Source organism: Daktulosphaira vitifoliae, unplaced genomic scaffold (genome assembly GCF_025091365.1).
Source record: "Daktulosphaira vitifoliae isolate Bord-2020 unplaced genomic scaffold, ASM2509136v1 Scaffold_1, whole genome shotgun sequence".
NCBI lineage: Eukaryota > Metazoa > Arthropoda > Insecta > Hemiptera > Phylloxeridae > Daktulosphaira > Daktulosphaira vitifoliae.
The window spans coordinates 2,270,610-2,340,951 of NW_026099572.1; the positions used below are offsets into that span (position 1 = coordinate 2,270,610).

The 70,342-nt window shown below is 25.8% G+C and overlaps 2 protein-coding genes across 3 annotated transcripts; both read left to right on the plus strand.

Moving 5' to 3' along the window:
* Positions 1–5,505: 5,505 nt before the first annotated feature.
* LOC126893792 (elongation of very long chain fatty acids protein AAEL008004-like) lies at positions 5,506–23,087 on the plus strand. Its single transcript, XM_050664299.1, has 8 exons — positions 5,506–5,644; positions 11,579–11,668; positions 13,347–13,537; positions 20,068–20,157; positions 20,658–20,714; positions 21,291–21,396; positions 21,928–22,064; positions 22,125–23,087. Exons 2-8 carry the CDS (start codon positions 11,584–11,586, stop codon positions 22,293–22,295), a joined length of 837 nt encoding a protein of 278 aa, XP_050520256.1. The 5' UTR covers positions 5,506–5,644; positions 11,579–11,583; the 3' UTR covers positions 22,296–23,087.
* A 17,180-nt stretch (positions 23,088–40,267) lies between these two features.
* On the plus strand, positions 40,268–60,703 carry LOC126893790 (elongation of very long chain fatty acids protein AAEL008004-like). Of its 2 annotated transcripts, XM_050664297.1 has the most exons (8): positions 40,268–40,412; positions 44,056–44,161; positions 47,960–48,150; positions 50,290–50,379; positions 52,176–52,232; positions 54,988–55,093; positions 55,890–56,026; positions 60,235–60,703. In XM_050664297.1, exons 2-8 carry the CDS (start codon positions 44,074–44,076, stop codon positions 60,406–60,408), a joined length of 843 nt encoding a protein of 280 aa, XP_050520254.1. In that variant the 5' UTR covers positions 40,268–40,412; positions 44,056–44,073; the 3' UTR covers positions 60,409–60,703. The 2 variants fall into 2 exon arrangements, with proteins under 2 accessions (XP_050520254.1, XP_050520255.1); XM_050664298.1 differs by lacking the exons at positions 40,268–40,412; positions 44,056–44,161 and adding an exon at positions 45,948–46,175.
* The last annotated feature ends 9,639 nt before the right edge of the window (positions 60,704–70,342 follow it).

The following is a 70,342-nucleotide window of genomic DNA, read 5'->3' on the forward strand; positions in this document are numbered from 1 at the left end:
AATTTTTTAAAAATTTAAATGTACACATATGTTTGTTTTATATCACATTAATAACTTATATACTAGAAGATATCATATTGTTGTTTTACGGCAGTAAAACAAATATTTTTTTTAACATCACAAATAAAAAGTATTTAAAATTTTAAGTTTTATTGAAATTAGTGGAGTACTAGGTGATTTTTGAAAAAAAAAAATAGGAAAGTTGTTTTTTTTTTGTTATTTGTATATGAAATTCCTATATACAGTGTTATTTAGTAAGTATACTACCCTCCATGTCGTTATATACTCACTATCATAATATGGGATAACAGTAGGCTACTCTATTTGTATCCACAATAATAATCTTTCATTTAATTTCTTCTTTTAAGATAAATAACACTTTACTATTTATAAATTATATTCATATTCTTAGAGTAACATAATTATTTTTAAATAAATAACTTAGAGAAATATTTAATAAACGCATACTGTTGTTTAATTATATTTATTATATTACATGCGATTCAGTCAGAAGTCGATTATTAGTTACCTCTAAAAAGCACTATTTGGTGAGAAGAAATCTATAAATTATATTTGTCAGTTTTTTTACTGTTTTCTTAATAATTAAACGTATGTTTCTACTCTAAACTTACATATAAAAGCAGACTATATCAACGTTATAAGAATATCAAAATTATTTGTATATTATTCGCATGTATTAATTTATATATTTTGTACTCTTATATATTTTATGCTTACTTATCAATAACATTACAAAAATAAGACAATAATGATTGTTCAGGAATACAAAATACTATAAAAGGCAAAGCAATCCTTTGCAGCGCTGAAAGTTTGTTCTAATCGCGCTCTCAACGTCGCCACGTGAAAATTTGTCGAAATTTTTACGTATTAATATGAACTAAAACTTAAATTTGTGTTACTTTGTTTATCAATTATTAATATTTGTCACTGAAGTTATTTATAAGAGAAAAGAAAAATGTATCAAATCAATAAGGGTCAATACTTATGTTATTTTATGATCTTCGAATTGTACAACGATCTTAAGTAATTTTCACATTTATCCAACTCACCTTATCTTAATTTTATTAAGATTTAAGTTAGAGTATATTAACACAATTATTTAAAACTATTAATCTGAGTAAAGAACAATAAAGCGGTAGATCAAATAGTTATATTAATTTTTAAACTCTAATTAATTGTTACTGACTAGTTCGTACCTTATACATAATCACATTACATGGTATTCGCCTCTTATAACTCCTTTATAAGAGGAACTTTAATCGTCTCTTTTTATATCTACCTGTCTTTATTGTTCTAAGTCCTCAAATTCTACAACCCCAATAAAACCTCGTTACTCATCAATTGACCAAATCCCTAAACACTCCTAACTTGGTCAATATACGCACATATACACTCTAATTTTAGTATTACTGCACCTTTATTAAATATTTTTCCATAAAAAAAAATGGATAATAATTTACTTTATTTTTATAAACAATTGAATATAGCAATTTGATTGTAAAAAAAACATTTTTTCTAAAGTTGGGTTTAGATTTTAGAGTTAACTTTTGAAAGTCAAACGGAAACTTATTATTATTTTTTCAATATTAAATGGAGGATGGTCTAAATAAAATGTTGGCAGACCGATAACCAGTATTGTGTAATTAACTTTTGATGCGAAACGTAAAATAATTCTTAATCGAACGTTATGATAAAATAAATCATCGCTAAGCACTACGCCGATCTTTACGTTTTCTAAATCTTAAATGCTAATATTTCAAAACATCATACAAAACTAGTTATCAACAAATTAAAATTTTATTTAGAATAATTTCTTCTTAATATAAAAAAAAAAAACAGGTTCACATTAAAAATTTATAAAGTGATCAATTAAGGATAATATACTCATGTTTATGCAAACATAAGATAAGTTTTGTATTTAATTAATGTCATCTAATTTTGTTCCTTAAAATAATTCCTTGAAAACTTTGTTATTTTTTAATTAAACTGATGTGAAAAAAAAATTTATAACAGGTCAACTTTTTTTTCTGATGCTTTCGCCAAAATTATGATTATGATAATTAAGATAATCTTAAAATAAATATGAAAAACATAAATATTATTTAAATCATAATTATCAATAATATAATAAAAACATTTTTTTGATTAATCATATGTTGACAATCTATGTTTTGTTCTGTAATCTTTTTATGAATCGCCCCTAAGAATTTTTGAGTGGTCTATAGGTTTTGCCTATAGGCCAAATCACTCCGTACCACTTCCTAAACACGATCTAAACTGCATCGATATTAAACAACAATTATTCTATCACAAATCTAATATGTATAGTACAAGATTTTATGATATAAATATAATAAATATTCTAAACTATGTAAATTATTAAAAACATACAATATTTATATTAATGTATAAATTTCAATATGCTACAACGTCTTTAAAAAGTGATAGATTATAATAAAAATTAGTAATACTTTTCTTCAAATGAACTTAAAAAAAATTTAACCATAATTAGTAAAATACACTAAATGAATACAGTAAAACCTGTAAATAGCAGACACTCTTGATAACCTGATTTTTGTCCGCTATTCAGAGAGAGTAAATATTTGAAATTCATGAAGGACTAATTCCAATAAAAAATATAATACATGTATATTTAAGTAACTTAATAAGATATATAAAAAAAAATAGTGTATTTTATTTTATTTTACATATTTAAATACAATTTATGTTTAAAGATTTGAAATTAATAAAGAGCTAAGTACTAAAATGTAATTTTGAGTTATTCATTATTTGTTTTGAAAACCGACAGAATTGTAATAATACATGTCATTAAAAATATGATTCTCTTTAATAAATTATATTAATACTACTCACGAAAAAAAAATCAAATTAGAAATGGTATTAATAAAATTTTAGAGTATGTCAAATCGCTGCAGTATAAAGGGTGATTTTTACTTGCGGTTGGGTTCAATTACTTGCGGAATATATATAATTTAAACATTTTTTTTTATTTTTATTTCTTTAGTTACACATTATTCTTGAATTATTAACTATTTAAAACTTTTTATGTTCATCCCTTATACCTTGTAAGAGTGTCATCTTTGTTTTTTTTAAATGGGAACACATATTTTTAATTTAATAAAATGTTTGGATTTTTAATTCAATAGTAAATGGAATTTGAATTTTTAGTATAACTTCATTAGTTTATTAGATATAAACATTTAAAGTTTCAAATTTTTGAGTTAATATACATGTATAATACACGAGGGATTATAAATACAGGTAGCTAATTAGATTTTTATGACATTGCTGTCACAGTCATGGATTGTTTATTATCAATTATGACTATCAATAGAACACTTTCTGTATTGTCAGTTAGTGTATTTATAAACTCATAACAATGTGCCTTACTATTATTGATAATAACAACGCTTTACACCTGCTAATATCGATGTCATAAAAAATCAATTAGCTACCTGTATTTGTAAATCCTTGTGTATTATACATGTATATAAACTCAAAAATTTGAATCTTTAATATTTATACCTAATAAACAAATAAAGGTATACTAAACATTGAAATGCATTTACTATTAAATTAAATACTCAAACATTTTATTAAATTCAAAATATATGTTCCCATTAAAAAAAAAAAAGTTGACACCCTTACCAGGCATAATGAATGAACTTAAAATGTATTACATAGTTAATAATTCAAGAATAACGTGTAACTAAAGATAATAATAAAAAAAAATGTTTAAATTATTATTATTCTATAAGTAATTGAGTGGGTTATAATAAAAAAATTACACTGTATATATTAAATTAAAGCTTATGTTATATACTTTAATATTAAAAAAAAAAAAATGTCAGACTTTATTTTGTTTACATTATGATAACGAGCATCAAACTTAATAAAAAAAAATATGATTTTTGGAAAAAAATTCTTTTTTATATTTATAACTTTATAATGCTATAACTTTTTGAAAATATATGGATCAATACAACTTTTTATGATACATTTTATTTAAATAACACCATTTCCCTTCATATATTCATGTACACTTTACTATTTAATTACACTTATAAATCATAAAATTTGTAATCAGGATATGTAGCTTTTGGTATAACCCACCAATTTTTTAAAATTAAACACTATCTAAAGATTTGCATCGAAGCGTTTTTTTTTTATAGTGATTCTAATCACTGTCAGATATCATGATACTTGATCCAACTATGCCACGTCACCACTATGCCGCGACCCCCCTATGCTGGGTTTTTTTTTTTTACTTAAAATTGCTATAACTTTTTCAAAAATCTACAAATCAAAATAATTTTTTTTTATACTAAAACCTTAGATATTTTTCTTTTGTTTTATATCATTTTTTTGAAAATTTAACACTTTACCTGCTCACTGGGGGAGATTTAAAATAGCAACTTTTTTACAAAAACTGGTGCTGGTTTTTTTTTATTGTAATTTAAATAACTACAATACTGTAATATTCTAGTAAATAAAATAAACTTTATTTTAATATATGTTTAAAGAACGCGGTATTTCTGGATCATTTTTAAAAGTTAAATTCAAAAAATTATACTTTTTATAAGAATGTTTCAATATTTTAACACTCTCTGTATAAGAGAAATTCACCGATTTATAAAAAAGTATGTAGGATGAAAGGGGTATATAATATATACCCCTTTACATTATATTATAATGTATATAGAAATAAAAATTTGTGTTGATCTATACAATTTTTCAAAAACTTTAGCAATTTAAAGTGAAAATTTAAAATCAAAAATTAAAAATTTTAACACAAAAATGGAATTATTTTTAACTACAGAAGCCATTTGCACGTAGTAGAAAAGTCGTCAAGAAAATTTTTTTTTAATTTATGACACTTAACATAACTTTAATTTGACATATGTTTAAAGGATGTGTATTTCAGAAACATTTTTAAAAGTTAAGTTGAAAAAGTTACTATTTTGGATCCCCTCTGTGGGCAGGTAAATGGTCAGATTTATAAAAAAAATATACCAAATGATAGGTAAAAACATCAAGCATCTATAAAAAAAAAATTATTTTGATTTGTTCATTTTTAAGAATGAATCCTATATTTTTAATCTTTTAAAGTTGATTTTTCAAGTTGATCAAAAATTCTACCTAAAAAATTTAACTATAATTAAAATTAAAGACTATTTACAGATTTGCATTGAAGCATTTTTTATGATAGTAATTTTAATAACTGTAAAATATGAGCTATACTTGTCTATATCTTTTAATTTTGTAAAATTTAATAATACACGACAATTATGAATATTGACCCAGCAAAAACACAAAAGAGAGACCCCTCTGATTCTCTAAGGACACTCATATATATTGAATCACAACAAATTTTATTTCCCAAATAATTTTGTATTCGTTGTTCACCTCGAATTCGACGACACCACTGCTGTGGAGTTACTTAATATATATACTCTCAAACATTATTATATCATTAATAGTTCGCAAGAAGATACGGTGTGTCAATTTTAGATTCATTTATTTTTATTTATATTCTTGTATTATAAACAATTTTTCTACTTGTATTTTTAATTAGTGTTAAAAAAATATCAAACTATTTGAAGTAAGTTTTTTAATTTTTGTAAAATAAAATAAAAAAGAGATATATTTAAGAATAGAACTAATTTATAAAAAATTTTTATTTAAATTTATCTGAATAATTGAAAATAATTTAAAAAAAAATCAGGTAAATCATATATAAATTCATATAATGTCTCCAGATTAATTCTTTTTAAATTGTTAATTGTTTTTACTATATAGCTAAAAATTGTTAAATAATTTTAATCATTTTCAAGTTAAATGCTACAAAATTAAGATACCAAATGATGATGTATAATTTATACCCAGAACAAAATAAGATACTCTTCTACCAATTCAATAATTTTAAAAATTATTAAGTAATATTTAATTAGATTTAATATAGTTACTATTATCGTCTAACGATTTAATAATATTATTTAAATTTAGTAAATTATTTTAGTTTATATTTATAAAGTTTACTTTAATAACATTAATTTATAATTATTCTGTATAAAATTATGATCATCTAATATGAAGATAATATCAAGCACATATAACAACATACAAATATATCAAATATAGAAATATCCAATCATTAATAAAATATAATTTTTAGCTTTGATGCGAAGCTAAGAAGGTAATAATTTTACTATGATGTGTTTTATTTGTATATGTTGCCACTTTTTCTCAGCTTCATTTACTAATATCTATCAATAAGATGTTAAAAAATCTAAATCGTAGCTAGTAGAAAATATTGCCATTAAAATTAACAAAATATCCCCTGTTCCCTATAAATGAGGGAAATCCCCGGAACAATTACGATTATTAAAATCGGTAAATTTCGACATTTTTAAAAAAAATTTGTTGTGAAACTGCCATGAAACTTTTTGAAAAATGAATAAGCAAAATAATTTTTTTTTTATATTGAACCCTTAAGTATTTTTCAATCATTTTATATAATTTTTTTAAAAACTTATTCAGTTATTGGTTACAGGAGGGAATTAAAAATAGCAACTTTTGACAAAAATTTAACTTTTTCAGCTTAACTTTTAAAAATATTACGGAAATACTGCGTTCTTTAAACATGTGTGTAAATTAAAGCTTATGTTACATACTATAAATTTAAAAAAAATTGTCTCCACGACCTATTTATATGTGTGCAATTGTGTGCTGTAATCAAAAACATGCTATTTTTTTGTTCAAAATATTTTTTTTTTGTTTATTTTAAAATACCTTACAAGGGTTTGCCATAGTAATATAGTCACCAATTTTTATTAAAATTTTATAAATCTTACTTACATCGAATATAAATTTACACTTAGTTTGAATATTTTGCCTCCTCAAAATCAACAAAAATAACTTTGACTTTTTGAACTAGTTTAGATTGTCCGTTTTAGCTACCAATACATGCGATTTACTAATGCCCAGTCGGAAAAATGATGTTCTTCACGCTCGTGGTACGCATTTGGACACCTGGCCAAAAAACTTGCTCTTTTTCATTTTTTGCTTGATTCTTTTTGTGTTGGGAAAAAATTTAAATTCTTTGTAAAATTAAAATTAAAATTTGAGTTTTATCTCATTTAGATTTAATAAATTCAATAAAAATCAAGGACCCATCACTGTAGTTTGCTCTCGTGAAAAGATATTTATTATTCATATTAAAATTATTTTCTATATGGTTTATTTTGTATCTGTAATTCATTCTTCTCACATTTAATTTCTTTTAGTTGAACTAATAATGTAGGTTAATAATGAATTTTAAATCATCCATAATTATTTTTTTTACAATTATTTTAATAGATATATTTTAGTCTACAAACATTTTTTTTTATATGTTTCAACTTATACCATAAATAAACAATTTTATGCATCTCTATTAGCATAATTCTTTATGTTGACTTTATGTTAAAAATTATACATATTATTTTTATATGATATTCATAAATATCATAGTATAATCGGATAATTGGATCCCTGATTTTCACTATATTATTCTGTTCCTAAAAGAAGCCGAGAAAAGGTCTACTACAGTAATTCTTGGTACTGTAGTAAAGCTATATATTTTATAGGTGCGCCCTGTCCCATAGAGATTATATAATGTCAAGTTCACCTGTCGGTATACTACCCCGTCGACAAGCATCTTTATATGGTACGAAGGTTTTGGAGGCATATTAATGCCATCAAAATGTATGAGGTTTCATATTTGTAGATTTGCCCATGACTACCAGTACCGAAAATTGGAAATGACTGGCTGTATGATTAATGATGCGTGACCCTAACCCCCCCCCCTTGAATGACTAGTGTCCGTGAGTTTGTCATTTCCGTAATCCTTGAGGATCCCTAGGAATGAACGCAGTGCCCGGTGGTATTCACGCGAGTTTGTTAACATTCGATGTTTTATTTTGTCTTAAGTCAGGCTATTTAGAGGAAAAGGAATAAGGCGAGTGGACTGTATGAATGCATGTAGAATTAATTTTGCAATATATAATTATAACAATTAAATGTATTATACATGAATCATAAAATATTATATACACCAATGTGGATAGGGGCACACTTATTACTAATGTCACAACGGCGCTGATATATACAAATAATAAATTATAAATGTGAGTAAATCTTAAAAAGAAGATGAACAAGCATTATACTTTATCGGCTAATCGAAACGGCTAATGATAATGTTGAATATTGAAAGGATCAATTGTAGTTGAATGCAAATAGCTGACTAACGTGTACAATATACTATGAAAAATACACATGGGAGGGTGCTATTAAGTGCATTAAATTCTATCTTAAACGAGTTATTGGTATGCAAATTCTTACGGTTGAAGAATTCAACACGCCTACAGTACGCATTGAGGGTATATTGAATTCAAGGCCACCTACGCCAGCGTTGACAGATCCGCATGATTTGATAGCTCTTACACCGGATCATTTCCTAATTGGCAAGCCGTTAGTTTCACTGCCTGAGAATGATTTCAATCATTTTCAAAGCCATCAATCGGCTCACTCGTTGGCAATTATTACGCTAACTCCACCAGCCATTTTGGAAGAGGTGGACCCGTGAATATTTAACGACACTGCAGGCATTAGTATTAAGTGTCCCCCCCATTCACATTGGTGTATATAAGATTTTATATTTCTTGTATATTTAATTGTTATAATTATATTTTTTTAAATTCATTCTACATTCAAACATATAGTCCACTCATTTTATTTTTTATCCTTGGCATAGCCAAAGACTTAAGACAAAATAAAACTACGAACGTTAACAAACCGCGTGAATACCACCGGGCGCTGCGTTCATACAATACGTGAAATTTTCATTTTTATTTAAAAAAAGTTTATATCAACAGTAATATTGAATTCTTAAAGAAAAAAAAATAAGCAAAAAATGTAAAGGTCACATCGCCTTGCGAGATTCAAGCGTTGCGCCTTAAGTGCTCAAAAAATACGCAATACTACATAATATTATCATGAAATATAATGTTATCATTTGTATATGTATATCACGTAAACCTTCTTTAAAAAACACAAAATAACAAGTTAATTATGGGATAAAATCTAATTATTGTACAGATTTAAAATAATGGCTATGTATATGACCTAAAATAAATTCAGCTTATAATATTTAATAATTAATTAAAAACTTCAGTTTCTAAGTTCATGGAATGCTAGACTACCCTCCTTTGAGTACAAAACCCCATATTTTTCTAATAAAACTAGTTCTTTTGGTAATTATATATACAATATTTGCAACACTCTACTCAAGATTCACACTATGGGACTTGGTCGTTTTTTAAATTTAATAGCCCAGCATAGTATGGTCACAACCCAGTGAGGAAAGTATAGATGATATATGATAGTAATTAAAATCTCTATCATAAAAATGCTTCAATGTAAATCTATATATAGTGAATAAATTTTAGAATGAATTATTTTAAAACCAAAATGTAATCATATTACCTAATTTATATTCTGATATACGGGGATTCGTTTAATATAATAAAAACTTTTACTCTTAAAATAACAATTATAGTAATAGAATTTTATTTAGTATTTTAAAAATTTTATATATTTCTTGAATTTTAAATGGCAACATAGATATTTAACTTTAAAATTTAGAACTTTCTAATTAAAAATCATTTTTAAAATTGCACTTAAGAAATTATTAATTTTCAAATTTAGAGTGGAGGATGAGCGTGACAGAGTATTGCGTAATGATAAAAATAACGTAACCCCAATTTCTTCCACTCTGTATTTCAAATAGTTATAACATCCAAAATAATGAGTCAAAAGTTTTCATAGACCTGTGTTTATTTTAATTAGATCATCATTTTTATAAGTTATTTAAATATGTATATTATAAAAAATTATAATAAATATGTATATATTGAGGTGTCTCTTATTTTTAAAATTTTTCGGACTCACCCCCTAAATTTGTGTGTATATCTATAAATAGTGGCTACAAAAATTTCAGGCCAACAAGTTTAACTCGTGCCAACTTCGGGTTGAAAATCAGCCAAAAGGAGTAGTGTTTTACTTTTCAGAAATTAACTCGTAAATTAGCGTTCTCACAAAAAAATTATAAAAATAAATAATAGATCTAATTGTTTTGTATAAATTGAGTTCTTACAGTTTTCTTCTAAATCCATTAGTTTTCTAGAAAAATATCAAAATACATAATACTTCGTAAAATTGACAAAATTGTCATATTGACAAATATTTCATCATATCTGACGAACCATATGTGATACGATTTCATACAAAAATTGTTTAAATTCAAATTTTACAAAATAAAAGTAATCATTTGTCTCCTATTTTGGTTAAATAATACAAGAGAAATTTAAAGGCCTCTTTGTTTCACTGTTTCGTTACCTTTGCTAATATAAAAACATGATCATTGTTGTATGTAATGTCGACTCAGAACGCATTCAAACGATTAATTATTACCATCAAATTTTTTTTCAAAATTGTTGACGTAATCATATTTGCTGTTTATATGGTTGTCGCTACTGTTAATAAGCTGATATTTGTTGCCAACTTTTTGTGTGAGTTGCAGTGAAATCAAAAAGAATGTTGCAGCCGTTATGCAAAAAAATAATCCGATTGACGCTTATGAGCCCATCTGTTTAATATACTCGCACAACGTTTCGATGGCTGTATTGCCTTTGACACTGTAAATTTTGTCTGTATCATATAGTGACTTCTGATGAATCAGAACAAATCGTAAATACCGTAGCCCAATAAAAAATTTGCATGACAAGTTAATTTATTAATTATATTATCTGAAGAAGGTGCCGCTCAACATTGTATTGCTACGTAGAATGGTACACAACAGAATCATTGCCGACGAATCAATCACGAAGTGATAGGACCCAACAAATGTCACATCAAAGGGCTTATGTTTGCACAGGGTTAAGGTGTGACGTCATAGGACTTATATCGGGGTCTAACCTTAGGCCAGGGTTCAAATATAACGTCAACTATGGCACAACATAGGACTTACCTTATGCCAAGGTTTAGTTATGACGTCATAGGACTAACCTAAGGTTAGCGTTTAGGAGTGACTTCATCAGTGCGAACTGCATCTCACCTGAGTAATCATTATTCTTTGTCGGCATATTTGAAAGCCCACGATGTCATATACTACTTAAATAATTAATTCGAATTATATAAATTGCCTAGATTTGGCAATAAATTAATAAAATTTAATCCAGTAAGCACTACTATTAAAAAAAATACTGATGAATTGGTATAATAAATTGGTATTTATTTTTTTTCTAAAACAGAATACAGTTTTAAATTAATTTACCAATTTAGTCTTTAAAATTAAAAACTAAGTAAAGAATTTATTTTACTGCTAGAACTCTTGGTAGCTATCAAAACTGTTGTAAAAATTAGACATCCACATCATTCAATTTCGTATTGTTCGATACTTAACTATTAATCTTAAAATATTTATAATGTGTTTTAGCTACCATGAAAAATGCTACATTTATGTTTGATTTCCTACAAAATACCAAAGATAATTTTTTTGAAGTATTTGAAAAAGAAGTTGTATACGGTAAGTAGAATAAATTTACAAACATTTTTCTTATAATTTTTAAGAAAGTCGTTACTAAAGAATTTTATTATAAATGAAATATTAATTTAAATAGTATATTTTAAATAAATATTAAACATTAATTAATATTATTAACATTTTTGTACAATTTAGGGTGTTATATTTTGTTAAATANTTTGTACAATTTAGGGTGTTATATTTTGTTAAATATACCAAAATTTTAGTTTCATGGTTTTAATCTGTCATTAAAAAATATTGCTGCTTATTTTTATAGTATTATTTGCCTTTACATTAAAATAATTAAGAATTTTAAGTTTTTAAAGTTAACCATATTTTATTATAAATGTACCACAAATTTGCGTTACATTTGAATATGCATGGGATAGAATTAATATATTTCATTAAAATAACAATTATACTTTTCTTCTTCTTTGAATTTATAATTCTATAAGAATTTTTTGCGCCACTGTCACTGTTCTCCAATCTTCCTGACTCTGGATTCTATCTTCCCAATTCGTGACATCCAGCATTTCCAAACTCTTTCTAACCCCATCTATCTATCTCTTCTTTGGTTTTCATCTGGGTCTTATTCTTTTCGATTGCCATTCGATTGCTGCTCTTGTATTTGCATTTTCAGTTTTTCACATCGCGTGTGTAAACCACTGAAGTCTTTGTTTTTTAATATAGCTTGTTAGTAATGGTACTTATAGCCTAACATAATTATTTTTTTCAATAATAATATAATATTTTAGTTAAATTAAATAGTTAACACAAATACAAATAATTTTGAACACTTAATATTTGATAATATAAATTTTTCTGTAGTAATTTTGGTTCATACTTGAAGCAAATGATAAAAAAATAATTATACTGATAAAAAATGAAAAAAAAGTTGTTAACGTTTAAAAAAATTGAAATAAAAATACAACAAATAGAGAACTAAACCTTGTATCTTTTTAGAAATTGTAGAACTAGTAAATTCAGAAGTGTACACAGCTACGTATTGCGCAAGAAAAATATTTTTATATTTAAATAATATGCCTCTAATTTTCCGCTAAACACTTGGTAATGAAGATATTTTAAATAAAATTAAAATACAAAACAACACAAACTTAAATAATGCAAATGTACCTCACGTTAAATTTAATTAATAATGTAGTATAAAATGTAGCATAAATGTTAACTGCAATTTTAAATTCTATTTCAATAAAATAATTTTTATTTTTTCTTATATCAAGTTAAAATATAAGTTTTTTAAAAATATATAGATAATTTAAAAATCATAAATAATTTTTTAATTAAAATTTATTTTATGAAAATTTTTTTGGGTGGCATGGCTTAACCTTAAATTTTGGGTAATAAAATTTAATATATTTAAAAATAAAATAAAATTCTACGAATTTCAAAAAATTTGACTTAATTTTCATCACTTAAATATTTTTTCCACTTTTAGATGATTGCGATTTGTAATTGTCGGTTGATTAGATATGTCAGCCGATAATTTTAATACAATATTTATTTTATATGTTTTAGTTATGAATACAGTAATGCATGGTATAACATCATGCACTTCATTCTTTCAACCTTTCCTTAATAAAATTGTTTACATTTGGTAGCATAAACCTAATAGCTTTATATTTTCAACAAATTTTAAATATTTTAAATATTTTAATTTTAGATGATATTGTTGATTCTTGGTTTTTAATGGATCCTGCTTGGCCAGTTTTTGCTATTGTACTAGTGTATTTATCATTTGTATTGATTATTGGTCCACGTTTTATGAAAAATCGAGAACCATTTAAATTAAAGGGAATTATATTAATTTACAATATAACACAAGTATTCTATAATGCCTTTTTATTATACTGGGTAAGTAAAAAATAACTCCAATGGTTATTGAAAGAGTAAAAGAAAGTTATTTTTATGGAAAATTAAGCGTAACAAGTCTTTGTTTTAAATGAAATTTATTTGGTTTGATGCAAAGTTCATTGAGCCAAGTGGTCAGTATAGCTCGTTCGAAAACGAGGTGTGACCCGTACGCAGTATCGATTCCGTAATATCCAACTTTACAGGGTTTTCACTCTCTCTAATATTAGAATTAAGTTTCTTAATTAATGGGATGTTAAACATATAAACAATATGACGAATACACAATAAACTTAAAATATTATAACTGTCGTGAAAAACAAAATGTAAATTTTGGTATATTTGTATATTTTGTTTTTTATGGATAATGGTTTTAGTATAATGTCCTTTATTTAGATTATTTATCAAGTTGTTTTCAGTTAAAGGGTTTTTTGAGATTTATTAATATCTTTTCTTTTAATATTTTAAAAATAACTACAATCTTTATAATTATCTGAATTTATTAGCTATATTTTACACAAACTGGTGTTAAGTCTAGGAACATTATTACAAAAATTAATTATAATAATTACAATTATAATCCTTGTATTAGTAAAACATGTAAAAATTATTAGCATTTAGCTAATAATGCTTTTATGGATTTTTCAAAAAGTTATTAAAATAGATTCTGATATCGAAATTTGAGCGTCTTATTAAGAATTTGCTACCTTTTTTATGGGAGATTTTACACTCCTATTATTTCATTCTAGTTTAACCATGGTAGTTTTATGACTGTCGATATTTAATAGAAAATATGTTCAAAGTAATAAATAGATAATTTCTTATTCTACGTGTTACCTATGAATGAAATAACACCATAGAAAATAAACTCACTTGTAAAATAGAAAAGGATTAATTTGAGAAAATTCCTGATTCAATTTTTTAATCAGTATTTTATTAGTAATCTTAAAATATACAGTGTTGTTGATGTTAAGTTATTAACATTAGATATACGAAGATTATAAATACATAAATGATTTATATATGAAAAATATACAGAGCTATTTAAAATTAAATTTAAAGATATTTAGTCGAAGATAATTGTTAAACTAAAGCTCTTAAAACAAACATTTTTCGATTATGAATAGTTATTTTCTTCGAAAAGAACACTATCCATATATCAAAATGTCTATATTATACTGTTATAACAAAAGTACTATTATAATGACTAATAATACTAGTATTATAGATGAAACGATGAATAATTACAGACGCTATAATATATTGTAAGCTAAACTAATATGCATCAGCCTCACTTTACAAGGACCTCAGAAGGGTCCACCCTGGGCCGAGGCAAAGCCGGAGCACCAGGGATTTTGTACCTTATTCTATGTGGAAAGGTAATGAAGAATAGTAATACTTTAAGATAACAATGATTGAAATTTATTAATTATTAAAGTTCAATTTTTGTTTATCATAACAACTAAACTTAATAGACAATTAAATTTTACTAATAAACAAAATAGATCTATATATATCCGAATAAACCGAAGTATGTTAAATAAAATAATATGAAAATTAAACAATGGTCAAGGATCAAAAAAAAAAAAGATATGAGTAAAAGGTAAGTAAGGCAATAACAGAAAGAAAAACAAGTACATTTAGTTAAACCCAGTTAATATGATTTTGGCCCAATAAATGATTTTTTATGTACATGCCGCAGTTTACACCCTTAAGGTAAAACAGTGAATGGCGATTGATTGCAATTATATAGAGTTAACTGCTACAGACAGACTGGCTTCAGAACGGCCTTCGTATTTTGTGAGTTGTATAATTACACATGGCCCATGTGGTTTAAACATAATGTTCACATAATCAGTATTTAAGAGTTCATTTCAGAACGACTTGACATATCAAATATTAACTGGATTAATTAATTAATTTAATAATGTACCAACAAGAGAAAACACAAAGAAAATAGGAGGGTAACGTGGGTATGATAGATCCATCGCATGGGTCAGGGTAAAATGGACATGTCACCAACGTCAATGGGTATCCTCTACATAAGTGTAGAGGGCCTATTGAGATGTTCACCATGTCCACTCTGACCACACCCGAGAACCTGTCAACTCACGTAAGGTGAAGAAAGAAAAATTAAAGAAACAGAAAGTATTGACCATATAACATAATCTCAGATCATAGTTACAATCCATATAGTCATTAACTAAAAATAAGAGAATGACGAAATCGTCATAGCTTGTAACACAATGAAGTAATTTACATATGCAAGACAAAATATAACAAACAGAAAAGGAACAAATATACCATGATATAATAATTCGTTGTTGAATGCTTAAGAAGATGTATTGGTGTTGATGCCATTATGATGGCCAAGCCAAATTGAAAAACTTTACTCCTCCATCACGGATTCGTAACACACGTCAAAATATTGGAGAGACGATGCCATTGATCCAAAACGAAGAAGAAGTAGAGAAGAAAAACGAATGATGATGATTGAGAGCTTCTTTTTGAACATAACCGTGATTTTTTTCTTATGTCGGCTTGATCACACATGGGAGAGGATACTTGACAGTGTGTTCATTATTATGGTATTTAGAATGAGAATCACAGGTGGTAGGAAACATATATCAATTTAATAAATAATTATGTGTGTATGTGCAACACTGAACCTACGGATGTACGACGCGCACTGTTTGAATACAGTTACCTGTGACCTGATACTCATGATAATTTTATTACGTTACAATATTTATAAGTATTATTATTTGACCAGAGTTCCATTATTTAATAATCAAAATAACATTATTTTTAAAATAATATTTTAGTACTATTTTTATAACATTCCAGTATTATTTAAAAATAATTATTTTAGTATTGTATTATAAAATTTTTTATTAATTTGATACTTAATAGTCATAAAAATGTTATTTTAAGTTCATTGCATGTGAAATCACATAATGTGATATTGCTGATGCGTAAGAGGCAGCTAGACCGTAGGACGGCTAGTTGTGCACCGCACTAGAATGCCGTTTTACCTTAAGCCTGTTTAATAAAACGTTAATATTGATGCGGGAGTGGGTCACCTAAGAGATGACGGCTAACTATACATCCAATAAGTAAACGAGAGTAGACAATAATTAATTAACAAATAATCACATATATTAGAAATTCCTTAGAGAGTATCTTAAATTTAAGGGGTAACGGGGGGCCCTTAAATACTAGTGGCCGGCGAAGCGGCATAAAACATATAGTTAATCTCAATTAGAACAAACAATAATTAACATTAAAAATAATATAAAACTCAGCTGTATAGATGACGCTGTTGATGATGATGAGTGGACTGTATGAGATCTTGTGGTAATGGTGTCGAACATCTGAGTATGACGAGTCAGAGTGTACATCCAGGTACGTAATGGCAGATGAGAACAGACCGCGAAGAGGCGACTACGGCAATGAAGATATTTAGTGATGGTCAGGGCCCAATCACTAGTGGCGTGCAAGGGCACTTAAACTTTGAGCACAAGGGTACAATAAACAAGAAATAAAAAACTATGCCGTACAATGGCCGAATAATTTACTAATCAAGCGAAGGCGCTTGCAACAGAAAAAAGGTGACACGTAAAACAATCGACTGACTGGCTTATGACAATGAACTGTACATGGATGAAAAACGACACGGAGGTCATCGATTTGCTGTGATGGGTGGGCAAGGGGGTGAGTAAAGCAAGACGCTGGTGATCAGCTGTCCCACGAAATAATACAATCAATGATCTTTATAACAACTGGTCAACTAGATCCTTCTAAAGGCGTTCTGTACCATACAGTTGCTATGGTTCAGAAATTGTTGATATTTTTATTATAGACTTTTTGAAGGTTATTGACAACAAAAATCTTTTTTTTGTTACTGTTTTTTCACCACATGCCCAGTTTTTATAATTGAAAACATGAAGAAACACTTTATGTTTTAGAGCTTAAAACTTCATATTCAAATTAGTTATCACCGTGAAACTATAGCACTGTGTACTTATATTAAATATTATTTCAATTTCATTCTTAAGTTTATGAATTTTGAATTTTTTGTAAAATCGAAATTTTTACATTTTGTAACATTTTAATAACAAAATTTGAAGTAAAATTTTTTTAAGACACTTTTAGTTTTGTTCTTTTTACCCATATTATATTGGAATTAATTAAAAAAAAATTTTTTATCGTTTTACAATTTTTACGAACATGCATGGTTTGATGAAAATAGCCAACTTTTCACCTCATTACACAAAAGTGACTAAACGAATTTTTTTCGTTTCATAGTACTTAAAATGTCTGGTGAAAATATGATGATAGAAAAATAACTTTAACACCACTTATAGAGTTTCAAATTTTACATTTTACGTATTATGAAAAATTCACTAAATACGTAATTTTCAATATTTTATGCATTTATTCTGCGTTGTGTACTAAATAAAATAAACATAGTTTAAAAAACTAAAAAAACACTCTTTTAAAGTACATCGAACAAAATAGTTAAAAATAATGATAGAACATTTTATTAAACTTAGAAGTTTGATCAAATCGGGTTGTGATTGATTAAACAGTGTAATCCGTTAATACTAAAAAATACAAGACCTGAAGTCCTCGTCGAGATTTTTGATTAAGTCAAGCGCTACTTTTGTAAGAAAGCATTATTTTAGCTTCGATGCGAAGCTGAGGAGATATTCGTTTTATTATGATATGTTTTTTTTTTTTTTTTGTCTAACACTTTTTCTCAGCTCTCACCGAACCGATTTCTTTCAACCATACGTTAAAAGATCACAAATCGTATCTAGTCAAAAACATTACCCTCAAAAACTTTTTTAGAAATGAACATATCAATATAATTTTTTTTTATAGATGCTAGATGTCTTTACCTATCATTTGGTATATTATTTTCATAAATTTAACCCTTTACCTGCCCACAGGGGGGATTTAAAATGACAACTTTTCCCAAAAAATTTACTTTTTCAACTTAACTTTTGAAAGTATTCCAGAATGTCTGACAGTTTTATATATATCATAAATTAAAGATAATCTAATATACTTTATTATGGAAAAAAAAAATTTCGGACTTTATTTTGTTTTCACGATGAAAATTGCTACCAAATGTTATTTTTTTGTGAAAATTCTCGATTTTATTTTTTACATTTTTAACTTTATAATGCTATAACTTATTGAAAAGTGTATGGATCAACATAATTTTTTTATGAGAAATAATATTTTTTAATAATTTAATAATGACAGTGATTTTAATCACTGTCAGATATCATTATACTTGATCCAACTATGCCACGTCACCACTGTGCCACGACCCACTTGTGCTCGGTTTTTTTTTTTAATATATAGTTGCTTTAAATTGAATGTAAATTTTTTTAAATAGTGTTGAATATTTGAGCTTCCAATAAGGCTGTATTAAATCTAGTTTCTCAATCATTTTTTAAAAATCTTGACATGTCCATTTAATAACTCTGAAGAAATATTTATCAAGTGAATATTTGAACTTTTGGTGACAATGATCACTTCAGACAGTATTGTATACTAAATATATAAACTCATAAGGAATTCTATTGTACTAATATTAAAAATTAATAAATTAATTCACTTTTAATTAGCCGTTCATGTGCTGTATCTGATATCTCATTTAACGCATCAATAATTTTTTGGAATTGAAACCTTATTAATCAAATATTATTACACCATCTTTCCCGCCTTATTTCTGATCATACATTTACTGTCCGAATATGGCAATTTTTAAAGAGTATAATTGTAACACCGCTTATAAAATGTCAAAATTTATAATTTACGTATTATAGAAAATCATATAACTATAATTTTAAAAAGTTCTACTTTTTAAACTTAGTTTTTAAAATGTTCTGAAAATACTGTGTCTTTTAAAAATATGTTAAATTAAAGCTTACGTGCTATAAATTAAAAAAAAAATTTGTCCTGACGACCTATCTTTTATTTGAAAATGGCCGTCAATGTTGAACAAATTTATTAAATATTTTTTCGTATATTACTCTTATATTTCATAAAACTTGTAATCAGGATATAAATAAGGAAATAGGACTTAATTTTATTTTGGAATAATCTACAAATTTCTTAAATTTAAACACTAACTATAGATTTGCATCGAAGTGTTTCTTATTATAGTGATTTTAATGAAAGTCAGATATCATTATACTTGACTCAACTATGTCACGTCCCCACTGTGCTACCGCTTTTTTTTATATAATTTTTGTTATAATGTATTTGTACTGAAATAAAAATATTATTAAGTTGTTGTCATTAATTTCTATTTAATAGTAAATAAGTATAATTATTGGTTGATTTAAAATATAATGTTTAAGTTTGAGATTTTTTCAAGTTTGTTAGAGTAAAGAGAAAATGTATTACTTAAGAAAAAAAAAATTTATATGCAATTGTACATTTTGTGAAGTGTAAAACAATGATTCGTGTCAATTTTAAATAATAAAATTAATGGATAAATAATTTGATTTCAGTTTTTTTCTACGCCTAATTCTATGTTCTACTTCTGGAAATATTCATGCCATCCTGAGGAACGTCAGAGATTTTATTTACTATTATTAGAGGTAATTTATATTGTAAAATACGTTACTGTCAATCCTATCTTTATGACATCCATATGGATAGGAATGAACAGTTTTAGACGGATCATAAGCAGAGAATATTTCAACTAGCGAACAAATAAAATGATAATATTAATTTTTTAATAACAGGATTTTTTTTTATCTTAATAAAATTTATATATTCAACACATATGATCTGGTTAAGTAGGACTATTTTATATGAAATTAGCCCTTCATAATTTTTATAACTTTTTCAGAAACTTATATTTTTGTGTTATTTTTTTGGTTTTGTTTTTTTTATTATAACACAATAAATATATATATTTTTAAATTAAAATTTTAGATTTTTTTCTATGGTTTGATTTTCAGAAAAAATAATATTATTAATTAAAATAATTAATTACACCAACAATATTTAAAAATTTTAATTGGTAACTCAATATTTTAATTAATTTGATAATGTCAATAAAATTGTAATACTACTTTTAAATTTTATTTTATAGTTAAATCGAGGATCATGGTTTTATTTTTTCTCTAAAATACTTGACTTATTAGACACAGTAAGTATTATATTAAGTGTTTTTTTTTTTATAATATAAATCATTAATTGAAAAAGAGCTTCTGAAGTTCATAACAACCTCTGTAACTAAACTAATATTTAGCCTTGTAAAAAATTGTTCCATACTTTTAGGGCTGTGATTTTCATTGAAAATATATTGTAAATATTTATTCCCTAACATTCATCTAACATATTTATTGTCATGTAGTGTATTTTAAGACAATAATAGGTATATTCGAGTGTAATTAAAGTATTGTTTTAATATAATAATTTTTATAATTAATGCATTAAGTTTAAAAATTTAAAAATTTTAAATTATAAAATTTTTGGAGCAACTCTCTTGATAAAAGTTAGTAAAAAGTGCCAGACTTTTAAATATTTGGAATAAAAAATGTTAAATATTTATTATATTAATTGTAAAATTTTTTTAATTAAAAAAAATTGTAAAAAATTAGTTTTTTTATATAATTTTAAATTATATTTACATTTAATTTTATTTACAGATATATTTTAATTTGTATAGATTATGTATATATACGTTAATACATAACTGTTATTTTACAATGTTTTTATTCAGGTATTCTTTATATTAAGAAAAAAGAATTCTCATGTGACATTATTGCATGTCTATCATCATGCAATTATGGTTATTAGTTGTTGGGTCCATTTGAGATTCTACAAAGGTAAATTAAAATTCTACCATAATCGTTCTCACGATGAAACTAATAATTATTAGACATAAAATTAACTTAACTTATTTCTTATGTAGCTGTCAATATTATTTATATTGATATTCGATATTATTTAAATTTTGCTACGATACTTAATATACAAATAAAAATTTTCACATAAATATTTGTGTACTTGAATACTTTTAAATCTTTTGGGTTGTGCGTTAGTGAAGTTTTCTTAAAGAAAAAGTTACCCCTTCATTTAAGTAAAAAGTCTTGAAAATAATAGATTCATTGAAAATTTATTTTTGTTTTAGTCCTCCATTTAAAAATTTTGGGAAACTTAAATATTCAATATATACTTTTATATTTGATCTGTATTTTTTATCTTTAATAAAATAGCAAATGTATTGAAATCCAATGTTTTAATCAACTCATCTTTTTTGATAAATTGATTCTTTGAAAAATAATTTTTTTTACTTAAAAAAAATTAAGAGTACATAATTTATGATCAATTACTAAATCTTTTTTTAATTTTATTAGGTATTGAATGTCTTGTGGCTGGACTTATAAATGTTTTTATCCACGTGATCATGTATTCTTACTACTTTTTATCAGCTATGGGACCAAGTGTTCAAAAATATCTGTGGTGGAAAAAATATTTAACTCTAATGCAGATTGTAATTATAAAATTTATAACTGTAAAATCTCTTATATTACTTATTTTATTTTATTTTCAGATACAATTTATCATCGTTTTAATATATTTATGCTGCATGTTTATATTTCAGTGTGGATTCCCAAAAACTTTTTCATTGTACATGATTTGCAATGCTTTCGTATTCCTTTATTTATTTACGATGTTCTATATGAATACATATTCAAAAAATAATAAAGTTAAATCTAGTTAATCATTATATGTTTTAAAATTTAGAATAGTAGCATGTTTTGTTAATATATTTATGTTATTTAATATAATAGTTTATTATTATTAAAATACAGACTATAATAAAATTAACAGTCCAAAATAAATAGTAATGTATATTTTTTTGTGTCTGTTAACACTGTATCTCAACTATTACTGGACCGATTTTGATGAACAATACGATAAAAGATCACAAATTTTATCTATTCGAAGACATTACCCTCAAAAATTGAAAAAAATTCCCGCATTCCCCGTAAACTGAGGAAATCCCCCAAAAAATTACAAATTTAAAAATCATTAATATTCGACACTTTTTTAATTTTTTTTACTTAAAACTGCCATAACTTTTTTAAAAATGACCGAATCAATTTAATATTTTTTTATAGATATCTTAGATGTTTACCTATCTTTAATATAATTATGTGAACATTTGACCCCTTACCAGCCCACAGGGAAGGGTTTCAAAATAGAAACTTTTTCACAAAACATTAACTTTTTCAACATAACTTTTGAAATTGTTCCGGTAATACTGTGTCTTTTAAACATATATAAAATTATAGCTTATGTTACGTACTATAAAATGAAAAAAAAAATTGGCTGTTTAAGATGTCGCTGTCACAGTCACGGATTGTTTATTATCAATTATGACTATTGATAGATATACTTTCTGTATTGTCAGTTAGTGTATTTATAAACTCACAATAATGTGCCTTACTACCATTGATAATAATAATGCTGTGTATCTGCTAATATCGATGTAATAAAAACCAATTAACTATTTGTATTTATAAACTCTTATGTATTATACATGTAAATTAACTCAAAAATTTGAAACTTTAAGTGTTTATATCTAATAAATTAATGAAGTTATATTAAAAATTCAAATTCCATTTACTATTGAATTAAAAATCCAAACATTTTATTAAATTAAAAATATGTGTTCCCATTTAAAAAAAACAAAGTTGACACCCTTACCAGGCATAAGGAATGAACTTTAAAAGTATTACATAGTTAATAATTCAAGAATAACGTGTAACTAAAGATAATAAAAAAAAAAAAAATGTTTAAATTATTACTACTCTGTAAGTAATGGAGTGGGTTATGATAAAAAAATCACCCTGTATATACTTCTTTTATTTAACTTTTAACTTAAATTGGACAATTTTTCTTTGTACAGAGGGAGTTCATAATTTGAAACTTACGTATAAAAAGTAGTACGATTCATAACTCAGTAAATATTAAATGTTCTATTGAAAAACACAAACTTACTTATACAGAACTAAACTTTAAAATTATTAATCAAAAAAATTACTGAAAAATTAACCTGTTATCACTGTTACAATTGTATATATTTCTTTCATTTGACATACTTTTTTTATTAAAACCATTTTGGACCATTCTTCTTAAATCCCTCTTTATACAGGGGGTTTAAAACTTGAAACATACATATAAGAGAAGAATTGTTTCAACTTAACTTTTGAAAATGTTCCGAAAATACTGCGTACTATAAACATAGGTCAAATTAAAGCTTACAATAAATGCCATAAGTAAAAAAAAAAATTTGTACCGACACCTTTTCTTCCATAGGAAAATGGTCGCCGAATTTAACGAAAAATGTAATTTTTATGTTAAAATCACTGTTTAACATGAAATATTTTAATACTTAAAACTTCGATAACTTTTTAATAAATGAACAAAATAAAATTTTTTTTTTTTGTATTAAAACCTTAGATATTTTTCTTTCATTTGATATAATTTTTTTGAAAATCTGACTCTAAACCTGCACATAAGAGGAATTCAAAAAATCAATTATTGGACACAAATTAAGCTTTTTCAATGTAATTTTTGAAAATGTTCCTGGAAATGTTGACACTTTTATTTAATCTTAAATTAGAGCTTATATTATATATTTTACTATGAATAAAAAAAAAATCGAAATATAAATTTTCTTCTTGATGAAAATGGCTACCGTATTCAAAAATATGCTATTTTTATATTAAAAATCTAGGGTTTTGTATTTTTTTTTATTTTAAAATATCTTAAAAGGGTAATATATTGACTTTCATGAATATTATATAATTTAATTGACATAGAATTAAGTTCATAAGACATAAGAAATTAAATTTATTAAAATTGTAGCTTCGATGCGAAGCTGAGAAGGTATTGGTTTTACTAAGATGTGTTAATTTCAAACCTACTTTTTTCAACGATACGTCAAAAGATCACAAATCGTATCTAGTTGAAGACATTACCCTTAAAAATTGAAAAAAGATCCCTCGTTCCCCGCAAATGGGGGAAATATCCAAAAAAATTACAAATTTAAAAATCGGTAAAATTTGTCATTTTTTTCATTTTTTTTTCTTAAAACTTCTATAACTTTTTATACTAAAACCTTAGATATTTCCCTTTCATATGATATCATTTTTTTTATAATCTAACACTTAACCTGTTCATTGGGGGGGATTTATAATAGCAACTTTTTTACAAAAAATTAACTTTTTCAACTTAATTTTTGAAAATGTTCCGGAAAACTGCGTCCTTTAAACATATATCAAATTAGAGCTTATTTTATGTACTATAAATTGAAAAAAAAAATTTGTCCCGACACTTTATCTTCTGCATGTAAACGGCTGCCGTAGTTAAAAAAACACTATTTTTGTGTTAAAATTTTCGATTTTCGATTTTTAATTTTCAAATTAAAATTGCTATAACTTTTCGAAAAATGCATGTATCAGAACAATTTTTTTTTTTCTAAATACATTATAAGTACATCTTCCATTTGACATACTTTTTATTAAAATTGGACAATTTCCCCATATATAGGGGGCGTTCAAAACTTGAAATATTGTATAAAAAATAGAACTTTTTCAACTTAACTTTTGAAAGTGTTCCGGAAATACTGCGTCCTTTAAACATATATAAAATTAAAGCTTATTTTATGTACTATAAAATGAAAAAATAAAAATTTGTCCCGACGACCTATCTTCTATGTGCAAATAGCTACCGTATTCAAAAATATGCTATTTTTGTATTAAAATTCTAGGTTTTGTATTTTATTTTATTATAAAATATCTTATTAGGAGAATATATTGACTTTCATGAATATTATATAATTTAATTGACATAGAATAAAGTTCATAAGACATAAGAAATTAAACTTATTAAATTTTTTTTACTTTTTTAAAGTCGAAAAAGTAATTTTTAAATTTTAGTTAGCTTAAATAGCCAATTTTTTAGCTTCAATGCGAATTTTTTATATGTAAATACTAATTTTTGATAATATTAAAACTTAGAAGTGATAGAAAAAGTCTAATTGCAGATTTGAAAACATCGCGAAAAGTTGATTTAGAATGGTATATTTTTGNTCAAAACATCGTGAAAAGTTGATTTAGAAACAGTTTTTATTGAAATTTATTGAATCAAGACATTTAAATTTTTATACACGTAAAAATAAAGCATTCTTCTTTATTACTTCTTCATAACTTCTTTATTATTTTTATAATTTCTCCGTTTAAATTACAATATTAAATTATTGAATATCAATTTCATACTAAATTTAATAATTATAATTAGTATTTATTCATATATTATATTTTAAAATCAAAGAACTACTAATTAGGATATAATCAAAGAAATAAGAGTTGATTTTGATTTTGGAATAATCCATCAATTTCTCTAAATGAAACACTATCTACAGATTTGCATCGAAGCATTTCTTATGATAGTGATTTTAATCATCGTCGAATATCATCTATACTTGTCCCATCTATGCCTTGTCTGCACTGTGCCTCTACCCCACTGTGCTAATTATTTTATACTATCAAGTCAAAATAATTCCATGCAAAAGAAAAATTAGTGAAACATTGACAAAATTGTGTACGCCAGTTTCGGAGCATAGGTGCTATTGAAAGTAAACGAAAAAATAAAATCTTCTCTGAAACATTACGAATTTTAACATTTTCTGGTAGTATTATTATCAAACATTTATGTTTTATATTCATGCTAATACATCCATTTCATTTAATTATTTTAATATAAATATTAAAATAGATGAAGCTGAATCAGCAAAAGTTTGGTTAAGCACAATTGGGGTTTTTTACTTAAAACTGCCATAAATTTTTCAAAAATGAACAAATCAATATAATTTTTTTTTATATGTGACCCTTTAATTGCCCACAGAGGGGGATTTAAAAAAACTTTTTCACAAAAAATTAATTTTTTCAACTTGACTTTTGAAAATGTTCCGGAAGGTCTGATACTTATATATATATCTTAAATTAAAGCTAATGTAATATACTTTATCATGAAAAAAAAAATTTCGGACTTTATTTTATCTTCACGATGAAAATAGATACCGAATGCTATTTTTGTGTGAAAATTTTCGATTTTGTATTTTACATTTTTAACTTTATAATGCTATGACATATTGAAAAGTGTATGGATCTACATTATTTTTTTATGAGAAATAATATTTTTTAATAATCCCTTTTTCATTCGACATACTTTATCTTAATTAGGATATTAATAAGGAACTAGCAGATCATGTAGCTTTTGGAATAATCCACCAATTTTTTTAATTAAACACTATCTAAAGATTTGCGATGTAAATACGATGACTATTTTCATCATGAAGACAAGTCCAGAGATCAAGTTTTTTTTTCAAATTAAAGTATATTACATAATTTTTAATTTAAGATATATGTAAAAGTGTCAGTATTTCCAGAACACTCTCCAAAATAAAATTTTTAATTTCTTAGTTTCAATACGTATGTTTAAAAAACTGGTTTAGACGGGGAATATGGCTTTTTATAGTTTGAAGGGGTTTCCCTACCGTGATCTTGGAAAAGCTGAGGCTTTCTATTCGAATTGGTTAATTGTAATGAGTGTCCTGCTTGTAGGCATTAATTAATAATCTCTACAATAAGTAGATTTTATCCCATAATTAATTGGTTATTTTGTATTTAAAATAAGAGAACCCTGTTTTTGTGATCTTGTATAATCATAATATGTGACATACATGTACAAATGATAACATAATATTATATGTCAATATTATAAGTAATAATATAATATTACATAAATTGAGTTTTCTTGTTGAAAACGTTCCGATAGATAGAGTTTTAAAACCAGTCAGTAGATTATTGAAAAATTATCGAGATTTGTGGAATTTCTAGGCGATAAAGTCAACGATACCGTTGGAGACTACTTACATTACGAAGGTTATGATTTATCGGATGCGGGAAAAAATTTGGACAATCCTGAATGTACATGCTCATTTGTGAAGCGAATATACAGAGTGGCCCACCACTCACTGACAACTTAAATAACTTTTGATCCAGTTAATATTTTTAGCTGATTTTTTTTTTAAATAATAGTTATACGTTAGGTCTATAGCTATATCTCAATAATTAATTTTTTTACATTTTATTAAAAATATTAATTATTTTTAAATTTTAAATAAAATGTAAAAAAAAAATCTAAGATAGCTATTTTGTAGAGTAGAATTTAAGAAAAATTTTAGTAAAAAAAAATCTTAAAAATATTCAATAGTAAATATTCTGTAGCGTTTTGAAGTTTGTGAAAATTTGAATTTTCATGTACTATTTTACGGTATTAAACATTAAAATACGTATTGAGAAAAGGACAGAAGAAAACGCTATCTTTTCATGATTACTGTGTATACATATGATGATAATGTGTATACATTACAAACTTGGCATTAATACCATGATAAGAAATTAGATAAGGCAATTATTACTTATCACTCTCATTCAAAAGTATATTGAAAAGATAGCGTTTTCTTCTGTCCTTTTCTCAATACGTGTTTCAATGTTTATAACCGTAAATAGTACATGAAAATTCAAATTTTTACAAACTTTAAAACGCTACAGAATATTTACTACTGAATATTAATAAGATATTTTTTTACTAAAATTTTTCTTAAATTCTACTCTACAAAATAGCTATCTTAGATTTTTTTTTTACATTTTATTTAAAATTTAAAAATAATTAATATTTTTAATAAAATGTAAAAAAAATAATTATTGAGATATAGCTATAGACCTAACGTATAACTATTATTTAAAAAAAAANAAAAAATAATTATTGAGATATAGCTATAGACCTAACGTCTAACTAATGTTTAAAAAAAAAATCAGCTAAAAATATTAACTGGATCAAAAGTTATTTAAATTGTCAGTGAGTGGTGGGCCACTCTGTATAACGAGCTTTTGGATTCAATCGAAACATTTGAAAAGATGGTGAATGCGAATCGCAGTGGCAGTAAGGCATATTGGATCTTGAGACTATAATCACAATGGCTACGCCAAGGTGTAAATTCAATATAATCAACGACTTGATCGATTCATCGATGTATAACATTTCACAAATGTCTTGCGTATACATTGGTCTAGAGCAGGATGATTCATTTTGGCCAAAAGTCAAATTGGTAAATAATTATCATGAACTTATTATCACTATCGATTTACTACATAGAATGTATTCAATATGCGGATATATTTCATCGATAACGGAAAAATTAATCGGAATACTACTTTTACAAGATGAATACATTAAGGTGAGCCTGACACAGTGGATGCAAACTATTACCCGAAAAGATACATTACTGTATCAGTCAAAACGTGATGACAGCCGTGTGTTTTCAATGAAAAAAACTGAGATTGCATAATTGTACATAATTAAAGACATGTTATTTGAGAAAATACATCGACAATTGTTTCATATACGCCCTCATATTATACATCAAATGAAGGTTATATTTCAGTATTCAATTGATCGTACGATGGCCGAAAAGAAACCGATAATTTTTCTCCAAATTAAAACACCGGACTTGTTGTATTACCAAAAAAATTGTTGTACAGGATTTATGGATAAATATCTAGAAAACACCTCAAAAATTATCTTCAATTATTCACAAACAAAAGTATGTTAAAAAATATTTGATTTTTTCATCTTAAACCTAATATTTAAAAAAATTTCAGTGCGTGTATTACTTTTTCAATCTAGTGGAATTGGCTATAAACAGATCATTTCTAGGAATAGATGCTTTGCCAAAAATTGCCAAGAAAGATCTCCTATGCGTGACTTTTCCAGTCAAATTGGAAGATGATTGGAATAATATAACATAAAAAACAACTAGTTTTTTTTAGTAAAAAAATGTAAATATTAATACATTTTTTTTGTTTTTATACTGTATTGTAAATTTTACAATAATAAAAATATATTTGTATATACATAGTTTTTGTACTTCACCAGTGAATATGTTGTATTTCATTTGACAGTTGTGAATAAATACACAATAGAATGATGTTTTATTGGGAAACTTTTAGAAAAAGAAAATTTGAGGACTTGCTTTTAGTTAGAATAAAAATATAATGTACCAGATATACAGGGTGTTCAGTAAGTCAGGAAACGGGTATCTATTGTTCTCATTGTTTGTAACAATGAGAACAATAGATACCCGTTTCCTGACTTACTGAACACCCTGTATAACCGAATAATGGAAAATTAGACAAGATAATAAATGGCGGAATAACACATGTTTAAATATGACAAAATATGTTAGGGTGTAATGAACATAATGATATGAATAAAGAGGGGTTTAGAAGGGTGAATAAACGGAGTTTAAATACATGAGGTTAATGGTCAAATAAATAAAAATGTACACAAACGTTATTAAAAAATAATGAATTTATCTCGGCGTTGAACAATATCAATAAATGATGTCAATTATCCTACAACACTTTATTACCTATCTTAATGGTTTATTACGCAATCGAATGTTTATGATTTAAAAGCGAAAATATAAATTTGTACTTACCTCGTGTCTCACGTAATGATTATTTCAAACAATCCAATGTTAATTATGAGTTCACGCTATGTTTCACACGTTGTACACTACGCGTTATATAGTTAATATGACCGTTAGAAAAAAAAACGTTTAATTATAAATAGCGCGAAACCGTTACACAAAATCTGTGACTGTTTTATCGTATGTAAGAGGAATCTACACACTCTATGTTTTTATTATAAATATAATTCAACAATGTACCCTTCTTTGATTTTGTTGAATAAGTATACTTTTGTGAGAGTATATTTTATTGAGAGATTGACACTAATATTTTTTAATATTCCTCTGGTCTGGGCAAAGCAAGATTCAAAAATATTAATATTTTTGTAAAAGATTTATCAAGGCGGAATTATATTGGCCCAATGTGTTACGACGCTAGCACCTTGAAAGGATGCAGCACAATAATCACCAAAATAAAAATTAAACACTAAAAATGTATTCGTAAGTTTCTCTGTTCTGTCCGCCGGCGCGATGCTCGTTAAAACAAAGACATTAAACTCAATGGCTACCCAGTAAGTATAGAGTTGCAATACACTTCGTAAATTTACAAATCATTACTCAGAAATAGTAATAAAGCTAGAATCATTGATTTTTCTTATGCCAATAAGGACACCACCACCACATGGTGAATACATAACGATTCTTTTAATAATTATATTGAGAAAATTCTTATTGGTAATTTTTAATTTTGTATATTTCTCATTTTGCTAATTATTAAGTTTTGATTTTTTTAAATGACACCATACTTATTTTATTAGCTGATAAATTAAAAAATGGTATAATTCAGTAATTGATTGGTTGAATTTTGACATAGTAACTTGGAAATTATTGATATATTTAAATATAGAGTGAAATGAGAGCACGCTAGAGAAATTCGCAATGTTAAAAGTAACATAACTCAAACCTTACCACCATTTGATTATTTAAAATAATTATAACTCCGAAAAAAATGTGTCAATAGTTGTTATCAAACTATCCTTTTTTTAATTAAATCATTTTTAGATTCGATGTGTAAGCTCAGAAGGTATTAATCTTAATATTATTATTATATTGTGTGTTGTCACTTTTTCTCAGCTCTTACTGATTTTGATGAAAAATATGTCAAAATATCAAATTTCGTATTTAATCAAAGCTTTTTATTGTCAAAAATTTAAAAAAACCCTTATTCCCTGTTTTGTTAATATAATACAGCAAATCCCTTAAAATATTTTTTAATATCGTTAATTTTTGACATTTTTTAAACATTTTTTATTTAATATTGCTAAAAATTTAAAAAAAATGAATGAAACAATTTTTTTTTAAAAGATACCTTATACCGTTTATAAATTTTGTTATATCTATTTATTTATATTTTTATCTCGCAAGAGATTGCACGAATAAACTTTTTTCAGAAATTTAATTCAAATGATACACATTTAAATAAATATTAAAAATCAAATCTTGATTAAATACATTTTTTGCTTTATAGTAGCCTGTAAATGCAATTCCTCGAAGGGATAGATATCGAGTAATCTCAATAATATATTTTGCAATAAATACGTTTCTAAATATTTCTTCTCAACTTTGAGCTGTGACTTGAGCAATGATTACACTACCAAAAGATTTACTTTTGCTGTAACCTAACCAAATTTCAAATCGACAACGGCCACTCTTTTTGGTAGGGATCAATGCCGATAAACAATTTAATTATACTTATTTTCTCTTGTTGCCTTATAGAGCGGTCAGCGGCAAAAATAATGAGTTGTTGACACCGCTGTGTCATAAAAAGGTTCTTTCGCGCATTCTCAAGAACAAAAAATTATAAATGGTCCTCCTTCGAATTTGTGACGTTACACTTAATATGGTAAGAGACTTGTCATGTATCATAGTAACAGAAAAAGTTTTGAACATTTTTGTCAACAAAGAAAGACAACATAAGCATTCAAAATGTTATGAAAATAGACTATTTTGTTATGATTTAAAATAAATATTTATCTTTTAAAATTTGATACATATAAAATTTAAAATATTTATTTTTTATTTAATTTGAAGAAATTAAAAGACTACATTTTAACAACATTTCAGCATAATTATTGGTTTTTAATATTTTTAATAAGGAGAGAGAATTTCCATAAATTCTATTCTTTAACTTAGAATATACCAAAGAATAGTAACCTTCAGGGATTTTTTTTTCACCCTATGCCCATGCTTCAAACCAGTAGCGCTTTTCGATTTACGTATCTTATGATCATGTATTATTTTTCTTAATTTAGAGACATAGAGCGTTTAGAATTTAATAAAAAAAAAATTTACTTACAATTTTTTTTATGATACTAATTATAATGTTTAAAAAAAAATAGAGTTTCCATTAAAAAATCTGAAATTGATACAAGTTTAAAGCGTTTGGGATGGTGGTAGACATTTATTTTTTCTTGTGAAACGGCACATCAATGAACCATAATGATTAAAAAAAACTAATTTATATATTTTAGTATTTTTGAAAATATTACGTTAGGCATAGCTAGCGGATCACTCTGTATATGGTGAAGTAATAATTATTACTGACCAACAAATTAAAAATGACTTGAAACTAATTTGTAGCTTAAATGATATGTAAAATTATTTAACTAAAAATTTTAAATATTTTATACGGATACTGAAACAAATAAGTTAAGTATAGCATTTAAGGTAGTCTGTTTGCTGACCTTAATTCGATTAGATGATCTGAAGGTCTACAACACAATGAATATTGTAATTACTGTTGAGTGCATATTAAAATAATTTCAGGAATGTTTTGTGCCCCTAAAAATGAAATAATGAAGCATTATAAATATTTGATGTTTAAACTAGGAGAAAATGAAATGTTTAAAAAGTACGATGCTGATTTTCATGTTCATTTAAAGAAGCTGAAAATACAATTTTAAAGAGTCAAATAGTCATGAATGTATTATAACAAAAAGCTTCAACCAAAATGTTTAGGAGAAAATTTATTCCTGAATAATGTTGTAAAACATAGCCAAGCAGTAAAATAGACAGAGTTATATTGTAAACTAGTTTAAAATACAAATTTTAATAGATAAATTTGAAAAGAAATATCAAGGAAATAATAAGTCAATAAAATGAAACTATGAAGCTATGAGAAAAATTGGTACAAAAAAATAATAACAAACAAGACAATACATATGGTTTTCATTAGAGCAATGCTACTAAACAGATAAAAAAATTGATAGCAATAATGTGTTATTTAACTGTAATAGTTGTCCTAAACGTCGGGGTATTAATGAGTTTCATATTTATACATTTAATAATTGTGATAAATTAAATAAATTTTCTATTAAATTTAAAGGGAAACATTTGAATAAAAAAAGTTATGTAAATAAAGTAAAGAATAATTTATTATTTTTAATTAAATTGAAACCAAATAATTAACTGAGCTAGTAATGTGAGAATAGATGGTGTAAAGATATTATTTATAATATACAATACTGCTCAACTAAATATTAAATTATTTTTTTTAAAGGGACACATATGTTATGCCTTTAAATAAAATAAATCACCATAAAACAATATAGTTGTAATTAAGTTATTTGGAAGATTTCAAAGAAAATCACTTAAAAAATTAAAGTAAATAAAAAAAATTTTTAATAGAAATAGTTACTTATTTTTAAGTTGTTTAATATAGAGTTGTTTATGTTAAATGATTTTTTAAGACTAATGAAAAAAAATTATTTTTTCGTTAACTAAATATAATCATTTTTCTAATTGAGGGGCTGTAGAAACATTTCCCCAACTCTCGTATTTTTAAAAATATAATTTATTTTATATTTATATATAGCTAAAAAAATAATTAATAAAAAAAATAAGTTTTGTCTTGATGTTAAAGTTCAGTAAATTTAAAGTGACAGGTGTGTATTGCGATAAAACAATTCCTATCGACAAGAAAGTAGGTGTAGTATCAATCATAGATAAAATGAGAGAAATTAGACTTAGATGATTTGGTTATGTTATGAAGAGAGGGAATCGAAAGCTATAAGAACAGTCATAGAAATAAATGTTCAAGGAATGTTACACTATTTCTAAAGTAATTATTTTTTTTGCACAACACATATCACGCCAAGCGTAGCCGAAGTACTCTTATCGAAATCAGTTGTCTACTTATAAGGGCAGATTGAAGGGTTCAACGCGCCATAGTCGTGTGAGGACCGTACGGCACTGTTTGGAACGTAGTCGCAGCTAGGCAAAGCCTAGTAATTAAAAATAAAATAAATGTGTTATGCTTATTTAAAATGTGTATCCTAAAAATAAATCGAATAAAAAACTTTTTTTTAAAAACTATTTTGAGTTATTGAATGATATTGGTTAAACATTATATTTTGACACAACTTAGGTCGCAAAAATGTGGTCGACACTGGTTTTGAGGGTAGAGACCCATGGGCCGTTTATTAATGAGCAACAACAAGTTATTTTAACAAAAAAAAATAAAACAAACCGAAAAGATGAACACAATAATAATAATCTTCGCATACTATCGCGGCACTTTCGTCGACGACACGATGTCCGGCGTGATCCTAGAGCGTCAAAAGGTTAGCAACGTTGATGGCGACGGTGTGCGGGTGCGGATCGGTGCGTCGAGTTGTCACTCTTACGACGGGAAGAAGACTCCCGTATCATTTGCGGCGGGTTGTCGTCGGCCGTGCGGCATTTGCTGGACTTTGCGCCGTAGCGTATAACACGCGGTGTTGGTCTGTCAAATACTCATAGTAGGGCGATGGCTGATAAAGGTGACACGAGTCGCAGGGCATCGTGTATAACGAAGCGACGCGGGCCGTGTCAATTTATAGTACTAATGGTAAAGTGTACCATTTAATCAGTTTAACTTTTGACTTCCTTTTTAAAAACTAGTGCTTTTGCCAGATAGGTCAGAAAAACCTACATAGCCTAGCGCAAAGGAATTGAATTTTGGTACCTACGCACCAGAATGACGCGTTACTTACTGAGCTAAATAAGTCATCTAATTATATTGTATATTTAGACATTTAATTTTTAATAATTAATTGTAGAAATGAATATCGAAGGAAGAAGAGGAAGAGGTAGAGGAAGACCAAAAAGGAGACGGAGAGATGTTATTGAATGCGATTTGAGGACAACTGATGTGAGCGTAGAGGATGTGGGAGATCGTGTCAAGTGGAAGTTTAGGATAAGAGTGGCCGACCCCAAGTAGTTGGGATTAAGGCAAGGAAGAAGAAGTAGAAGAAGATGAATTTTTAATAATTAATAAAATATTGATATTCATCATTATTTTTTTAGTGAATTTAAATATATTAAATATATGTTAATATAGTTGGTAACAATATTGTTTAAATACCTATATAGTGCAATATCCGAAGGTAAAATTTTTAGAATCTAAATAAAATTTATCTAATTAATTGAATTAATGATATTTTAATATCGTTAGTATAACTAGATTCAAGTGTCCTTGAATCTGCATACATTATACATCAATATAACACGTAACGCAAAGTAAGACATCTATATACGGATGTTAAAATTGACTGCTATGTGTTCCATAATTTATTTGTACTCATGATTAATATTAGTTTATATGTTATTTATCTGATGTGATTTTTTATTTATTTGAAGGTGATAATAGAATAAAATCCCAATGACTTCCTGTACTGATAAATGCAAGAACATTTTCTACTTGATATGTAACAACGTCAAGAGAGCGTAAAAATAAAAATCACATTAAATACATACCAACCGTATACTTTAGGCGCAAGTCAGGTAGCTACTACTTACAAGAAATGATACAAAAAATAGAATAAAACTTTGCCTTTTAATTGCCTCTATTATGAATAATACAATACGTATTAAAGATAATCGCTAAAAAAAAAAAAAATAAATGATTAAATAGTAGGCTTGTTGGCTAAATATAGATTTAAGTCCACTGTGAATGAATTTGGTAATTCCAAACACTCGTACAAATGTACTATGCCATCATTTGATTTAAAATATCATATTTTATAATCAGTTAACTATCAACATATAAAAGCAGTTCTTTAATTCATAAATTACAAAAAAATATTAATCTTGTCTTCCTAAAATAACTTTTTGAAAAATTGATTATAATTTAGTTGTTCGTAATACTTAATACAATTACCTTTCTTCAGAAGTATTTAAAGAAAAAATATAATTATATATATAAATAAATACATTTAAAAAATGTGTTTAAAGGTCGATTCACACTATACGGAATGTCAACGTCACGGTACACGGATCAGAAACGTCACGTCAAAATATTTAACTATGTATTTACATGATGTTGACGTTACGTAACTTGGCCGGTTATGTGAACAATACGATATACATATATGGTTTATGTATATTATATATAGGTATATATGGTTTAATATATTTTGACGTGACGTTGTCGATCTGTGACATGACGTTGACGTTCCGTATAGTGTGAATCGACCTTAAGAGCATAAAATCACTCTCGGTTACCTAATTTTTGTCCGCTATTCATGGGTGTAAGTATTTGAAAATCATAAAGAACAAATTTCAATGTTAAAATTTAATACATGTATATTTTAATAATTTAATATTACATATAATAATAGTGTTTTATTTTATTATATTTTTTGAAAATATATTTTACATTTGAAGATTTGAAAATAATGACGGACTAAGTGTCAAAAAGTTTACTTTGAGATATTAATTTTGTTTTTAAATCCGAAGAAAATGATAAAATATATATCTTTAAAAATGTGAGACTCTTTAATAGATTTAATTTAGTACTACTATTGAAAAGAAATATTCACCTTGTACCTTTAGTTAGACAAAAAACTCCAATATTAAGAAATTTCCAGAGCATATTAAGTCGATGCAGTATTAATCGGTAAAAACATGATGTATGCCAATGAAATAAAATCAAAATTTTATTAATTTTGTCAACATTGTTTATTAATAATGAAATCTTATATATTACTCAATCAAGAAAAATTGTTTAATATTAGATTAATCAAGTGATAAAAAATTTAGGTTAGACATCATATTTATTAACTTAATTATTTATACAAAAAAGTGTTTATGTTCTCTTTTTAGAAACGGTAACATTTTTCAAAGATCCTTTTTCTTTTCAACTGATATTTTATTTTCACAACCTGAGAATGGTAAATATATATTTTTTGTTATGTTGACTCTTACACCTTCTTAATTTTTTTTTTAAGCCAATAGCATTTTGAAACTTGAAAATTTCCTTTATTGATGTAAATATGTGCTGATTTTTTAAAATCATAAAAATAGTTAACTTGCTGTAAAGTAGTAAGCGAATTGTTTGCTCCCGTCTGCTGTCCTTTGGATTATTAAACTGACCATGATGACAACTTATTTTTACCAGAAAAATAATTATTTTTAATAATTATAGTTATTAAATTGATTAAATAAGAATTTTGCTTACATTAGTCTTCAAGTCTTAATGTCATTAAATAAGCATTTTATGTGAAATACTGTGACAGTGGAACTTACATTTGGAACTAATCTCTAAGATAGGTACTGTTTTTCTCCAAAGAAAATATTTTTATTTATATTTTATTTTATTTTTTTTTGCACATTTTCTTTGATTAATTTCATAATTACATTTAATATAGAATAAAATTGTAGAAAAAAACTATGAACATTGAAATAAACAAAATACATTTGTGATTATTTATGTATTCCTTTAAAGGTAAAACATGCATGAAAACTAAAATAATACTATTTATTTTCATTAAAAATGTTAATGAAAATCGATTAGTTTCAAATCTATCAAAAAATAGTTTAATATTTTATTGGGCTTGTCGCTTTGAACAATTTTCTGTGATTAATTTAATATACCATTTATTGACAGATGGCCCGATATTGATTTCAAGTTTTCATTTTTTTATTTACATATGTATCTAATAGTGGAATATTGTTAATAGGAATGTATCGTTATGATATTATTATGACATAACATTATCCATTATTATGTTATTATTTTTTAAGATAGTTAAGAATATAAAATCAATAATTTGCTATTTGATAAATATTAATATTTTTGAAATTTATAAAAATTGTAAAATACATTTTAATTAAAATATGAAACTATAAATAGCTTATAACTACTTATAAAAAAATGCTGTATTTGGTTCCTTTACTTTTCCCTTTATTTATTTAGTATTATTTTTTTTGGTTAAAAAGATATTTTACGTTTTTCGTTATTATTTTACCGTTTATTTTTCTTCATTTCCTACTAAGGCACTTGGCCTGTTTTACATGATATTGGGGGTGGGACAAATTTTACTGGTATTAACTCAATTATTAATTTTTTGCTAATTGCTTATGATTTTAAATCTAAATTGTTAACCTTTAACAGGCAAGGTTGGGTCATCCTTGACCGGAGCATGTTTTAATATACATTTAAATTTACCTTTCATGCATAAAAATACATTTTTATCTATGAACAAACATTTATAAATTAAAAAAAGATGTTAAATAATGATAAAAGTGAATAAAAATCTATTTGGTCACTCGTGACCCGCCTTGTCTCTTGTAGTAAGATTTTATCCTTGCCTGTAAAGGGTTAATAATGCTTCAGACAACCTGAATCCTTTAAAATGTTACATAATGAAAACTTATATTTATAAGAAAAATGTTCTAAAAACTTTTTGTTTTTATTAATAATCAAATAGCGAATTAAAAAAAAAACATTTATCATTTTTAAAAAATAATTTGGGATTTTTAATTTTACTATAACATTTTAAATAGTAGAAAGAATAACACAGAATAGTTACTGGTAATATTTCAAATAAAATTTATTTTTTAATTAGTTTTTTAATACTTATTTATCTTTATGAAACTTAAAATCATTTAATATTTAGTAAGAGTTGATTATTTGTAGCTAATGTTATTTAAAATTAAAAATATATTTAAAATATTAATTTAAAACTAAAAAATATTAATAATATTTAATTTAAAAGCTACAAAAATCACTAAAAAATTGTAATTCGAGATTTTTGTTACAATGATCTGCGTTAAACAAATATGGTATATGTTTTATGGCTTTTTAAGTTAATATTTTTTAGATATAAATTAATATTTATATTTTAAAATTATAAAATATACTTTAAGTAGAAAAAAATAGTCGTTTATTAGTTCATTTTAAAAAAGTTTCATATTTCTATATCATAAAATATGTTTTATATTATTTTATTCATGAAATGGTTTATAGTAGAAGCGCAGGGGGTAATTTTATAATCATCTCTTGTAAAAACTATTATCATGTACTTTTCATATCCAGTGTTATATGGTATTGATTTTAATCTATGTAGATTTCAACTATTCCTCATCCCCTTTTTAACAGACTCCAAGTATATACAGTTTTAAAAAAAAATCTTTGAATATATATAAAGTAATAATTTTTTGTTGTGTTACATGTATAATTCTCAGAATTAAAAGTCTGTAAAAAATATTAAAACTTAACAGATCGATAAAAAATTCTCTTATTTTAATAATAAAGACAAGCTTGGTAGTAGTTATTTAAAAAACAAAATAAAATTATTATGGGATTAATAATGTTTAAAAAAAAACATGTATTATCAGTAATACAAAGTATATATTAAGTATGATACTAAAATTGCAATTGATATTTCAGTTCAATTACCATTACTCAAACGATTTAAGTCAGATGCTTAAACAATAGAATTTAAAATAAAATTCTTTAAACAAGGGCGTCCACAGATATTTTTTATTAGGGAGAAAATTTTTTTTTTAATATTTGGTTTTACTGTCCGCTCAACAAACCCAGTGTTGAAGTATCTTTAATTTATAATATAATTTAATACAAATACAATTTTATCAATTTGTAATTAAAATAAATATTATTTTGCAAAATTATATAATACACAACTATAGTAAAAATTAATAAAATAAAAAGTCAAGAGAAGGACAATTTATATTCTTGGGGACAATCATGCATATTAATCGAAAATAAAATTTATTTCTTAAATTATTTTTGCACTTGTCGTTCACCTCGAATTTCCAGAATTCTGTTGCGTTGTTACTTAAAATTAATCTTATCGAACATTATTGTATCATTTACAGTTTTCAAGAAGAAACGGTGTGTATGTTTTAGATTCTATCATTTTTTTTCAAATCATTGTATTTCAAACAATTTTTCTAATTATAATTTTTATTAGTGATAAAAATATATCAAATTGTTTTAAGAGTTTTTAAGTAAGTTTTTTAATTTTTGAAAAATAAAATAAAAAAGAGGCATATTTAAGAATAGAATTATTGTACATAACATTTTCAATTTAAATTAATCTGAAAATAATTTTTAAAAAAATTAGGTAAATTTAAAGCTGCTAGATTAATTCTTTTTAAATTGTTAATTATTTTTTCTATAAAGCTAATAATTTTTAAATGATTTTAAACATTTTTAACTGAATAAGTTATATAATTAAGATTCCAAATAATGATATCTAATTTATCCTCAAACAAAATAAGATACTCCTCCTTCAATTTAATAATTGTTAAAAATTATTTGTATATTTGATCTGTTTCAATGTTTAATGATATTGTTTAAATTTAGTAAATTAGTTTATTCTAAATTTCTTTTTGTTTAGGAACATTACACTAATAACTTTATCTAAGTTATATAAGCTTTCCTTTTACCTAATTTCCTTGTAAATAGTTTTTATGCAATTCTGTGAAATAAAAAAATTTAACGTTTTACTATTATTTTTAAAAGGAGAGTATGTTACTTGTAAAACCATTAGGTTTTTGTACCTAATTTTTCTAATTTTCTAATTATATACATGATTAGCTAATTAAAAAAAAAAATTAACTTTAAATTCATCGGTACTTTTTTATAACTTATTTAATTTTTTTAAATTTTACTATTTTGGTTTTTTTAAATTAATATATACATAATATGTATACGCCTTACATTCAAAGCTGATTAAAATAATAATTAAGAGTATACTTTAATGGTCGTTTGTAATTTTTCTTTGTTATATGATACATTTTTGTGTTATTGATACATGCGCAGTGTAACAAAAGATGCTAATAAAGTGAATAAAAGCGCTCTTAATTTTTGTTTTTGCAAGTTTATTTTTTACATAAATGTAGATTATTTTGCTAGAACATAAATTTATGTACTTGTAAATGTCATTGATGACATTATTCAAGCTTAAAATAATATTTATGAATGGTTAAACATGTCTATTTTTATAATCCAGTTATATATGTGATATTTTAACTTTGATTTTCATATTTTTGAACAGTTATTTTGAACCCTAAGTCTTTGACGAAGTTTTAAAAACTTTAATTTGTAATTATATCAAACCCATATTTTTTATTTTTATGATGGATAGTATGTAGTGTGTTTAGTAAGTAAGAAAACGAGTTTTTATTGTTCTCAGTGTTTGTAATAATGGACTTTATTACTTATTTACTAAACACTCTGTATACAAAAATAAAACATAAAAACAAAGTATAAAATTAATTTTGATAATCCTTATCACATAAATTCAAGAAAAATAATTATCAAACAAACTTCCTGCCCAAGGAATAAACTAGGTAAAAAACTTTTAAACTCTATCTATGTGCTTATAAATAAAACACGATTATGTCAAAAATTCAGTTTTCATGATGACGAATTCTCATTTTCAAAACATTATTGTATTCTGTCCTTGATGGACAATGATTTTTGCAAACATTCTTAGGGCATTTTTCCCTATTTGTCCGATAATTTTTACGTGACCTATATAAATAGTAATATGCTTTTAGAATGTGGAATTTTGATAATTTTTAGCAAAGTCTGATTGAAATTCTTGAACTGCAGCTAGTTTATCAGTTTTCCTACGATATTTCCTATCAGTTATATTATATAAGTGAAGTGATCTGAGCAAAAGAACCGCTTATAGCTGAAATTGACTCGTAGAATGACTAGGTCTGTACCATCTGATAGTCAGTGCTCAGCTATGCGTGATTACCTTTTTAGATAAAAAGTTATAAAAGAATACTTATCAATGCCATGATTTCGTTTTGAGAAGTTAGTTTGAAATCCCTCTGCTGTGTCTCTAATCCCTTTCTGCTCATAGTTCCACATTTAGCGTAAGAGTTTTCATAATGTCAATATATATGTCACAATACATTCAAACATCAATATTGACCGCTCTTATATATCTTTAGTGTAATTAATTTTTTTTGAAATAATAATGTTTAAATTTTAGTTATTTTTTAAAACTATTTAGAACTAATTGATGGCTATCTAACATCGTTTCTTATTTAAGTACCACCTTATAGATAAAGGCCTTATACATTTTTTTTCTTAGAAACTATTAAACATTTTAAATTTTCGTAAAGGTGAATATTATTTGATTCAAAAAACTCTACAATATAGTTAAATAATTTTTTTCACCCCTTCAGGGATAAAATATCTAAAAATTAATTTTTTTTATTCGAACTTCTATTTTTTGTTTGATAACATGATATCAAAAATAAAATTTTAAATAATTTTGCCCTTCTAAGTTTTTTTACCTAATAAACCATATCTCTATTATTGCTTGTTTAAGTTTAGTGATTTTCTACCAGCTTTCTATTGATAATTTTCTGTTCAGCATACAGTAGTCATTATTTGTTACAAGTACAATTCGATATAATTCATCTTACAGATATTTTATCTGTAATAATTTATGTATTAATAGACATACACACATTAAAAAGAAATACCATATAGATGTTAATATTTTATTTATTATTTTGTTGTAATTTTTTAATATTATATATAATTGTATAATTATACATAATTGCACATTTAATTTAATTGAATATTACTTATAATAAATAAAATATTATCATATAATTATATGGTAACATTTTTTTTGGAAATTTTTTGTGATAACTCCGTATTTACACATTTTTATTGCCCATAAAAATAATTTATGGCTAATTGAAACAGATTATAGCTTGCTCGCTATTGAAAAACAAATTAATTTGTATTATCTTCGATGCGAAGCTTAGAAGCTATTAATATTACTATGACGTGTTTCTTTTGTGTCTCTTGCCACTATTTCTCAGCTCTCACCGGACCGATTTCTTTCAACGATACGTTAAAAGGTCACAAATCGTGTCTAGTTGAAGACATTACCCTTAAAAATTGAAAAAATTTCCCTTATTTTTTTTATATATGTAATACTCTTTTGAGGTAATTAGTAAAAATATAAAAAATTACTGATGATGAATTAAATTAAATTATGACTTTGAAATCAGCGCGAAATATTGTTTGAGAAAAAAAAATTTTTGACTTTGTTGAAAATTTCTTGTTGACTATTTATTCATAATTAATAACAAATTACATTCTGAAAAGATTTGTATTAAGCTTTTCAATTTTTATACACGTCTGCCATAAAAGTAACAACTACTTTATCATTTTTTATAATTTCTCCGTAAAAATTACAATACTAAATTATTAAGTATCAATTTCATACTATATTTAATTGCTCTAATAGATATTTAATCATATATTATACTAATATATCGTATAACCACTCATTGGGAACAATGAAGGAAATAGAAGTTTATTTTGCTTTTGAATAATTCACCAATATCTTAAGATTAAACACTATTTACAGATTTGCATCGAAGCGTTTCTAATGATAGTGATTTTAAATAATATCATGTATCATCTTTATTTTTCCTATCTATTCCACGCTCTTTTTTTTAGTTTAAAAACTTTTTTACTCTGGAATAATATTGAAATTTTATGTTTTGTTTTTTTAACCTAAGTATAGAAATATAATAATTTTATATTTAAGTATACTATTTACAAGAATTATTAATGAATATAAATGATTTTTTGATTATAAACTAGGTAAATAAAATATACGTGATGAATGCTGATGGAGGATTAAAAATGAATTTCACAACAGACGTTAGTCATACATTTATTGATCTGTTGCAGAAAGAATTAGTATGGGGTGAGTATTTTAATTATTATTAAATACATTAATGAAAATCAAACTAGGAATTTTTTTAATTATGGTATTCAATAAATTGTTCTAAAGATTGGATTAATATGATAATAAATTTAGATTTAAAGTTGGACTAACTTTTTAATCTATTATTTATTTAAAAANTTTTTAATTATGGTATTCAATAAATTGTTCTAAAGATTGGATTAATATGATAATAAATTCAGATTTAAAGTTGGACTAACTTTTTAATCTATTATTTATTTAAAAACAAAAATATAAACAGTTTATATACTTAGTGTGAATGAATATTTTTGACGGGCATTGGAAATGTCGAGAAAATAAAATTTTATTAACTATTTTTCTTATAACATCATATAAATTAAAAAATTTTAATTATTAATTCTAGTTAAAGCTAGTACAAAAATTAAGAAATGTAACAATTTTTCAGATTTTATCTTTTTTTGGTGGAATATAGCTATGATGAAAAATTTCGAAACTATTTACATTATGAAAACTGATCAAATAGAATAAATTATTAAATCAAAATAATCTGTACACAATTTTAAAATAGAGGCAGCTGTTTATTAGCACGAAAAATTGAACAATAAAAGTATATTTTTAAATCTGATTAAAATTCCTTGTGAACACATTAATTTCATAATAAAAAAAAACCCAGCACAGTGGGGTCGCGGCATAGTGGGGATGTTGCATAGTTGGGTCCAGTATAGATTTAATCTGACNTCAGAAAAATTTTGTATCAAGCCTTTCAATTTTTATACAAGTTTGCCTTAAAAGTAATAACTACTTCATATTTTTTTATAAATTCTCCATAAAAATTATAACATTAATTATTAAATATCAATTTCATATTATACTTAATTGTTATAATAATTATTTATTCATATATTATGAATAAATATAATTGATATAATATTATACTATATAAAGTATAATTGATTATACTTATAAATCAAAGAACTAATAATCAGAAATATGAAGGAAATAAGAATTCATTTTGCTTTTGGTATACCAAAATAAATCCACCAATTCCTTAAAATTAAACACTATCTACAGATTTACATCAAAGCGTTTCTTTTGATATTGATTTTAATTACTGTCAGATATCATCTATACTTGACTCAACTATGCTACGTCCACACTGTGCCGCGACCCCACAATGCTTTCGTTTTTTTTTTCATTAGCTTAGCATAATTATTGCACGTAAATTAAATTTTTTTTTTAGAGAAAAAAATATAATAATAATTTTACTTATCGCTTACACATGCATTGATTATTATAGACAGATTACAATTTTAATATATATGGTATTATGTGTTATAGTTTAGTATCTATAACAATTAATATTATTTATATGTATATATACATATAAATATATTTTATTTTATTTTTTGTACACCTACTTTTAAATTATAACTAAAATTACTTTACTGTGACAGTATCTAATATAAAAAGTTAAAATCAGGATCCTATTTTTTCTTTTAAATAATCACCACAATATCTAATAGGCAACGTGATAATCTGTTATGACTTAGTTATATTATTGTAATAGTCAAAATAAATATTAGTAATGAATTAACAATTAATATTTAACATGATTCAACATAGAAATAATATATTTTTATATTATTTTTTAAACGGCTATTTAANTGATTCAACATAGAAATAATATATTTTTATATTATTTTTTAAACGGCTATTTAAATATATAAGTAAACAATGTAAGTATATATGTTTTTTTATTTATTATTATTGTTTTTTATGGCTCCATTCACATTTTCGATATCTTCATCGTGATGGTGTTGAATGAAAGTTGTTGGAGGTTGGTTAGATTTAGTCGCGTCCCGAGACTATCATGTCCAGTTTGAATGGTAATCCCTTCTCGGCTCAACCCGTAGATCCGTCTCATCACAGGATTTATGGATTAATCCCACACCAATTTTTTTGTGATCTTGGTTTGTTCCGCTGTCACAGATTACTTGTTGCACTATTGTTGAAAGTAATTAACCTTAAGTGTCGTTTTTTAGTTCTTAAACTTAGCGGGAAAAATTTAAGAAACAAATTCAGTTCTTAATATTTATTAGATGTTTATTGTAATTGAAATAGATGAATAGTAAAATAATCGCAATAATAATCTATACAATAAATAGTACGACGACGGAACTAAATGTTATTAAAATATTTGACTTGGATATGCACGAGTAGTCAGCTATTTGTTGGATCAACACAACTTGTGTAATAGTTTATAACAATAATGATTTTTCTACTCTCATTATTTCAAAAAAATATTAAATAACTTCAATTTTAGCTTCAATGCGAAGCTGAGAAGGTATTAATTTTACTATGATGTGTTTTTTTATTTTTATTATTATTTTTTTTTTGTGTCTGTGGACACTCAATCTCAGCTCTCGCTAGACCGATTTTGATGAACAATATGTCTAATGATTACATATCATATCTAGTGAAGACATTACCCTCAATTTTTTCAATTTTTTTTACTTAAAATTGCCATAACTTTTTTAAAAAAAAACCGAATGATTATATATATACTTTTTATAGATACCTTTAGGTATTTACCTATCATTTTATATATTTTTGTGAAAATTTGACTCTTTATAAGCCCACAGGAAGGGTTTCAAAGTGGTAACTTTTTTACAAAAAATTAACTTTTCAACTTAACTTTTGAAAATGTTTCGGAAAGACTGACACTTTTATATATATATTAAATTAAAGCTATTGTAATATACTTTAATTTGAAAAAAAAAATTTGACCTCTGGATTTGTCTTCATGGTAAAAATGATTACCGTATTCAAAAATATGCTATTTTTGTATTAAAATTCTGGGTTTTGAATTTTATTTTATTTTAAAATACCTGACAAGGGGAGTACACAGATTTTCATAAATGTTATATAAGTAAAATTGATATAGCATAGAAAGTTAAACTTACTTAAATTTTTTTGCTTTTTTGAAATATAGAAAAATAACTTTGAAATTTGAACTAGCTTAAATAGCTATTTTTTTTAGCTGAACGGTAGCGACGTACGGTTGCCGAGTTGGTAAAACTTGTGTTTGACTCACTTGGGGTACAAGTTTCCAACCCGCCTATGGCAAGGGATTTTTTTGCATTTTTTTCTTGATGCTTTTTATGTTAGAATAAATTTTCAACGCCTTTGATTTTTATCTCATTTAGATTCAATAACTTTAATAAAGATCAAGTATCCCATCACTGTAGTCGCCACTCGCGAGAAGAAATTTCTTATTCATATTAAAATTATTTTACTAATTTTAAGTTTTAAGTGCTTAAAAGTAGCATAAAATCGCTCTCGTAGGAAAGTGGTTGGCAAGTAAATACTCACTAAAACTCAAAACAAACGTTGAGGCGATATGTATTACGAATGGATAAAATAATTCCAATGAATGAATCCAATGTAAGGGATGTACTTGGCGTAGCGTAGCGATGATGAATGGTAGTTCTAGTTTCAACAAATGCATTAAATACTTGTTAAATCACCTTCNTGAGGCGATATGTATTACGAATGGATAAAATAATTCCAATGAATGAATCCAATGTAAGGATGTACTTGGCGTAGCGTAGCGATGATGAATGGTAGTTCTAGTTTCAACAAATGCATTAAATACTTGTTAAATCACCTTCTGTCAGTTTCTGTGCACATTACATATCAATTAACTCGATTATTTTGCAATAAAATTTATGATTTTAATTTAATAATATTAAAAACACAAACATTAAAACGCATATATAAATTAATTTTTTTTTACAGATGATGAAGTCGATTCTTGGATGTTCATGAGATCTCCAATACCAGTATTTTCAATTGTGATTATTTATTTAATATTCATATTGAAATTTGGTCCAAAAATAATGGAAAATCGAAATCCAATTAATTTGAAGTACCCAATGCTGCTCTACAATATTATTCAAGTTGCTTTTAATGCTTATATGGTTTCACTGGTTAGTGGTAATTTGTATTATTTGTTGGTTAACGTTAATATATTTTTTTAATTATTCAAGGCTAGAAATTAATACATTAATATTTACATGTTAAATTTAATTATTTAACTTAACTTTTTCGTTTTTTAATTTTCTGGTATACTAACTAAACTTATTAAGTAAGTTAGAGATTATTTTTGTGTCTTTTACAGTAATAACACAATTATGTATTAGTTTTTAGTGATACTATTATTTATGATCTGCTATTTTTTTATTGAATGGTTTTGTTTTGAGAATACATATAATTTTGATTTGTAATCTTTCATTGTTTTTTAAAAATTAATTTTATTTTATGTTTATTGCTATACTAAAATGTATTTTAGTGGTATTGTTTCGAACCATTTATATTTTGTTGCTATAAATCAACTGACTGGCCATAAATAAGTCTCAGAAATATTTTGAAATGGACTTGTTAAACTTAACTTCTTTACTCTGTTCTTGTTTTTGTTAGTGGTTACAACATTTTAGTGATACCAAATGTTATCAACCAGTCTATTTTACAGATATTGCGTGAGACATAGTTATTCTGTTAGATATGTAGTTACGAGAGTGCGTATTTTTATAGATTTTGTTGTGACTGGAAACACCACTTGCTCTACCACAACTAGTTATGCGAAAAAATTCATTGTTTTAACCACTATATGTCCCTACTTCGTGTCAGTATTCGATCGATTGCACTTGTACGAACACACCGTAACCAAGTAAAATCTTGCATCCAATTTGTGTTTTTTATTTGATTTATGTTTCGTCACCCTTGAAAACTTAACGCCATATAGTTCTAGAGTGTTTGTTGGACTATAATGGTATGATTGAAAATCTCCCCTATGATACGTTGTATTCATAATAAAGTCACATTGCAATTCGTTTCTCTAAACCACACAAAGCTCCTTCCGTCCTCCGACTTCTTTCCTTGTTGTCATCAGCATTTGGGTTGAGGGGAAGATTGGAGTAGCTGAGGCGGGACCATAGCATCTTTAGGACAACACCGGTTTTTGACGTTTGCTCTGGTGATTCTGGCTAATCTGGCCTTGTGTTGGCTCATTTGAAAGCGAACATTTTCGTCGCGCATATTGTGATGATGGTTTTGCTATTCTGTTTCTGCGTGTCGTTTCTACTGACGTTCAAGTCATTGTTTCAGTAGTTATATCGATTTTGTTGGCAATTTTACGCGACTTGTGCGAATTGCACCATCATCTTTAGACTAACTGAAACTGATTTTTTGGACTCAACGATCGTAAATAACTCTTGTAAATGGTATTGCATTCACAGATTTAATTTAACATATGTTTAAAAGACATAGGATTTCCGGAACTTTTTCAAAAGTTTAGTTAAAAAAATTAAATCTTCGTGAAAAAAATACTTAATAAAATTACCCTCTGTTTTCATGTAAAATACATTATAATACAATCATAATACATTATCATAATGTAAAAGTTCAAAAAAATTATATCAAATCAAAGAGAAAGACGTAACGTATTTTTATAAAAAAGTAATTTGGTTCTTTCATTTTTCAAAAAGTTATAAAAGTTTTAAATACCAAAACAGCATTACAATATTAAGTGATTTTTATACGAAAATTAAATTTTTTGTGTCAATTTCGATGGCTATTCGCACATAGATAATTTTTTTAAAACTTATACTGAGTGATCGGTTTATGTATAACTCACCTGCTCGCAAATTTATACAATATTGGAAAAATAATTTTAAATTTCTTTTAGTTATATATAATTTTTGATATATCAACTAATAACTACTTTTTAGGATCATAACTTTTAATTTTTAACATATAGTTAAAAGACACAGTTTTTCCTTTCAAATGGTGCTAACTTATACAATTGAGTCGTTATTATCTTCTTATTTATATTATTTTATATTTACACTGGAAAAAATACAGCTGACAATGTTTTTACTGTTAAATCAATTATAATGATGATATAATGATTTTAATGAAACATTTATTTATTTCATAAATTTTATATTCATCTAACAAAAATGTATGATTAATTAACAAGAAATTATTATTGTCTATATATTAACCATAAATTTATTTATTGTGTTGACGTTTTTTTTTCTGTCTAAGTACATATTATTATTTTACAGTTTTTTACAACACCTGGAGCAATTAATCATCATTTTAATTATTTATGTCATCCATTACCAAGAAGTTCAAACAAAAATCTTTTGCTTGAGGTAAGATATTTTACAATTATATTTAAAATTAAGGTGCATATTATGGTGCAGTGGATTTAGATATTGTCTAATTCTGGAATTTAGTTTTACTCCAGTACCACCAGCCAGTCTTTTACTCTCTTTATGCTATCTCTCTTTACATAAACTAATCATTCTGTGATCTATTACTCCTACTTTTATAAGTTATATAATGTTGTTATTTCTTTCTAAAATAAGTATTAACCACAGCAAAATCATACGATACTACAAAATCGAGGATTCTTTCTCTAGCCTCATACTTACTTCTAAAATTACACCCTCCATGTGCTCTTTCATATCCTTTTCACTCATTACCGACATATCTTCATTACCAATTATTCCCTGCATCACCGTATCCATCTCTCTTAAAAACTATTTTTTGTCTATTACATCATATCTTACTTTTGGTATATAGGCCCTTACTAGATTCAACACTTTTTCTAGACTAATTTAATTAATTTTTCCAAATTTGTAAATTAAAGATAATAAAAAATAAATCTATAACATTACTAAAATATTATTACATTTACATTTTTTTTTAATTAAGATATAATTAATTAAATAAATAATTGAGATGATCATTAATAACAAAATTATTGCTGAAATACGGCGTTTATACGCCCCAAGTATACCCGCAAGTAAGTGACTTACCTTACAAGATTTTGAGACACCCTGGTAAAATATGCAAGACATCAATAATTGATTATTTTAATAATATTTTAATTATTAAAATAATATAATAAATAAATATATATAAAATAAAACAAAGTGACGGTTTTGAATCACGACCGTCATTGCTCGGGGACCTGAATAATATTACAAAAAAAAAACATAGAAATAATAAGAACATGACGAGTGGTTTCTGAAAACATTAGTTATATTATAAGGGGTACCTAAAACGAAATTGGGGCACCTAAGAATAAATATATAAAAAAGAGATTTTAATTGCATCACATGCTTATGGCACATTTTACAAAACAAAAATTTGGCTCAAAACATTAAATAATAAAAATACTCTACTAGCCTTGATGAGTTTAAGGATTGTTAGTAATCACTTATGAAAAAAATAATAATTAACAAAAACGCTATTTGCATCGCACAGAACAAAAATATACTGCTTTGAACGGGAAACAACTCGATCAGTTCAAACTCTGGCTGTTTTCCGATAACCAGCATTTCGAAACTAGTTAGTTCGAAGGAGTCGTCTTAACATCTCGAGTCTTTAGAGTTAAAGGTCAACGAAATTATAAATACTGTACCGAAATTCATAAAAATAATGTGAATTGACATTTTTTTAAATGTAACTATACATAATATGTATAATATGGTGAGTAATACATGTTAGTACTCAAATTAAGAAGAGTGGAGTAGGATTGGACGAGTATACACAGAAACACCGTCCATTTAAACTAGCTTGGAAATAGTAAGGTAGAAGAATCCATCTTAAGAAATAGTAAGCATAGATGAGTACCAAAAAAATTTGAACACCTTATTATAAAGATAGTAAATATGGCATTCGTCTTTGCAACACACATAAATCTCTAAATTTCATAATCTCTAAATTATTTTTATTTCTAATGCAATTAAATGGTTTGATAAACGGATCATTTTAGTATAGTTGTAGTTGTAAGAACATATTTCATTAATGTCATTTAATTTTATTGAAACTTTTTTTCTTTTAAAAATTAATTTTCATGTAAAAATTTTTAATTATGACTTATTTTACGCATTACTTTTAACAAATTATTTGTTCTAATAGAGGTATTTTATTTTTTTAGCTTAACAAAGCATCGTGGTTTTTCTTCGTATCAAAATTAATGGATCTCACCGATACCGTAAGTAATTAATTTTCTAAACTGAGTGTCAAAAAAATTAAAAAATGAATTTAATTAAAAAAAATATTTTATGTTTCAAGCTAAAAATCTTATATATTTACTATGTATCTTATCAAATATAACTGCCTTAAATAGTATTAATAAAACAGTATGACTAACATATTATGTAACTATAATATTTTGCCGATTTTTGAAATCCTGACAATAACAACACATATCCTTCAATCTCAAAAATCATATTTTTAACTATCTTATTAGTACTTACCCCATTATTAATTTGATGACTAAAACTGTTGTTTTTTCTGAACATGTTTGAAAAAATATGTATATAAGAACAACTACGGTTAAGAAGCTTAGTCTGTTGAAAATTTAGAAAATTATATATAGCGTATCTCAGATATAACTGACAACCCTTATAACATTGGCTACTATTATTATTTGTTCAAATTTCGTTAAAAATAATTATTAACTTCTTAGACTATGTTTAAAAAGCAGTTTTTATTATTTATCATTAATAAGAAAGTTTTTTAATTATATAATGAATAGAAGTTTTATAGTTTTATAATGTTAAGCAGTGTTTGTCAGTACCTTAAGGTTTCAAGTTTATATTAAAAGTGTTAATACCGATGCCTTTGGAATACATTTAATTTTAATAAAAAATAAATCATGTTTTAACGCAAGTGCTTTGCAGGTGATTCAATAAAATTTGGGATTAGTTTAAAAAGGTGTTTGAAATAAGAGGTAGTTTCGAAGAAGATTNACAAAACAGTTTTTATTATTTATCATTAATAAGAAAGTTTTTTAATTATATAATGAATAGAAGTTTTATAGTTGCTCCGATATAATGTTAAGCAGTATTTGTCAGTACCTTAAGGTTTCAAGTTTATATTAAAAGTGTTAATACCGATGCCTTTGGAATACATTTAATTTTAATAAAAAATAAATCATGTTTTAACGCAAGTGCTTTGCAGGTGATTCAATAAAATTTGGGATTAGTTTAAAAAGGTGTTTGAAATAAGAGGTAGTTTCGAAGAAGATTAAAAAACTAACTAAATTTTGGGTGTGAGATTTAATGCTTTTTATATGGTACTGAAAATGGTGCTTAACCTAAGAATATCATGGTCAGTTTTTTTTCTGAATCAGAGACTAAAAAACATATAGATTGTTTAGTAAGTAATGAAACGGATTTTTATTATTCGCATTATTTCTAACAATAGAAACCCCTTTCCTAACTTACTGAACACCTATATAATAATTAATAATAACAGTGTAATTATTATGACACATGATGTATTTATTTGTTTTTGTACAAGTTGTGAGCTATAAATTCTATAGTAAAATATTGTATTTATAGTAATAGATTATAAAATATTCATTGATAAATAAAAATGTGTAATGAAAATGCATAACATTGAATTGTACATAACAGTCTTAGACCCATCACACATTTTTGTAGAAAAGAATTTAAAAATGTGTATTTTGAAATTTTGGAAAAAAAATTANAGACTAACTAAATTTGGGGTGTGAGATATAATGCTTTTTATATGGTACTGAAAATGGCGCTTAACCTAAGAATATCATGGTCAGTTTTTTTTCTGAATCAGAGACTAGAAAACATATAGAGTGTTTAGTAAGTAATGAAACGGATTTTTATTATTCGCATTATTTCTAACAATAGAAACCCCTTTCCTAACTTACTGAACACCTATATAATAATTAATAATAACAGTGTAATTATTATGACACACGATGTATTTATTTGTTTTTGTACAAGTTGTGAGCTATAAATTCTATAGTAAAATATTGTATTTATAGTAATAGATTATAAATTATTCATTGATAAATAAAAATGTGTAATGAAAATGCATAACATTGAATTGTACATAACAGTCTTAGACCCATCACACATTTTTGTAGAAAAGAATTTAAAAATGTGTATTTTGAAATTTTGGAAAAAAAATTAATTCTAAATATTAAAAAAACATACCTTAAACAAAGTTTGTTAGATTGAAAACATACTATGATTAAACTGTTTTCTAAACGTGTTTAAACACCTAACATTTTAGAATGTACATTGGTCTTATGAGACATTTAAAACGTTTTAAAATTCTTAATAGAATTGATTAATAAATCAAGATGATTTATAAATTTTTCTGAAATTATACAATCTAAATTAGTTTAAATACTTATAAAAATGACATACCTAAAATTTTAAGTAAATCAGAAAAAATTAACACATCCATAAAAGTCTAAATTTTTAAACCTCAATTATTTTGGATAACTATACATTTTTCATTGTTTTTTAGTGCAGTGCATAAATAATAGATTTACAAAAAAATTGTAGAAATTAAAAAATTTGAACTTTTTATTTAAATAAATTCTATTCTGAACAAAACGTATAAAATCAAAGAAATTTTAGCGTTAATTGTATAGTATTACAAAACTTGTCGTTTTTTGTTAAAGAAAAATACATCATTGGTTAAAAAAAATTATTTTTATTTGCTTTAAAAATGTAGTCTTACACTTTCATCATTTACTTTTCGGCTTAAAATGTTTAACTATAAAAATAAATCAGATTCGTGTCATACCCAAGCCTTTATTTTTTAAAAATTACAATTATTTTCTATTATACTTGGTTAAAAAGAGGTGTAAAAAACACATTATAATGTAGTATTGTACAAAATATAGAAACCTAGTAGTTAATATTAATTCAATCAACTTGTATAATGTATTTAATTTTATAAAAATTTTCTAGGTGTTTTTTGTTCTACGAAAAAAACAATCGCAAGTAACATTTCTGCATATTTATCATCATTGTAACATGGTAATCTCATGTTGGGCATATCTTAAGCTTATAAAAGGTTTGATTGCTATTAAATACCATATTTTTCTCTTTTTAAAATAAAACATTTAGTATACAATGAGTAAGGAAATGAGTTTCTATTGTCCTCATTATTTGTAACAACAACCTGTTTCCTTACTTTTTAAACATCTGTATATTTCATTTTTTATACTATTTATGCCTATTATTGAAATATTAGTACGCCCGTATAAGTGCATTATTCATCTATGATGAATTAGAATGTTAGACAATCGTAATTAATATCCATACTCCTTGGTTGGGATGGGTAATTAGTGGGGACAACTAAACTGAGTACATCTTATCAGACGTTTGGTAAAAAACAAGTCAAAGGGATAGTATTGTGAGAATTACCAGCGATTTTATAAACCAATTTACATGTGACTAACGCACGTCGAATATGTTTGAAAAAATGATATGTTAAATAAATATTTACTTTTTGATTTTTTTTTTGAACAATGTAAAATTTTCAATTATTAGTTGAATAAAACAATTAGAAACGAACAATGAACATTTTCAATAGAAATTTCTCTTGGGAAATAAATTTATGGAAACTCTAAATTTTTTTTAATTTTTTTTTTTTTTTACAGGAGAANGCACGTCGAATATGTTTGAAAAAATGATATGTTAAATAAATATTTACTTTTTGATTTTTTTTTTGAAAAATGTAAAATTTTCAATTATTAGTTGAATAAAACAATTAGAAACGAACATTCAACATTTTCAATAGAAATTTATCTTGGGAAATAAATTTATGGAAACTCTAATTTTTTTTTAATTTTTTTTTTTTTTTACAGGAGAACAGTTGCTTCTATGTGGCCTTATAAATGCAACAGTCCATGTTATTATGTATAGTTATTACTTTTTATCTGCATTAGGACCTCAAATACAAAAATTTTTATGGTGGAAAAAATATTTAACTAGAATACAGATTGTAAGTTTGAATAAAAATTTGTGTTTAACGATAAAGAAAATAGTTATTTCACAAAGTTAAATTTTTGGTATACTATAAAAAGTTTTCTTAAATTTAATTATAATGTACACCGGAGCATAATTAGAAATTGTGTATAGTAGGTCTAGATAGCTTTTAGAATGTAGTGTAGTTGACTCTCTAGCCTAGCTAATATAATTTTATGTCTATGAGGGGATCTGAACTCAGGAATCCCTGCAACCAGGGAGGTGGCGAAGGTCTTAAAATATTTGTAACATAATAAGTGTTTATCCTAAAGTTTTTATGGATACATAGAAGTTTTCTAGAGTAAATTAAAAACAAATTTGGTAAAATATATCTAAATTTTGCATTAAAATCTGCTCTAAACATGGCTAACGTGATATTATTTTTTACAAATTAAAAGAAATATATATTTCAATTAATTAAAAAATATTTCTTATAATATTTTTATAATACTAAAAATGAAAAATTTATCAAAAAAAAAATTACAGGTAGCTGATTTTTGAATAAAAATTTGAAGAGTTAACTGGTAGCTTATGCAGAGTGATTTTTTTATCATAACTCATTCAATTACTTACAGAATAAAAATAATTTAAATTATTATTTTTTGGTTATCTTTAGTTACACATTAATCTTAAATTATTAATTTTGTAATGCTTTTTAAGTTCATCCCGTATGCCTTGTAAAGATGTTATCTTTTTTTTCAAATGGGAACACATTTTTTATTTAATAAAATGTTTGAGTTTTTAATTTAACAGTAAATGACATTTGAATTTTTAATATAACTTGATTAGTTTATTAAATGTAAACATTTAAAGTTTATATTTTTTGAGTTAATATACATGTATAATAAACAAAGGATTACAAATACAGGTAGTTAATTGGTTTTTTATGGCGTCGATATTCGCAAGTACACAGTATTTATTATCAATGGTGGTAAGGCACATTATTGTGAATTTATGAATACACTAACTGGCAATACAGAAAGTATATCTATTGATAATCATAATTGACAATAAACACTCAGTGACTGCGAAAGCGACGTCATTAAAATTTTATGTATGTCTAACGTTAATCGTGGATAAGATGAGAAAATAGGCTATGATGGTTTGGTTAAGTTATGAGGAGAAAAGGATTCGGAAGCTATAAGAACAGTTATGGAAATGAATGTTGAAGAAAGATGAGGTAGAGGAAGATCAAAAAAGAGATAAAGGGAAGTAATTGAATGCGATATGAGAATGGCTGAAATCTAATTAAGAAAATGATTGGTACAATTTCTCCTTATTTTTCCGCAACTTTTGATCTATTATTTCAGAGATCATTAATATCTTAAAATGTAGACTGGAAGTGAAGTGTGAAGTGCGAGATATTTCTCGGCCGCACCTGTTATCTTTCCGGGATATAAAAATATTAATTAATTTTAAAATACTGATCAATACATTTTTATCGATCCGTTATTTTGTTAACTAGATAATTTCTTATTTTATAAGTAGCATAATAATATTATACTACAAATTATGGGGCCAATTAAATAAATTAATTTCTTAACTCTGTTAATTATAAGTAATGATGCTAAAAAAAAAAATAAATGATAAATTAAGAATTATATGACTATGAACCAAGAATATTTATTTAATATTATATTTAACTCGCAAATAATTAAATGGTTTGTAATAAACAAATTTCCGTTATATATATTAAATATTTTTTATATGTTTTAAGTATACTTTAAAGTATTATTATCGTGTAAAATATTACATACGCTCTACCAATAATTACATATATGATATATAAATATAGTAACAAATAAATAATACCAATTAAAATTGAATATCGATCGTTTGGAATTAACTTTCGTACTCTATGAATATTGTTTTTAATAAACTAAAAATATAGATTTACTTTCATTTATTTCCATTTTTTTAAATATAAAATTTAAAATATTTCATAATATTGGGAAAGATTATTTTGTATTATATTGTTATAATATTAACTTTTGACTTAAATACACAAATCTATTACGATCGCCTTTGAACAAAATTTAGAACAGCTCAATAACAACTTTTCGATCAGTACTTTAAAAGTTAACATTTTTATACTTTAGTGGTGGAAAGGTGCGATTGATAAATATTTAATGATAATTATAGTCATGCCCACGCCCCATTTCCAAGCATGGATTATTACTCTTAATGTCTGGCACAATTTTTATTAGGATATGATTCTGCATGTGCGCATTGTAATATATTTTGTATATTTTATTAATCAATGTTTAATGGGTATATAAAAATTTCAGCATGATTATAAGTATATAAGCTTGACGCGTAATCCAATAGGTACAATTGACATGTATTCACTAATCCACTGAGCACCACACAATATATGAAGAGTGAATGTGTCAAACGTTCTATGTGCCAAAAACATATTTGTTCAGAAAACACAAAAAACGATGGTAACATGGGCATGTCTCACATAACGAACACCATCTATGAATGCAATTTTGTACAAGTAAAAAATTTAATTGACATTTGAAACACATACAAGATTGTGGCCTTTGGCAAATAGAACATAAATCAGAAATAAAACAATTTTTCACTTTTTTGGCACATAGAACGTTTGACACATTCACTCTTCATATATATATATAGCTGTTTTAACACCACAATAGGCACTATGATAGTACAAGAAAATATATATATACGTATACGTCTATATATATTTATTTATTCAAATTACACTTCGCACAGTAGGTTGCATTTATATATCCTTCGTTAGTTCGATATAAGTTAATAATACTAATAGAATCGCAAACGAGAAAAAATAAAACGAAAGTTCAATAAAAGAAACGCAACAACCAGTCAAGGCTAACGTTGTAAACGGAACAGAACGCATTATCAGTAATACATATTTATCACCTTGTCACAGTGTCAAGGGCGGGAAACACCGATTGTCATTTTAATAGGTGTACGGCTGATATCGATAGAGACGCGGGTAAGCGCCAGCCTAGAGCGTAGCGCGGTGCCGTGTCAAGTTTTTACGTACACTATTAGGACAGTACAGTTTGTTATAATCTATGAGTTTATCTTAAAATTTGGGACTTGATTGTATATGTGTGGTACTCAGCTTCATTTTCCTCGAGGAGATGAATTAATTTTCTATAATTATCCGGGTTTGCGGTTTAAACCTTTAGATGGGTAGATGTTGATTTGCACGTAAATGTGTTTGGGCCCATCAATTTTGTAAACTCTTTGAATAGATCTGAGAAATTTAGTACTCTTTTTATGAAGGTAGGAGGTGGTAACTTGACATTCATATGTGTATGTTTGGTGGTATTCAAGTGATCCTGACGGGTAGACTTGTGTATATCATTGCTATTGTTATCATTCTCAATATTTTCGACATCATCAATAGTATCAACAAGAATACTAGCGGTTTGGAGTAGCGAATAATTTTGTTTTTTTGATGACATCAGCAGATGGCGACAGCGATGATGGTGATGAAGCTAAAAATCTTTTATTAGATTGTGGGGTAGAATCCATGTTTTTGCTATTTTTGTTTACAATTTTATTGTTGATAATTTTAATAGGCGAAACAGTTTTATCTTTATTTGGAGTCCTGTTGGTCGACATGGAACTATCTTGATCAAAAGTCCAAAGGTCACCGTGTGCGACGGCACCTTGGAAACGATAGAAAGTAGATATAATTTTATTGACCGAGATGTACAATTAAAAAAAAAAAAATTACTATAATTACTATCCTCTGTAAGGGTAGATGAGTAACAACTGGAAGACGTTGCAGAAATTCTGAGTTTTCTTTAACGACTATATAGGTGGAAGAGAAAAAAAAGAAGAAAACATGCATAGAATTTAGTTAGAACTAAAATAAACACGTTAGTCATAACACGGGAATGCCGAAAAAACGTGTGTACTGTTAGGCTGACTGTGCGAGACTGATTCATGTCATCAAACTAAAAAAAAAGGGGTTCACATTAAACACAATAAATTTTAGGTTTTTAAGCGATAAAAAAAAATTATTTTATTACTATTTATTGTATACTGATTAATAATAACATATTTTCCTTTACAAATATTAAAAATATTTAATAGTTTCTAAGAAAATATATGTTTTATCCTTAATGAATCACATATCAATCTATAAATTAAGTTAATAATTAAAATATTTATTTTTTACAGGTACAATTTTTAATAATAATAGCCTACCAAACGTGTTTGTACCTATTTGATTGCAACTTTCCTAAACTATTTGTTATGTATTGTATTGCCAATGGAATATTATTCTTATACTTATTTATTATGTTCTACCAAAAAACATACACTAAAAATGAAAAAAAAGAACGCATTGATTAAAAATTGCATCTGAAAATAACTAAGATCATTTATTAAATAAATTACGATGGATTTATAACACGATGAACCAAATTGGTTTATATATTGTTTATATTATAAATAATTTTTTCTGTTTTGCCATAATCTGAGTATTTGTATAATTTGAGTTTTTACAAAATGTAAATGTAACATAATATTTTTTTTTTTTATTTAAGATAGAACGATTGTTGTGAAAAATGTATTAATTTCATTTATTTATATGTTATAATTTGACTAATTTTAATTAGATTTTTTAATATAATTATTCTGATAAATACATTATATGATTTCTTATTTGAGTATAGTTGAAAATGCCAGTTAACAATCACTACTATGTGTTTAACAAGAATATTATCTAATTTTACTATAATAAGCTTATGTTATTGTATTTATAAAAAAGAAAACATCTAAATTTATTTCTACCTCAATTTCACGATTTTTGATATAATATCCTTTGCTATGTATTTACTGAAAAACTCCAATTTTCTTTATAAAGTTATAAATTGTTGTATAAGCTATTTATATATATATATATATATATATATCTTTACATTATAACTTAAGGGAGTTTTCTATACCCAAAATATTTATTAGATTAATGACATGCGCTTTAACATATTAAAATTGAGAAGGTTATTTTTTTATGCGAAATAGCAATTTTTAATCCCCATCAATTGTCAAATTAAGAGTTATATATCTAGTTATAGTTATATAGAGTAATATAATATATACCTAAAGGAATGTAATAATATCCATGGTATTTGTAAAAATTGTAATTTTCGGGGGGGATTTCTTTCATTTACATGGAACAAGAAATATATTCAATTATACAGAGTAATATCTTGAACAAAAAATAATTTATGATCTTTTAACATATCGTTAATAAATCAATCTAGTTAAAAACAAAAAAATTAATTAAAAAATGTAAAACATTGAAGACGCGGTATAATGAGTATAGATGATATCTGACAGTAATTAAAATCACAAAAATAATAAAAAAATGAATAAAAATAATGTAAATTTATAAATTTATAATTTTAAGAAGAAATTTTTTGGTTTATTCCAAAAGCAACTTTCAATCCTACTATCTTAATTGAGTCCTGAATAATAGACTTATGATTTATAAGTATATATGAATAAATTTATTATAAATTTAATTTATAATTTATTATAATAAAACTTATTATAAAAATTAGATATAATATGTAATTTATATTTAATAATTTAGTATTGTAATTTTTACGTAGAAATTATAAAAAATAAAGTAGTTGTTACTTTTATGACAAACGCGTATAAAAATTGAAGGGCTTGGTGTAATACTTTTCAAAATAAAAATTTTTTGTTATTTTGAATAAATTTACTAATCTGCAAAAAGTTTTCATCAGAAACTAATATATACTTTTCTAAACTTATTTTTCGCCTAATTTAAATCTGCAATTCGATTTTTTCTATTGCCTCTTTTTTGTGGTTATTACTAATTAGTAAAAAATAAGTATTTATATATATAAGAAATATTAAAAACTGAAAAAAAATGTTTAATTCAAATTATTATTGACTTTGATTTTTATTATGTTAAAAATAATCCGTGCAAAATTTCGATTCCAAATGTCATTTTTAACCTATTTTTTAGATCCTTTAGAACTGATTTTTACTAAAGTTTTTAATAAAAATTATGAAAATTATAATACTGCATAATGTTAATGCGATGTAAAAATAACTTCAATATTAAAAATCACATATTATTGTAAATTTTAATTTTGAAAAAATGGTTTTCACAAAAACAATTAGTATGAAAATTAATTGAAAAATAAATTAATAAATCTTACTGTTAATTATTGAAAATATTTGAAGACCTTATAATGAAGAAATGAAATGTTCACGTTTAAAGTATAAATACATAGTTTCCTATGGTATTTTTACGTATTTTATGATTTAAACATTTTAAAAGGTCATAAATTTTTTTATATAAATATGTATACAGGGTGTTCAGTAAGTCAGGAAACGGGTTTCTATTGTTCTCATTGTTTGTAACAATGAGAACAATAGATACCCGTTTCCTGNTTATCTAAATTTTTTTATATAAATATGTATATACTAAGAAACTTATGTGTGAAATTTCAAAAAATCTTGAATGATCATTTGACTGCATTGACTGATTTGAAATGGATTGACCTACCACTAAAATCATATCACTTACAATTATTTCCATATTATTTGACTAGATAAAAATTGTGCTGTCTGTTTCAAGAATCCATTCTTTACGGTTAGTACAAAGATCAGAGAGCGTAAAAACAAAAATTACATCAACTGTACGCTAACAATGTAATTTAATCGTTAGTCAGGTAGCCACGGATTAAAAAGTACAATACGGTCCTTTTACAGCTGTTGAAAGGTTATAAATATGACAAAAGTTACCAATGACAACGTGTCCAAACTGTCATAATGTTTATAAGTTGTGTCAGCCAACACTTATTGTATAAACATTAAAATTAAATATAACGTAAATCTATAAAATTATACGAATGCATAGTATTAGTCGAATATACTTATAATACCTTTTAACGATTTAACCATATTATTTATAATAATTGATTGGTCATAATTTGTTCATTAGGAGAGTAATATATAAAAAAATATATTCTACTATCTCTCAATCAAAATAAAAATTTATCAAAAAAGCGCAATTATTTTCATTATGGATGTCCATTTTCTATTGCTGGACACATTGTTTATTCAGTGTTATCGTCAAGACCACACTCACCATCACCTCTACCTTTACCTAAACATAGAAAAAATAATAATGTAAAAATCTTTAACCGGTATACAATACTTAATAAAAAAAAATGAAAACGGAACGAACTGCCAAATGTATATTTAAAAATCATAATTTATAAACCACCTTCAATATTTGTAAAATCTGAACTCAATTATTAAAAATAGTATCGGTTCCAAAGAATTCACCTTTAAAATCAAAACATCGGGGTTATAGTAACGCATTTGTAATAAATCATACATGTACTTAATAAAAATATATCACTAAATCAGTATACCTCTGTAGATAAAATTAATAAATATATAATACCCTTACACAAAAATCAATTACCCTCTTTCGCATTCCGTAAACGCCCACGTAAAAGATTCTATATAATTGACCAATCAAATGCAACAAAAAATATCTTAAGAATTTCCCCAAAAATCGCTTAACTAATATTGTTAGTATATCAAAAGGCTATTTTTTCCCAAAAATGAAAGTTCTTGGTCAATATTCAAACACATGGAATTTACATTATCTATACGATTTGCATATAGATAACAATATTGTAACACAAATAATCCTAGTGTTTATGAATTAGTAATATATGGTTACGCAAATACGTATTTTAATATTCATCACTTATCAAAACGGCACTAGCCGAAAAAAAAACTACAACCTTATATTATTTGAATAATATATGAGAATTTATTTCGAAGACGCAAGACGGTGAATTACATAAGTACACGTCTTACGTCAGAAAAAAACAAAAGAAAGCGTTCACCGCGGTCGATAGCACTACAGTAGATAGACTTTGCAGCGGAGGTACTCTAATTAGGCTGGGCTCGCGATGTAATAAGGCGGCCGATGAAAGAGATGAGGAATTAAGCGCATCGCAAAACATACGGTACCGTGTCAATCTCATGTCAGCATAGCAAGTTACGAAATTATATTGAAGTCGAAATATTATACTAATTCGTCAAGCCTTTGGTCAGTGTCTCTCCACTATTCCACTAGTCAGTCTGATCTCAGCCGTTTTTCCGGAAATGAATGCCCGCGGGCAATCGGAGTGTAGGACATTAGTATAATTTATTGTGCAAGGGACTTAAATTGAGCTCGCATCTACCCTAGATCACTCTGTGGGCGACTGAAAAGACGCAGGCAAGTTGGAATTAGTTTTCTTTCACAAGATAGTAATGCTATTCATGATCTCGTGGTTTTTCGAATTATTAATTTACAAATATGTTATTATAAAACACTACATACAAGGTCAAACCATATAAATATACAAAAAGGGTTTACATAAAATACCAAGAGAATAATAAACTCGATTTTAACCTTGGGTAGATTTAATATAGAGTTTTACTAGAAATATAGTTATACGCGAATTAATGAAATAATAAAATTCGCGTAGTTTCAAGTACGTACACGGACGCACGAACATACATTCATATTGATAGTGTAGAGATCAACTACATGATTCAATGCAACATAATATTTATCTCATCAAGATAATTAGAGATAATTAAAAATATTTATTCATANTTCAAGTACACGGACGCACGAACATACATTCATATTGATAGTATAGAGATCAACTACATGATTCAATGCAACATAATATTTATCTCATCAAGATAATTAGAGATAATTAAAAATATTTATTCATATAATAAATCTATAATAATACCTTCACCGAAGGATTTTTAGTAATAAGCAATTTGAGTGTGGTAGGTCGTCGGAAATAAACTGACAAAAATAATTGCACAAAGAAATACATTATTCACGACTCGTATAAATTTATGTGTATATTTTTGTGCAGGAACTGAATAGTAACCTATCGTTGCCCTATTATCACATATATCAGACGTTCTTCTGTAAGCACACATACCCCGAGATCTTTTCACTTTTATCCTATTGTTGTCTCTACCCGGTCACTCTTCATCACTACTTTTTCTTTGTACCATACTAAATCTCATTATCTTTTTGTTTACAACTAACCTCCCTCTTTATCTTTATTTTGTTTATTACAGAGCTTAAACTGTGTCTTAGTTCTCCTGAAACATAACATAAAATTGTACGGGCGATAGTACAAAAAAACGTTGGTTTTCATATTTATCAATTAAAATAAGAAAGTCTTTTTAAAAATCTCAATCACTCCACAGTAATAAAATTTATTAAAGATGAACTAAAAAAACTTAGTTTTAATGTTAAACAAGTAGTTAATGTTTTCAAATCAAACATAATTTTTTACTGAGAATTCAAATTTTATAAACCTAAATTAAATAATAACCCTACTCAGTGCTTGATTTGCCAAAAATTTTGTCGTACAAAGCGTTATTGCTATCACGATTCATCATAATGTAAGAAGTGTAAAAACTCAAACTTACTGGATGCAGTAGTATTTGGAATATACCATTTATAAAAAAATTATTTCCAATTCCCATTCCGTAGTTAAAAAAAGTAATACACTCTCATTTACAATTCCTCAAAAAAATAAAAATGCATTCATTTTATAATCTACCAAAAATTTTGAATGTATTCCACGCACATTCAGTTTTTTATTAGAAACTGGTTATCCAAAAGGTTTTTGATAAAAATATAACATTATCTAGTTTTTGGATGGAGTAAATTTATCTTCCCAGACATGTTAAAATTTAAGAAAAATATATAAATATAAAAACCTATAATAATGAATAAAATATACCAATACAAATATATATTAATAAAATAATTATTCCGCGTAAAATCATTGGCGAACAAAAAATTGTCAAGTACATGGTTTATCAAACAGTTGCAATTGTGCGTATGGAGCGGTGTTATACTTGCACACCGCTGATGAACTCTGTCAACATATTGTCCGTCTTATTTGCATTAATTCAAAGGTAACTCCTATAAATACAGTGACTTTACCACGCCTCGAATTGTGTGTATCACTTTTACTTGCACGAATTGCGCAAAAGGTTGTTAAAAATGTATAAATAGCTAATTGTAAACAATTTTTATATACCTATTTAAATATTTTTCTCGCCTGGATTTCGTCATTTTCCACTAAAAGGAAAATTTTTGTCGTTCATAGGGTGGCCGAAATGCAGGAAATAACATCAAGAGACAAATGGGCGCACGTGAATTCGCAGGACAATCCTGCGGATGTAATATCTCGCGATTGTTATCCAAAAGAGTTATCTAAGTCGTCCTTATGATGGTCAGGGCTAAAGTGGTTGTAAAAGAACTGTAAGGAATGGCCAACCATGGCAGAGGAAATAAGTAATATAAATTTACCCGAAGTCAAGTGTACTGAAAATTATCATTCTATTAATTTATTAGTCGCAAATATTACACAACAAAATTTTCTATTATTAGGTAGATGTTTAAATTATCAGAAAATATTGCGTATTATTGCCTATTGTTTTCGTTTTGTACATAATTCTCATTCAAAAATGTTTGCCGTAAAACGCATGTGAATTAGAACAAGTAAATGTAGGTATAAAGTCCACAAAGAGCTAGTCAGTGATTTATAAACTATATACTTTCTTAACGCTTTATACTGGTTTTTTATCGACGTGGGAAGGTTCATACTATATATTCCCACAACGCGTCTAATTTTGTTGGAGCCCAGCGGAATTTGAAAGAAATTTGTGATTTGTGTCATGATAAGACTAATCAAGACGTTATTTAAGAAGAGGCTGCCAAACAGGGTATTCAATAGAGGTTTATACCTACCTGATCTCGTCATTTTGGCCGTTTGTGGGAAAATGCCGTTAACTTGATGAAATATTTATTCTATAAGCTATTAAAAGATTCTTGTTTAACAGTAGAGAAATTTTCTACTATACTAACTGTTTGGCCGTCGATTAAACCACTTTCGCACCACCTATTAACACAATATAAATTGTCGCTCGTGTGTATACGGCGAGCGAGTTTGGCTCATATAATGTTTTTTTTACGGTCAATAATTGATAAGATTATTGTAAAAATTGTATTTATGTGCTGACCAACCGAAATATTATTAAAATTTTTGTTCCTATTTATTTTTTATATATTAATCATGTATTTATGATGGCACCTGATAAGTGGGTGAAATTTAGTTAAGTTATATTGTATATACCATGTTGTCTTTTAAAATTGTTTATTTGGTTTTTATCTCAACCTGTCACTTATGGTTTACAAATTCAACAGAGAAGTCATCGTTGGACGTGTACCATTTGTGAGACATTATTCTTAAACACGACGTATCTCAAAGGGGGAGGATGTTTAGCCGCCGATCAAATGCAGCACCACTTTCGCAACACCAATTAACACAATATAAATTGTCGCGCGCGTGTGTATGGTGTCGTAATATAATCGTCATTATTATTTATACGAGACAACACTAAAAATACTCTGTTCATGTACTTAACAATGTTATCTTTTTTAGTTTTTATTAGTATATATTTTTTTCATTTCAAATAGTCACCACTTCTATGGATAGAAGTGGTACATTTTAACTTGTTTCATTATACATTATATTCTTACAAGGACATGCTCCTTTTCGAACAAAAACTTAGATAGACATTTAAGAGAAATAGTCAAAAGACTCACACTGTTTAACTACATTGTAGTGTATGCGGTTCGATCATAAATCAATTAATAATTACTTTAAAAATCCTTCCTCACCAAAATAAAATCTATATATTATTTTTGTCATCTTTGTTATTCTACTATTAATAGTTGAATGCATTGTATCAATTTTCGTCTCGCTTGTAAAAAAACATGTTAATGTTATATATGTAAATGTCAAACTAATTTATGTTCTATTCATCTGTATTGATCTCTGTGTTTTTCATGCTTACTTATCAATAAACAATTATACTAAAAATTCGACAGTGACGATTTTTTGGGGGTAAAAATATATTATAAAAAGCCCGAGCAAACCCTTGCTCCGGGCTGTTCATTTCATGCTCCTTATTGGGCTGTTCTTTTAGTGGTCCGTATTAAGTTGTGCGAACGTCGTGATCGTCATTGTCGAAATTTTATGTGTTAATTTGTGAACTGAAAATCTGAACTTGTGTACTTTATTTTATTATTTTCACCGATATCATCACTAAGGATAATTATAAGAACCAGAGAATTTACCAGGTAAGATTTTTTACATCGTTATTTTATGATCCTCGAATTACACCCCGAATCAAAAGTAACTCTCACTTACACATTTTTTTGCACCAACAATAATAATCATTCTGACTACCCTTTTTATTTTTAGAATATTTTTTGTATTCCATTTTTGAGTTACGACAATGACGAGCGAGTTTGGCGCATATACGTGAACGATCCTAAGACGGATAGCGGCGTGTCTCAACTTGAGGGCCCACAGTTGAAATCCGTTATCATATTTTTTGGTAACAAGGAGAAATTTTGGATGTCCATCAGCTGGACTATATCATGGAGAACATTTATTTTCCTTTTGTAAAGACGGACGAAATGAACTAACCAGAATGCATATAAACTATATATATATATATATTCAATTTGTGTAGTAATATCGGTATAGTAATTAATGTAATATTGTGATTAACGATAATAAATTTACATTTGTTCTGTTAATATTGAAGATTATTGTCATTAATTTTAGTTACTTAAGATTCAAATAGTGTCTATAAGGAGAAAATACTGAATGCTCCGGCTCAGAGGTGTAACGAGTCGGTGGCATAACACTAACCCGTACCGTGGCTAGTTTATGCTACCGTTCGTTAACACCCTTAAATACTGATCATTTAGATCTAGAGTGTCTAACTTCTGATCACTTCCTTATTGGCAATCACTTATGGCTATTCCAGAAAAATGTTATAAGTCGACACCTCTTAATCATCTCGATAGGTAGCAGCGGGTGAAAAAACTGTCTCAGTACTTGTGGAAGCGTTGGAGTTGTGAATATTTGACACAGTTACAAGAAAGAGTTAAGTGGGCTTGTGAAAGGGGTCCTTAATTAATGGTTGGCACTGTAGTTCTATTGCAAGATGAAAGTTTTCCTCTAGTTAAATGGCGCTTGGGAAGAGTAATCAATGTGCGTATGGGGCCTGATAAAATGATTCGATCAGCGACCGTGCGTGCTAGTGATAGTGAGTACGAAAATGCAGTAAGACAATTATATCTTTAACCTTTTGAAGGAAATTATTCACTTCCAGTCCAAAATCTGAAATTAAAAAAGTTACAATATTACATATTATGTAATAGAATAATTATGATTATTATTATTTAATTTATTTTTTGTGTTATTTCATGCGTTATATTCTATTTAAAACAGTGGCGTAAAATATTATTCTTAAATGGTTTAAAATGTTCCTTAATTATGTTTCACTTTGAATGTTGAAGGAAGAAGAGTTAGAGGAAGACCAAAAAAGAGATGAGAGATGTTATTGAATGCAGTATGAGGACAGCTGATGTGAACGTAAAGGATGTGGGAAATCGTGTCAAGTGGAAGTTTAAGATGAAGGGTAGACGACCCCAAGTAGTAGGAATTAAGGCGAGGAAGAAGAAGAAGAAGAAGACTTATGCTGCTCTATGGTATGAATTGTTGTAATGTTTTATATTACGACTAAAATATTAATACAATTTGTTATACATACTTTATATTAATTTTGTGAAAAAATTGATTAATTGTTTTTATGGATACTTACATTATACTCTATTACTTTTAGCTTCGATGCAAAGATGATAAGGTATTAGTTTTACTAAGATGTGTTTATTTATTTTTTTTTTTTGTCTGTAACCACTTTTTCTCAGCTCTCACCGAACCGATTTCTTTCAATGATACGTCAAAAGATCACAAATCGTATCTAGTCGAAGACATTACCCTCAAAAATTGAAAAAAATTCCCTCGTTCCCCATAAATGGGGGAAACCTCCGAAAAAATTACAAATTTAAAAATGGCTAATTTTCGAAATTTTCGAAATTTTTTTTACTAAAAACTGCCGTAACTTTTTTAAAAATAAACATATCAATATAACTATTTTTTTTTATAGATGCATGATGTCATTACCTATCATTTGATATATTTTTTTTATAAATCTGACTTTTTACCTGCCCACAGGGGGGGATTTAAAATGACTACTTTTTCACAAAAAATTTACTTTTTCAACTTAACTTTTGAAAGTGTTCCGGAAAGTCTGACACTTTTATATATAT

Excerpts from the sequence above, each read along its gene's own strand:
- LOC126893792 (XM_050664299.1), top strand. The coding sequence starts at position 11,584 with ATGAAAAATGCTACATTTATGTTTGATTTCCTACAAAATACCAAAGAT. Across the intron at positions 11,669-13,346 it reads TGAAAAAGAAGTTGTATACG|ATGATATTGTTGATTCTTGG; the intron begins GTAAGTAGAATA and ends TTTTAATTTTAG. Across the intron at positions 20,715-21,290 it reads TACTTGACTTATTAGACACA|GTATTCTTTATATTAAGAAA; the intron begins GTAAGTATTATA and ends GTTTTTATTCAG.
- LOC126893790 (XM_050664297.1), top strand. The coding sequence starts at position 44,074 with ATGAATGCTGATGGAGGATTAAAAATGAATTTCACAACAGACGTTAGT. Across the intron at positions 44,162-47,959 it reads GCAGAAAGAATTAGTATGGG|ATGATGAAGTCGATTCTTGG; the intron begins GTGAGTATTTTA and ends TTTTTTTTACAG. Across the intron at positions 52,233-54,987 it reads TAATGGATCTCACCGATACC|GTGTTTTTTGTTCTACGAAA; the intron begins GTAAGTAATTAA and ends AAAATTTTCTAG.